Source organism: Mustela nigripes, chromosome 14 (assembly GCF_022355385.1).
Source record: "Mustela nigripes isolate SB6536 chromosome 14, MUSNIG.SB6536, whole genome shotgun sequence".
NCBI classification, from domain to species: Eukaryota; Metazoa; Chordata; class Mammalia; order Carnivora; family Mustelidae; genus Mustela; species Mustela nigripes.
In genome coordinates this window covers 26,396,413-26,468,501 of record NC_081570.1, presented here as the reverse complement: position 1 = coordinate 26,468,501, position 72,089 = coordinate 26,396,413, and the positions used below count along the sequence as shown (strand labels likewise).

At 39.3% G+C, this 72,089-nt stretch overlaps 2 protein-coding genes and 1 pseudogene across 7 annotated transcripts in view; 2 read left to right on the top strand and 1 right to left on the bottom strand.

Moving 5' to 3' along the window:
- SFPQ (splicing factor proline and glutamine rich) overlaps window positions 1-401 on the top strand; it is a 17,069-nt gene extending 16,668 nt beyond the window's left edge. For both annotated transcript variants that reach the window (XM_059377221.1, XM_059377220.1), the window contains one exon: window positions 311-401. The gene's annotated coding sequence lies outside the window, so the exon portion shown is untranslated. The remainder of the gene's footprint in view (window positions 1-310) is intronic.
- A 14,733-nt stretch (window positions 402-15,134) lies between these two features.
- On the top strand, window positions 15,135-36,243 carry LOC132002034 (ER membrane protein complex subunit 2-like; annotated as a pseudogene).
- Window positions 36,244-40,316: 4,073 nt separating this feature from the next.
- Window positions 40,317-70,780, bottom strand: ZMYM1 (zinc finger MYM-type containing 1). 5 transcript variants are annotated; one of them, XM_059377215.1, is made up of 9 exons: window positions 70,692-70,780; window positions 62,572-62,748; window positions 61,367-61,439; window positions 60,915-61,164; window positions 53,277-53,451; window positions 49,393-49,546; window positions 47,772-47,909; window positions 47,548-47,588; window positions 40,317-47,011 (listed from the first exon to the last, which is right to left on the bottom strand). In XM_059377215.1, exons 2-9 carry the CDS (start codon window positions 62,665-62,667, stop codon window positions 44,702-44,704), a joined length of 3,237 nt encoding a protein of 1,078 aa, XP_059233198.1. In that variant the 5' UTR covers window positions 62,668-62,748; window positions 70,692-70,780; the 3' UTR covers window positions 40,317-44,701. The 5 variants fall into 5 exon arrangements, with proteins under 5 accessions (XP_059233198.1, XP_059233199.1, XP_059233200.1 ...); XM_059377216.1 differs by having other exon boundaries at window positions 47,548-47,585; XM_059377217.1 differs by having other exon boundaries at window positions 61,370-61,439.
- Window positions 70,781-72,089: the final 1,309 nt, after the last annotated feature.

Here is a 72,089-nt window from a genome sequence, read left to right as displayed (position 1 = left end):
TCCCTTCTCAATGGTTGCAACTAAAGTTCTAATAAATGGAATTAAAGGTGAATCAACTAGCTGGTGACAAAGGCTGGTGGTAAAATAATCTGCATCTTAATCCTTAACTATATAGTACTTAATGATCTGTAAGTACTGTTAATACTTAAGATTAACAATACTTAATGATCATTAAATACTGTTAATACCCCATTTGTTGATTAGTATTACTTTGATATTAAAAGGTTTACTTGGTTAGTGCTAAACGGTGAGTGTTTGACAACTCTGATTCTTAACATCTTTTGGAGTAATTGTTTCTTTTAATTGGCAGGATCAGGTGAACTCTGTCCAGAAAACCAATGAAGAACAGGGCAAAGAGGAATGAGCAGCCTAATTGTTAATAAAGATATTTTTAAATCAGATTGTGCTTTTATTTGTTTTGGATTTTGTGTTTAAGTAGGACTTTTTGTTTGTAATATTTTCTTTATATGTCATCACCTTGTTTTTAGGTGACATGGGCATGGAACATAGTGATTCAGGACTTGGGCTTTCTGGCCGAGCTGCTTCAACATTAATTACTGATCAGCCTGATGGCCCTTCCTTGCTCTTGTCCTAACTTAACTGATTAAGCCATCAATATTTTATAATTGCCTTGAATCTTTATAGGTTTTATTCCTAAAATCCGCATGTAATAAAATACAGCAATTATAACTACATGCCCCTCCTTGATTGGGCTTCAGTCATAATGCCATTTTGTATCCTGCTTTTGTATTTCCCCAAATAATTGTCAGAGGACGGTTAAAGAGTATTGACATTACTTCACAAAGAAGCACAGACTGAATTAGTATTCCATCTTGCCAAATAATCATGTTTGGGTTACCCTGAGTAGCAATTTCTTGAAGTTAAAATGAATTGGAATTTCATAAGCAGTGTGAAATAGGAGTAGATTCTTTGAATAGAAGCGGAAGGGAAGGATTGTTGGAATCGACTGTGAAATCAGCTCAATAAAGAAATTTGGAAGTAAAATCTGCTTTTCTCCCTTCACTCTAGTTATTTCGTTGAAACTTGACAAGTTTAGTCAAAGGGTGGTTTGACACCAGCTTAATCATTTATTCAGGAAAAGGTATGAAGCACATGTTTAAAAGGTAATTCTGTTGATTTGTCTCTGTGGGCCACGTTACCTAGAGTGCAAAATTTGTTAGCTTGCTGTAATTAAATAGAGGAAACTCAGAATTTAGAACATCTTGCTCAGTGTTACTTGAAAAAGCACAAAGGAAGAGAGTTGAAAGCCAAAGCAGTCACTGTTCCCATGGGATTTGCTTTGAAAATCTGTGCAAGAGGAAGCCTAGCACGGAAAAACTACCAAGAGGTTGAGCATGAAAAAGACTGGGAAGAAATTAAAGGTTCATTTGGGGAAAAAAATCCCATGTTCATGGATTTAAAGACTTAGCAGTTGGAGCTCCGTGGTGGCTCAGTTGGTTAAGGGTCTGCCTTCAGCTCGGGTCATAATCTCTGTGATGTGAGATACCAGGGTAGTCAAACTTAGGTGGCAGCTGCCTTCCCTCAGAGTAAGCATCCCAAGAAACCCTGATGGAAGCTGCATGACGTGACCTCTCTGACCTAGGTTTGTCACTTCTACACTTGGTAGAAACAGTCACAGTCCCAATGAGATTAATGGGGAGGGGAAATCTCCCCCCCCCCCCCCCCAATCCCTCAATGGAAGGAGTGTGAGAACTTGCAGGTACAGTTTTGGGTTTTTGTTTTCTTAAGTATTTTCTTTTAAACATTTTATTTGATCTCAAGTAGGCAGAGAGCCTGATGTGGGCAAAGTGCAGATGTTTTGAGACCACTAGAGTCTTGATATTCATAGACTATTCATTTTTTTTCATTTATCAGCAATACACTTGATTTAGCCAAAAGGACATTTATCTGCAAGACATTTTGTCTCTTTTGTGCCAGATACATACTTAAAATGGAGATAACAGAGATGAAAGGATGTTCTAGTGGGGAGGTCTACGTAGGTGTAAAGGGGGAGAAACAAAATATATGTACCGCTTAATGTGTCAGAGCCTTTATGTAGGTTACGTAAGTTTAATCTATTGTCACAACCATTCTCTAGTCCTAGGCATACTGCTGAAGCATGGAAATGGAATGATCTATGTAACTAGGCAGTTGGGTATTTTTTTACTTTTCTCAGCTCTATGCCCAGCACAGGGCTTTAACTCATGACCCCAAGATTAGGGTCTCCTGCTCAACTGACAACCAGCCAGATCCTCTGAGGGTATTGTTTTAGATGGGAGACTTAACAAGCAGTGCACTCAGCAATAACATGTAAGGGGTAAAAAGGAAACAAGCTTAGATGGGAAAGTTGAAGTTGACATAGAACAGGTCTCAGCCAATCCATGAAATGGCCCTTCAGAGTTGTCCCAAAGTGATTGTAAGGGGCTGAGCCTTTTTGTCCCACTGGATATTGACTCTAGTGGAATGTGGGGAAGGGTGGGCATAAACTCAGAAGAGACCCCTCAACTGAGGACTGTTCCCAGAAAGGGATAGAGTTAGGAGCCTGTAGGAAAGTTGGGGGAGCAAGGGACTCAATTCTGAAAGGGGTGTTTCATGGTATACCAGAATCCAAACCCTGTATGTTCACAGGAAACTCAGGGAAGACTAGTGCGCTTGCAATATGTATTTGGGGCTCATCAGCCTATAGGTAACAGTTGAAGTCATGCACCCAAGTAAGATTGTCCAGGGAGCATATACAAGATGAAGAATCTGAGGATTCACCGCTGAGAACACTAGGACTCTGGAACTAAGAGTTTATGAAAGGGGTACCTAGGTGGCTCAGTTCTTAAGTGTCTGCCTTCAGCTCGGGTCATGTTCCTAGGGTCTTGGGATCGAGCCTGGCATCGGGCTCCCTGCTCAGCTGGGAAGCCTGCTTCTCTTCTCTCCCACTCACCTGTGTGTGTTCCCTCTCACTGTGTCTCTCTGTTAGATGATAGTTATGAAAGAGGACTGCCTGGGTGGCTCAGGTTATGATCCCAGAGTCCTCAAATAAAATCTTTAAAAAAAAAAAAAAAATCTCATGAAAGAGACTAAGGATAGGCCAGAAGTTACTCTGTAAAACAAAAGTTTGGAGTTTTGGAGGCAGAGGAAAGAGTCTAGAGTGCAAGTAGCTGGATCACCGTTGGCAGGAGGATTTTCTATTTCTCTGAAACCAGGGGGACGAGTAGGGAAGGCATCTGGTGTTACCCTGCTGTTTGCTGTGCTGTGAGTAAAAAGAACCTGTCTTGGGGTGTCTGCCTGGCTCAGTCGAGCATGCGACTTGATCTTGGGGTTTTGAGTTCAAGCCCTCTGTTGGGCGTAGAGCTTACTTTATTTTTTAATTTTTTGGGGAAGACTTTACTTGATGGAGAGTACAAGCATGCAGAGCAGCAGGGAGAGGAAGAAGCAGGCTCCCACTGAGCAGAGAGCCTGAGTGGGGCTTGATCCCAGGTCCCTGAGTTCATGACCTGAGCCAAAGGCAGACACCTAACTGATTGAGCCACCACGGCACCACTAGAGCTTACTTTATAAAAAATTTCATATTTTTATTCGGACCCATTGAGTTTCATTTTTAGCACATACGGAATTTTGGCAAGCTCCTGAGCTGCTTTGGTTAGTCCTCTTTCTTGGAGTCTTGCCGTCCTCTGTAAGATTGCCATCCTCTGTAAGATTTGAGTTATCTCTCTTTTTTTAAAAGATTTTATTTATTCACTTGACAGAGTGAGAGGGCACAAGCAGGGGGGAAGTAACAGGTAGAGGGAGAAGCAGGCTCCCCACTGAGCAGGGAGCCCAACGAGGGGCTCAATCCCAGGACCCTGAGATCATGACCTGAGTTGAAGCCAGACGCTTAACTGACTGAGCCACCCAGGTGTCCCCAAAGTTCATTTCTTCAGACAGTATATTGAAGCTTGCTTTTTCAACCAATTTGATAATCTTTTTCAATTGGAGTCTACTTTAGACCATATATTTAATATAATTACCAATATGGTTAGACTTAAGTCTCCTATCTTATTATGTGTTTTCTATTTGTTCTGTTGTTTCCTTTTCGTTCTTTTCCTGCTATCCTTCGGCTACACTGAATATTTTTAGTATTCCATTTTATTCCTTCTATTGACTTAAGTTATTCCTCTCAGTGTGTCTTAGTGGTTGCCCTAGAGCTTCAGTATGCGCCTTTAACTTACCACTCCTTAACCATCAAATATATGCCTCTTCACAGAGAAGTTAGAACCTTAAGATAAATTTTCCCCATCCTTTGTGTTATTGTCATACTTTATTTTTACTTGTGTTATAACCCCTAGAAAAATATTATTTTTGCCTAAATACTCAAATATATTTTAAACAAATCTGAAAATTAGGGAAAATGACATATGTATATATGGCCTTTTCCCAAGAGCTAATTCTAGTGTTTGCCGGATGCCCCAGGTGTGTAACAAGGTTCTTCTGTTTTGGATCGACAAAATGCCATTATTTCCCAGGTCTGTGGAAGCTCTAGGTTCGTCTTATAGTGCCTTGGCTGTTCAATTTTAAATAGTTGTTCTTTGACCTGATGGAGTCTCATTCTATATGTGCATAGTTTAGTGTTCTGCCAAGAATGCAAAAGAAGCTTTATACAGGGGCGCCTGGGTGGCTCAGTAGTTAAGCGTCTGCCTTTGGCTCAGGTCATGATCCCAGGGTCCTGGGATTGAACGTCGGGCTCCCTGCTTGGTTGGAAGGCCAGCTTCTCTCTCCCCGACTCCCCCTGCTTGTGTTCCCCTCTCTCGTTGTGTCTTTCTCAAATAAATGAATAAAATACTTTTTTTTAAAAAGCCTTACACAGATTTCTTTCTTTGTATAGCTCCCTCCATTCTAGTAGTCTGTTCCACAGATTCCAGCTGCTTCCGCCTCATCAAACACCCATCTCTTCTCAATGCAGCAAGACCATCAGCTCTGCTTGGGGCCTCCTTCCTATGCAGCGAATTGAATAATGCCTCCAGGCAGATGGCTGTGACAAGCACTTACCTCATTTATTACTCTTTTCTCGTGGATCACAGTACTGCATAGTCTGTTTTCCAGTTTGTTTTGCACTGACTTATATCCCTCCCAAATTCATATATTGAAGTCTCTTATCTTCCAGTACATATCAGAATGTGACTGTATTTGGAGACAGGGCCTTTAAACAGGTAATTAGGTCATAAGTTTGGGCTCTAAACCAGTAAGACTGGTGGCCTTATAAGAAGGGGAAGAGATACAAAGGTCATATGCAAAGGCCATGTGAGAACACAGTAAAACAATGCTACTGGCAAGCCAAAAAAGTAGACCTCTGAAGAAATCAAACCTCCTGACACCTTGGTGACTTCTGGCCTCCAGAATTATGAGAAGATTAATTTGTGGTATTTTAGCCATCCAATCTGGTATCTTATGAAGGCAGCCCTAGCAAACTAATGCATAATGTACAATCAGTAGTCATTTAATATTCTTTGTGTAGTTCTCTACACAAAGTATATTTATCCTTCAGCAGAAGGACAGATCTGGTATTAATTCTTTGAGCTGGAAGCTGAATCCAACAGATTTGTTTTACCAGAGGACAGAACAAGTTGGACAAAATATTCACACAAGTCTGTTTTACACTGGAAAACATGATGAATATTTTAAAAAACAGCTTTATTAAAATATAACTGATACATAACAAGATCATATATTTAAAGTGTAAATTTGATAAGATTTGACATATGTATACACCATGAAATCATCACCACAGTCGAGTTGACGAAGGTATCCATCCAACCCCCAGAATCTTTCTTGAGCCCCTTAGCCATCTGATTACTGCCCTTTCCCCTATCAATCTGCAGGCAACCCCGGTCCGCTTTTCTCCTTAGTTCACTTTCTCCACTCCTTTACTTCTTCCCAGGAGCGTCTCCCAAATGAACTACAAAATCCAAGCCCTTGTCTCAGGCTCTGCTTCTATGGAAACAAAAGAAAAAACTAAGAAACTCACCCATTCTGTCTCTAAGGAATGTGATTTGGATATGTAACAGATGTTCTTGTATCACTTGTCAGTATACCTGAATGTCTGTAGAGTTCCTAGTATGTGAGACTCACTAATTCAGCGAACATGTAACAGTTTGATTGAAATATAATTAAGGCACAATGAAATGTACATTTATGAAGTGTATAATGGTGAGTTTTGGTAGTGTGTAATCATGCATGAAACCATAGCTGCATTGAAATAATAAACATATATATTACCTCCCAGAGTTCCTATTGCTTCTTTGTAATGCAGCCTTTTCTCCTCACTCAGGAAACCACTGGGATGCTTTCTGTCACTCTGTATTAGTTTGCCTTTTCTAAAATTTTATATAAATGAAGTAATACAGAGTTTACCTTTTTTTTGGCCCAGCTTCTTTCATTCAACAAAATTGAGATTCATTCATGCAGTTTTGAGTATCAATAGTTGGTTCCGTTTTACTGTTGAGTGATATTCCACTGTATGGATATAATATAATTTGTTTATTCATTTACTTGATGGGTGTGATAGTTTTATGTCTCAGGTTGGGCTAAGAGATGCCTAGAGAGCTGGTAAAAAAAAAAACAACATTACTTTTTGGTGTGTCTGTGAAGATGTTTCCAGAATAGCATTTGAATTGGTGGACTGAGTAAAAAGATCACCCTCATCCAGTTGGGGATCAATCCAATCCTTTGGGGATCAATCCAATGTGCTGAGGACATGAACAGAAGCCTCTGTTCAGAGAAGGCAGAGGAAGGGTGAATTTGTCCTCTGCTTGAGTAGACATACACTCTTGCCCTTGGAGCTCCTCTTGGTTCTTCAAACTCAGATTGGAACATTCATCAGCTCCCCTAGGATTCAGGCCTTTTGGACATGGACTGAATCAGATCACCGGGTTTCCTGATTCCCCAGTTAGCAGATGGCAGATGGTAGGACTTCTCAGCTGCCATAAGTATATGAGTCAATTCCTATAATAAATCTCACGTATATTAAAATAAATATTATTAAATTAAACATTGAATATTAATACATAAAATATTAATAATAAATTATATTATGTCTGTATCTCCTATTGGTTTTATTTCTTTGGAGAACAGTGACTAATTCAGTGGGCATTTGGATTGTTTCCAGTTTGGGGTATTATAATAAAGCTGCTATGAATATTTGTGTACAAGTCTTTGTATGGACAGAGGCTTTCATTTCCCTTAGGTAATAACTTAGGAGCAGAATAGCAGGTCATATGGTAGATAGATGTTACCTTTTTTTTTTTTTTGAGAGATAGATAGAGAGAGCATGAGAGGGGAGAGGTCATCAGGAGAAGCAGACTCCCCGCTGAGCAGGGAGCCCAATGCAGGACTCGATCTGGGACTCCGTGATCCCGACCTGAGCTGAAGGCAGTTGCTTAACCAACTGAGCTACCCAGACGCTCCTATATGTTACATTTTTAAAGGAACTGTTAGACTGTTTTCCAAAGTGCCCATACCCTCTTTTAGTTTCACCAGCAGTGTATGAGAAGTCTAGTTGCTCCACATCCTTGCTGACATGTAAATTTTGCTAATGTTTTTAGTGTTACGTGTTCTAGTAGATTGTATAGTAGTATAACTTTGAGGTCTTAATTTGCATTTTCCTAATAACTAATAATGTTGAATATCTTTTCATGTACTCATTTGACATCAATATCTCTTCTTTGGGGAAGTATCTGTATCTTTTGAAAAGTAAAAAAAAAATAGATTATCTTCTTATTAAACTAAGGATTCTGGGGTGCCTGGGTGGCTGAGTCAGTTGGCGTCTGTCTTCAGCTGTCCCCTGTGGGCTCCCTGCTCAGCGGGGAGCCTGCTGTTCCCTCTGCCTGTCGCTCCCCCTGCTTGTGCTCGCTCTCTTTCTCTGTAAATAAAATAAGTAAATAAAATCTTAAAAAAAAAAATAAATTGTAAGAATTCTTCATATATTGTAGCTACAAGATTTTGTTGGTTCTGTTTGGCAAATATCCTCCAATGTGTGGCATAGTTTTTCATTTTCTTAATAATCTTTTGAAGAGGGGCGCCTGGGTGGCTCAGTGGGTTGAGCCGCTGCCTTCGGCTCAGGTCATGATCCCAGGGTCCTGGGATCGAGCCCCACATCAGGCGCTCTGCTCAGCAGGGAGCCTGCTTCCTCCTCTCTCTCTGCCTTTCTCTCTGCCTGCTTGTGATCTCTGTCAAATAAATAAATAAAATCTTTAAAAAAAAATAATAATCTTTTGAAGAGCAAAAGCTTTTAACTTTGATTACATGCAATTTATTATTTTTTCTTTTATAGTTTGTGCTTTTCATGTCTTATTTAAGAAATCTTTGCCAGGGGCGCCTGGTGGCTCAGTCAGTTGAGTGTCTGACTCTTGATCTCAGCCCAGGTCTTGATCCTGGGGTCATGAGCTCAGGCCCTGCCCTCATGCTGGGCTCCATGCTGGGCATGGAACCTACTTTAAAGACAACAATGGAATACTATGCAGCCATCAAAAGAAATGAAATCTTGCCATTTGCAACGATGTGATTGGAACTAGAGGGTATTATGCTGAGTGAAATAAGTCAATCAGAGAAAGACAATTATCATATGATCTCCCTGATATGAGGAATTTGAGAGGCAATGTGGGGGGTTTGGGGGGTAGGGAAGGAAAAAAAATGAAACAAGATGGGATCGGGAGGGAGACAAACCATAAGAGATTCTTAATCTCACAAAACAAACTGAGGGTTGCTAGGGGGAGGGAGGGAGGGAGAGGGTGGCTGGGTTATGGACATTGGGGAGGGTATGTGCTATGGTGAGTGCTGAGAATTGTGTAAGCCTGACCATTCACAGACCTGTACCCCTAGGGCTAATAATACATTATATGTTAATAAATTAAATAAAAAATAAAAACAAGAGCAACAACAAAAGAAAAACAAAACAAAAAATTTCTCAAAACTTTAATTTTTATTATTATTTTAAATATTTATCTGACAGATCACAAGTAGACAGAGAGGCAGGCAGAGAGAGGAGGAAGCAGGCTCCCCGAGGAGCAGAGAGCCCAATGCGGGGCTCGATTCCAGGACCCCGGGATCACGACCTGAGCCTAAGGCAGAGGCTTTAACCCACCGAGCCACCCAGGCGCCCCTCTCAAAACTTTTAAATTGTCTTCCTTTCCATCCAACTTGTTCATCTTTTTGCAGCACATCTTCCATCCATGAACTTGCAGGTTTTAAAATCTATTTATAGCACAGCTTTATATAAATGTAACACTGTTGTAATCTTATATATTTGGTCTGATTCTTTTGGGGGGAGAGCTCTTCCATCTTTAAAAAATAACCAAACAACTTTTATTCTATTTTATTTTATAGCGAGAGGGCACATACACATGTGCATAGGGGGAAGGGCAGGGGAAGAGAATCTTCAAGCAGACCCCCCCAAATGTGGAGGCTGACACAGGGTTCTATCCCAGGACCCATGAGATCAAATCAAATCAAAACCCAGAGTCCCACGCTCAACCAGTTGAGCCACCCAGGTGTCCTGTGAGGTCTTTCATCTTTCAGATTCCTGTCATATGTTGCTTCCGGTCCTTTATGTTCTCCTGTTGGGCTTCTTCCCCTCACCATCCTTCACATTCTCTCATTACTCATTTTGTTTCCTTCTCTTTTGAGCGTAAATTTCCTCTGGATCCATGCAGGGCACCTTTACTTCCACAGGCTGCTTGCAGTTCTTCTCTTCTACCATTTTCTTCTTTTCCCCTGGACAAAGCTGTTCATCCTTTTGGAAAGTAGCCACTGTGGTCATTTCCTAACCCCCTTCTATCTTGTGGGTTTTCATCCTCACTTAATACCCTTCCTATTTCTTCTCCTTCTCTCCTCCCCGGCGCCTTTTTTTGTTTTTTTGTTGTTTTCTTATCATGTCTTGTTTTACGCAGCAATTACTGGAGCCTGGTTTCTTTATACGATGCTCTAAGAAGTGGCTTACGGAACCACGAAAGATCATCTCATCCATCTAATTCCTTTTGGTTATGAGGAAACTGAGACCCAGAAAAGATACCAGGTGCCAACCAACGAGTTGCTATGTTTAGTGTTTGCACAGAGTACGTTTCTTCAGCTCATGTTCAGACAAGCTGGTTAGAGCAGAAAGAACACAATGAATTTAGAAGTTGTGCTCTAACATAGTGATTCCCAAAGGTGACTGTGCCTCACAAGGACCTGAGGAGTTTTTACAACTGTGGCTTCATTAGCTTTTCCCAAGACTTAGTGAATCAGAGCCTCCAGGGGTAGGACAGGCGGGACTCCATCTGAATAGCTTATGCCTTGCCAGGTTTGGGAACTGATCTTCTAGGGCAATAAAAGAAAGAGGTGAAAGGGGCACTGGGTGGCTTAGTCGGTTAAGCGCCTGCCTCGACTCAGGTCATGATCCCAGGGTCCTGGGATCGAGCCCCACATCAGGCCCCCTGCTCCGTGGAAGCCTGCTTTTCCCTTTTTCACTCCCCCTGCTTGTGTTCCCTCTCTCGCTGTGTGTCTCTCTGTCAAATAAATAAATAAAATCTTAGGAAAAAAAAAAGGAGAGAAAAATTTTACTTGCCTCTGAAGTAAAATTCTCCTTGCTAAAAAATGAATTTGGGAAGCTCATGTGAAGACAGTGGCAACTCAGGTTGTGAAAAAAGTAGGTGACATTTTGTTGAGTCCTTATAATGTACTTAGCAAAACACTTTTCACACATTGATCCACTTAATCCTTATAAAAACATTATGAGTTAGGGTCCTATATTATCTGTTTTACAGATAAGGAAACAGAAATCTGAAACGATGAAGTTAATCACCCTGGTTCATATAGTTGTCAAGCGGAGAAGGAGGATGACCCAGAGCAGGCCAGAGTTAACTGTTGGAGATTTTTCTAGAATTTTGTATCCTATATCTGGAAACCTTTAGAATTTGATCCATCCTTCTGAATATGTATTAATAGGATTAAGTTCTATTCCTTTTTTTATTTTTAAGTAATCTCTACACCCAACATCAGGCTCAGACTCAAACCCTCAGATCGAGAGTCACATACTCTACTGACTGAGCCAGCCAGACTCCCCAGGTTCTATTCCTGTGTCATTTATAGTGGTGTGTAAATTCCATAACTCCTATTGAAGTTTATATTCCTTAAATATGTAGATTACATGTAAAATGTGGTCTAAAAGTATGGTTGTTGTTTTTTTTTAAGATTTTATTTATTTATTTTAGAGAGAGAAAGTGGAAAACAGAGCAGGAGCAGAGGGAGGAATATAGGGAGAAGCAGCCTCCCCGCTGAGCAGGGAGCCTGATGCAGGGCTCCATCCCAGGACCCGGGATCATGACGGGAGCCAAAGGCAAATGCTTAACGACTGAACCATCCAGGCGCCCCAGCCACTCTTGATATTGAGGCATGAGTTCGAGCCTCATGTTGGGTGTAGAGATTACTTGAATAAAAGTAAAAAAGAAAAGAAAACAGAAAAAGAGCTGCTTTGATTTAGCATGCTGAAGGTGAAGAACACCTGCCAAGTGTTTGCTTCTGCCAAGAGGTTGTTCTCTCTGTGGAGAGCTTCTTGTTTCCTACCAAGGGAACTTCTATTGGCTAATAGAGGTTTGCCTCAAGGGTCACCATTTTTTTTTTTAAGATTTTATTTATTTATTTATTTATTTATTTATTTATTTATTTATTTTGGCAGAGAGAGATCACAAGTAGGCAGAGAGGCAGGGAGAGAGAAGGGAGGAAGCAGGCTCTCTGCTGAGCAGAGAAGCCGATGTGGGGCTCGATCCCAGGACCCTGAGATCATGACCTGAGCCAAAGGCAGAGGCTCTAACCCACTGAGCCACCCAGGTACCCCAAGGGGTCACCAGTTTTTAATACCTTCTCCAAATGCTTATTTGTTACCCCCCACCTCTGTCTAGCAAGTGTATCAAGTGATTGCTCCTTACAATCCCCATAATGCTTTAAACATAGTTCTTATATAGCATATCAATTTTGTTTTGTGGGGGCATCTTGGTGGCTTAGACCATTAAGTGTCTGCCTTTGGCTTAGGTCATGATCTCAGGGTCTTGGGATCGAGTCCCGTATCAGTCTCCCTGCTCAGCGGGGAGCCTGCTTCCCCCTCTACCTGCCGATCCCTCTGATTGTGTTGTCTCTCTCTCTGACAAACAAAATTTTTAAAAATATTTTATTTATTTATTTGACCGAGAGAGAGAGATCACAAGTAGGCAGAGAGGTAGGCAGAGAGAGAGGAGGAAGCAGGCTCCCTGCTGAGCAGAGAGGCCGATGTGGGGCTCGATCCCAAGACCCTGAGATCATGACCTGAGCCAAAAGCAGATGCTTAACCAACTGAGCCACCCAGGCGCCCCAAATAAATAAAATCTTTTAAAAAGTTTGTTTTGTGAATCTGTGTTTCTAAATGTTTTGAGGTGACCAGATTATACTCGTCTTGCTACCCATAGCCTAGTACAGTGGCAGGTATTTGTAAGCCCTAAAATATATATATGTTTAAATGAAATACAGAGACAATCAGAGAGAACACAAAACTGGAAAGCAGGTCAATTCAAATAATAGTGTGGAGCCATTTGTGTAGGGATGGAATGTCCTCTGTTTGTTACTTAGTTCTGAAGAAGGTACTTTCTGCATATGGTGACAAGGTTTTGTGTAGTACCACCTGTTTAAGATGGACAATCTCTGGCACTGTTTTTTAAAAAGATCTATTTATTTTAGAGAGAGAGAGAGAGAGAGAGAGCACGAGTAGGAGGATGGACACAGGGAGAGAATCCTCCAGCAGACTCTGAGCTGAATGTGGAGCCCAGTGCGGGGCTCAATCCTATGACCCATGAGATCATGACTTGAGCCAAAACAAAGAGTCCGACAATCGATTGAGCCACCCGGTGCCCTTAGCACACTTTTAAAGAATTCATTCCAAATATAAAGATTAAAAAGACCTCCCCTTATGCCCAAGATGGAGCAACAGGAACCAGATTTACCCGACTGCCTAAAATAAAACAAAACAAAAACAAAAACAAAAAATAAATGAAAACTCAGGCAGTATATCAGAAGTAATGGTTTTCAAAGCCCTGGAAGTCAGGCAATGAAGGACAAGAGTTGCTGAGAAATTAGAACAAAGGAGGAGAAGCTCCTAGTTGTCCCAGCACAATGCCTTGGAAGAGTTTCCAGCCTCTGGTGCAGGAAGAGGAACCAAGCAGAGGTCAGCAAGCTGAGAGTTACAGGAGATGCAACTGAGCATCCCAGATGGCTAGAAAAAAAAAAAAAAGACAGCCTTATCCAGAGAGACAACCCCGACACTCAATAAAATGAACTGAAGCAGATAGTCCTTTAATGTGATGTCTTAGGTCTTCCTGGCTAGGAGTTAGGCTGTGTTTACTGTTTTATGCAGCTGTGGTATTAGAGGCTGAAATTCCCTTGGTGTCCTTGTTTTTTTTCCCTTGCTGTCTTGGGTATTCCTAGAGACTCCTTAAGTAGGGTCTGGGCTTGCAGTCGTTTCAGCTGTAATCCTCTGCTATTATACGGGAACACTACTGAGGTGGTGGTGAGCTATGGGGGCAGAGGAGGCATTCTGTAGTCCTATGATTAGGTCTCAGTAAGTAAGCCTGGGTTGGGTATTTTCCTTCCCCTAAGTCTGTTAAGCCTTGGCAAAACCCTAGTGAATGGTTTCCCTTGAGGGCAGGCCTTGTTAGTGAGAACAGAAAGATCTGGAAGAATTTCAGAATGGTTACTTTCCCCCTCCTCCTGCTGGAAGCACAAGAGGGGTATTTCTCTAGTCTTCTCTTTGAGAACCAGTGGGATCCCAGAGTTGTGAGTTATAAAACGCACAAAAGCATGGAACCTCCCCATAAGAGCAGGAGGGTGGGACCCTGGAGTTTTGAACTCTCAAGCTTGTCCACAGTCTGAAGTGTTCTACGGGTGCTGGCTTCAGCGGCAGGCCGCTCCTCCCAGGCTTCTGCTCTGTGACTTTGTCTGTCTCCTGTCACTCTCTCCAATACGGAGGCAGCAGTTTGCCCTCTGACTTCAACTTTCTGATGGATCTAAGAAGAGCTGTTGACTGTCAGTACATTGAGCTTTTTCTTGCTGTGGGGACATGAGTATCGCTTTCTAAACTCTTTGTGCGTTAGCCTGGAAACTCTGGATGTTTGTAGAGGTCTCCCTCAAATATTCAGCAGAGTACTAATCAGCTCATGTGTGTGAAGAATCTTCCTGAGGTCAAGATACAGCCATTAGGGGGTGCCTGGGTGGCTCAGTGGGTTAATCTCAGGGTCCTGGGATTGAGCCCCACATCAGGCTCTCTGCTCAGCAGGGAGACTGCTTCCCTCTCCCTCTCTGCCTACTTTGTGATCTCTCTGTCAAATAAAGAAATAAAATTTTTTAAAAATAAATAAATAAATAAATAAAATCTATTAAAAAAAAAGATACAGCCATTAGGATGGGTTAGAGAACAGTGCCTCGCACTCATATAGGGTTGAAAATAGTGCCAGTTCCCACCAGCCGGACTAGAAAATCTCATAATTCTCACTGGAGAGAACAGTCAGGGCTGATTAGCCCTAGACTGAGCACCACTTCAGACCACCAAGGCAATTATGAAAACAAGGACAAAAAGGATCAAACTATCTACAAGTAACTTAACTGAATCAGAACAAAGATCAAGGAGGTTTATGAAAGTATGAGACTGTCTGGTGCCCAACAAAGTAGATTCACAATTTCTGCCATTCAATTGATGATTAGTAGGTATGCAAAGGAGGAAAATATGACCCAGTTTGAAAAAAAAATCTTCAATGAAAATGCACACACACACATAGGGCTCACATAGATTATAATTTTAAATCCTAAAAGCAACTTATCCTGGTAGATTCTGTTTTCTTTCTTTGACCAAAAAGAAGTTGGGAGGCCTGGGTGGCTCAGTTGGTTAAGCAGCTGCCTTCAGCTCAGGTCATGATCCCAGAGTCCTGGGATCGAGTCCCACATAGGGCTCATTGCTCGGCAGGGAGCCTGCTTTTCCGTCTGCCTCTACCTGCCTCTCTGTCTGCCTGTGCTTGCTCGCTCTCTCCCTTTCTCTCTGACAAATAAATAAATAAAATCTTTTAAAAAATAAATAAATAAATAAAGAAGTTTTCCGGGACTTACGTGAGGCCGCCATGCTAATAGGTACCAGAGTTACGATCCAAACCCTGTCCAGCGGGCCCAAGAGCTGGAGCTCCTTGCGCTGCATGGGGCTGCTCCCTACCGTCGCCACCCTCGGGTCCATTCTGCAGGAGAGTGGGCACAAGAAGGCATACTGTCCTCTTGTTTGACTTTAGCTGGGAATTTCTGTGTCTACACATGTCCACATACCCTCAAAGGACTGTGAAAAAGCTGAAATACTGATTTTTTCACTCTTTTAAAAATTTTTTTATTTTTATTTTTTATTAACATATAATGTATTATTACCCCCAGGGGTACAAGTCTGTGAATGGTCAGGATTACACACTTCACAGCACTCACCATTGCACATACCCTCCCCAATGTCCATCACCCAACCACCCTCTCCCTAACCCCCTCCAACCCTCAACCCTCAGTTTGTTTTGTGATATTAAGAGTCTCTTATGGTTTGTCTCCCTCCCAATCCCATTGAAGTGCTTATTTTTGAATTATAAATAAATTTTAAGGAGTAGGTAAATTGGCAAATATGGTCTCTGTGAATAGTCTTTAAAGTATCTTTATGCCATCCTCATTTTAAAAATATTTTATTCATTTATTTATTTGAGAGGGGACACGCATGAGTGGGGGTGAGGGGCAGAGAGGGGAGGGAGAGGAGAAGAAAACTCCCAGCTGAGCTGGAAGCCTGACTCCATCCCAGGCCCCTGAGATCATGACCTGAGCTGAAGGCAGACACTTAACTGACTGAGCCACCCAGCTGCCCATATGCCAGAGTCATTTTTGAAGGGTATTTTTTACTGAATATAGAATTCTAGGTTGTCTGTTACTATTTTTTTTAAGATTTATTTATTTACTTTTAGAGATGGGGGAGGGATACGAGAGAATTTTTCAAGCATACTCCATGATGAGCGAGGAGCCCAGTGCTGGGGCTGAGTGGGATGGTGATAGAGCTTCATCCCAGGACCCTGAGATCATGACCTGAGCCAAAATCAAGAGTCTCCGGCTTAACTGACTGAGCCACTCAGGTGCCTCAGAAAGTTTGATTTCTTGAATCTCTGAATTAATGTCTTTCTTCATTAGAAAAATTCTCAGGGGGCGCCTGGGTGGCTCAGTGGTTAAGCCGCTGCCTTTGGCTCAGGTCATGATCTCAGGGTCCTGGGATCGAGTCCCACATCGGGCTCTCTGCTGAGCAGGGAGCCTGCTTCCTCCTCTCTCTCTCTCTGCCTGCCTCTCTGCCTGCTTGTGATTTCTCTCTGTCAAATAAATAAATAAATAAATCTTTAAAAAAAAAAAAAAAAAAAAAAAAAGAAAAATTCTCAGGAGGCACCTGAGGGGCTCAGTCAGTTAATCTGACTTCAGCTCAGGTCATGATCTCAGGGTCTTGGGATCGAGCCCCATGTCAGGCCCCTTGCTCAGCAGGGAATCTGCTTCTCTCGCTGTCTCTGCCCCTCTGCACCCCCTCCCACATGTGCTCTCTCTCTCTCTCAAATAAATAAAATCTTTACAAAAATTAAATGTATTTATATATACAATATTTTTCTTATATTGTTAATTTAAATATACAAATATACAAATAAACAAATATACACATATTTTTCTTTTTTTCTTTCTTTTTTTTTTTTTAAAGATTTTATTTATTTATTTGACAGACAGAGATCACAAGTAGGCAGAGAGGCAGGCAGAGAGAGAGGGGGAAGCAAGCTCCCTGCTGAGCAGAGAGCCTGATGCGGGGTTTGATCCCAGAACCCTGGGATCATGACCTGAGCCGAAGGCAGAGGCTTTAACTTACTGAGCCACCCAGGCGCCCCTACAAATATTTTTCTTATATCGTTAATTTAAAGTGAATTAAACAGTTGTCAGTTAAGCTGTCAGTTAAGCATCTGCCTTTGGCTCAGGTCATGATTCCAGGATCCTGGGATAGAGCCCCTCACTGGGCTCAGCGGGGAGCCTGCTCACCACCCCCCCACCTGCCTCTCTGCCTGCTTGTGATCTCTGTCAAATAAATAAATAAAATCTTTAAAAAAAAATCCTTGGGGTGCCTGGGTGGCTCAGTGGGTTACACAGCCTCTGCCCTCAGCTCGGGTCATGATCCCAGAGTCCCGGGATCGAGCCCCACATCAGGCTCTCTGCTCAGTGAGGAGCCAGCTTCCTCCTCTCTCTATGCCTGCTTCTCTGCCTACTTGTGATCTCTGGCAAATAAATAAAATAAAATAAATCTTAAAATTCTCTGTGACTAGGATGACTAATTTATGTACATCCTGGACAAGAATGTCCATCCTGGGACACTTATAGTAACACTTAAGTTATTAGTAATAACTATAAGTACTAACCTCAGAACAATGGGCATAAACTGGACTGCCCAAGACACCATGCTCTATGACTACTTTACGTCTTTTATTTTTCTTATATTTTTAGAACATTCTTTTAGAGGTGTCTGGCTGGCTTATCAGTAGAGTATGCAACTTTGCATCTTGGGGTTGTGAGTTTGTGCCCCACATTAGCAGCAGAGATGACTTTAAAAAAATACTCTTATTTTTTTTTAATTTTTAATTTTTAATTCTTTATAAACATATAATATATTTTTATCCCCAGGGGTACAGGTCTGTGAATCGCCAGGTTTACACATTTCACAGCACTCACCAAAGCACATACCCTCCCCAATGTCCATAACCCCACCCCCCTTCTCCCAACCCCCCGCCCCCCAGGAACCCTCAGTTTGTTTTGTGAGATTAAGAGTCACGTGTGGTTTGTCTCCCTCCCAATCCCATCTTGTTTCATTGATTCTTCTCCTACCCCCTTAAGCCCTCATGTTGCATCTCCACTTCCTCATATCAGGGAGATCATATGATAGTTGTCTTTCTCCGCTTGACTTATTTTGCTAAGCATGATACGCTCTAGTTCCATCCACGTTGTCGCAAATGGAAAGATTTCATTTCTTTTGATGGCTGCATAGTATTCCATTGTGTATATATACCACATCTTCTTCATCCATTCATCTGTTGATGGACATCTAGGTTCTTTCCATAATTTGGCTATTGTGGACATTGCTGCTATAAACATTCGGGTGCATGTGCCCCTTCGGAGCACTACGTTTGTATCTTTAGGGTAAATACCCAGTAGTGCAATTGCTGGATCATAGGGCAGTTCTATTTTCAACATTTTGAGGAACCTCCATGCTGTTTTCCAGAGTGGTTGCACCAGCTTGCATTCCCACCAACAATGTAGGAGGGTTCCCCTTTCTCCGCATACTCGCCAGCATCTATCATTTCTTGACTTGTTAATTTTAGCCATTCTGACTGGTGTGAGGTGATATCTCATTGTGGTTTTGATTTGTATTTCCCTGATGCCGAGTGATATGGAGCACTTTTTCATGTGTCTGTTGGCCATCTGGATGTCTTCTTTGCAGAAATGTCTGTTCATGTCCTCTGCCCATTTCTTTTTTTTTTTTTTTTTTAAGATTTTATTTATTTATTTGACAGAGAGAAATTACAAGTACACTGAGAGGCAGGCAGAGAGAGAGAGAGAGAAGGAAGCAGGCTCCCTGCTGAGCAGAGAGCCCGATGCGGGACTCGATCCCAGGACCCTGAGATCATGACCTGAGCCGAAGGCAGCGGCTTAACCCACTGAGCCACCCAGGCGCCCCCCTCTGCCCATTTCTTGATTGGACTATTTGTTCTTTGGGTGTTGAGTTTGCTAAGTTCTTTGTCAGCACAGGCAGAGGGAGAAAGAGTTTGCTAAGTTCTTTATAGATTTTGGACACTAGTCCTTTATCTGATATGTCGTTTGCAAATATCTTCTCCCATTCTGTCAGTTGTCTTTTGGTTTTGTTAACTGTTTCCTTTGCTGTGCAAAAGATTTTGATCTTGATAAAATCCCAATAGTTCATTTTTGCCCTTGCTTCCCTTGCCTTTGGCGATGTTCCTAGGAAGATGTTGCTGCAGCTGAGGTCGAAGAGGTTGCTGCCTGTGTTCTCCTCAAGGATTTTGATGGATTCCTTTCTCACATTGTGGTCCTTCATCCATTTTGAGTCTATTTTCGTGTGTGGTGTAAGGAAATGGTCTAATTTCATTTTTCTGCATGTGGCTGTCCAATTTTCCCAACACCATTTATTGAAGAGGCTGTCTTTTTTCCATTGGACATTCTTTCCTGCTTTGTTGAAGATTAGTTGACCATAGAGTTGAGGGTCTATTTCTGGGCTTTCTATTCTGTTCCATTGATCTATGTGTCCGTTTTTGTGCCAGTACCATGCTGTCTTGATGATGACAGCTTTGTAATAGAGCTTGAAGTCCGGAATTGTGATGCCACCAACTTTGACTTTCTTTTTCAATATTCCTTTGGCTATTCGAGGTCTTTTCTGGTTCCATATAAATTTCAGGATTATTTGTTCCATTTCTTTGAAAAAGATGGGTGGTACTCTTTTAAAATTGAGACATAATTTACATACCACCAAACTTAGTGTTTTTTAGTATATTCACAAGTCTGTACAATCATCACTACTATCCCATTCTGGAACATTTTTTTCATCGTCCCAAAGGAAACTCTACATTGTCATTCCCCATTCCTTCCTGTTCCCAGCCCCTGGCAATCACTAATCTACTCTGTCTTTTTGGGTTTCCTCATTCTGGACATTTCATATAAATGGAATCATATGATATGTGACCTTTTGTGTCTGGCTTTTTTCACTTAGCATGTTTTCAAGATTCATCCATGTTCTAACATGTACCAATATTTCATTTCCTTCTATGTCTGAATAATATCCCATAGTATGGATGTACCAATTTTATCTGTTTATCAGCTGATTTGGGTTGTTTTCCACTTTTTAGCAATTATGAATAGTGATGCTATGAGCATTCATGTACAAGTTTCTGTGTGAACTATGTGTTTTCAGTTCTTTTGGATCTATACCTAGAAGTGCGATTCATCATGGTAACTTTTTAACATTTTGGAGAACTCACAAACTTTTCCACAGTGGCTATACCACTTTATATTTCCACCAGCAATGTATGAGGGTTCTAATTTCTCACATTAATATTTTTAATTTTTTGACTATGGACCATCTAGTGGGTCAAAAGTAATTCATTGTGATTTTAAAAAACAGTTCCTTGGGGTGCCTGGGTGGTTCAGTTGGTTAAGCATCTGCTTTTGACTCAGGTCATGATTCCAGATTCCTGGGATCAAGCCCCACATCCCCTGCTCATTGGAGAGCCTGTTTCTCCCTCTCCTTCCTGCATGTGCTCTCTGTCAATATCTCATTCTTTCTCTCTCTCTCAAATAAATAAAACTTTTGAAAAAAAAAAAAAACATGTAGTTCCTTAATGACTAATGACATTGAGCCTCTTATGGTGATCAACTATTTGTGCATCTTCTTTGAAAACATGTTTATTCATGTCCTTTGTTCATTCTAAAATTTATTTTTAATTTAATTTTTTTAGAAGATTTTATTTATTTGACAGACAGAGGCACAGCGAGAGAGGGAACATGAGCAGGGGAAGTGGGAGAGGGAGCAGGCTTCCCGCTGAGCAAGGTGTCCCATGTGGGGCTCGATCCCAGGACCTTGGGATCATGACCTGAGCCAAAGGCAGATGCCTAATGACTAACCCACCCTCATTTTTTTTTTAAAGATTATATTTAATTATTTGAGAGAGAAAGAGAGACACAAGTAGGGGAAAGGAGAAGGGTCAGAAGGAGAGGAACAAGAAGACTCCGGTCAAGCAGGGAACCTGATGTGGGGTTCCATCCCAGGACCCCAAGATCATGACCTGAGCCAAAGTCAGGTGCTTAGCCAATTGTCCCACCCAGGCACCCCTCAAGTCCATTTCTCATTTTAAAACTGGACTGTCCCTTTGTTGTTGAGTTGTAAGGATTCTTTTTTTAAAAAGTTTTTATTTATTTAGGTTATCTTGACACCCAACATGTGGCTTGAACTCATGACCCCAAGATCAAGAGTCCCATGCTCTTCCAACTGAGCCAGCCAGATGCTTCAAGAATTCTTTACATATTCTGGATAATATACCTTTATTGGATATGATTTGCAAATATTTTCTTCCATTCTGTGGTTGTCTTTCTCTTGAATTTTTATCTCTGTTTTTCTGTGCTTTCTTCTGCATGGTTTCTTCTGATCTACTTTTCAGTACACTAATTTTTTCTAGGGTTTATCTAAACTGCTGTTACTCATTTATCCAGGTCCTAATTTTACTTACAGTATTTTTCTAGAGGGCAGAGGAAGGGGTAAAGGGAGAAAATCTCAAGCAGACTCCCTACTTAGTGCTGAACCTGACTCGGGGCTTGATCTCTTGACCCTGAGATCATGACATGAGCGGAAACCAAGATCGGTCACTCAAGTGACTGAGCCACCCAGGCACCCCTCCCCCATTTCTGTTGTTTGTATCTGCTTTCTTTTTTTTTCTTTTAAGACATTTTTATTTGACAGACAGAGATCACAAGTAGGCAGAGAGGCAGGCAGAGAGAGAGAGAGAGGCAGAAGCAGGCTCCCGAAGTCAGAGGCTTTAACCCACTGAGCCACCCAGGCACCCTTGTACCTGCTTTCTTTCCTGCTGTCCTGCATTCTCATGTGTCTGTTTATGCTTGTATGTTGATAATTGTATTTGTAAAGTTATTTGTAAAAATAACTTTTGTACTAGAAAAGCTTTCCAAGGATTTTTGTTTGCATTTGCTAGGTACCTAGGGTACTAAAGTTGGGCTTTGGGATGTTAATTCCCTTTAATCCAACTTCAGTCTTGACTTGGCGCTTGGCTTCAGGATATTCAAGGTCTGGATATCCTTGGATATCCTGATATCCAAGGTCTTACCTGCAGTACCCTCTTACTCTTAGGCTATATCCCTTTGCTAGTCCAGCTATAAGATTAGGGGTTTTATTATTTTCTCTTGGTAGGCTCTGGACTTCAAATTTTGTCTTCTTCGGCTTGGAAAGGTGTCAAAAAATTACTCTTAGCTCTTTTTGATTAGCATTTGTACACCGGAGCATGACCAATAGCAAATGTTAAGTTCAAACTTCACATTTTTGCCCTGAGTTCAGTCTTGGCCTGGTGTTTCCTCAGCAATTTGATCCTTTCAGGAAGATTAAAAAAATTATTATATTTGGTCTTTTTAGTTGTTTTCAGCTGGAGTAATGATCCAAATTTCCAAATTCACAATTAACAGAAGCTGAAGTCAGCGACATATGTTTAATTTTTAAAAAAAGATTTTTTAAAAAAGATTTTATTTGAGAGAGAGTGCGTGTGCACAAGTGGGGGAGTGGTAGGCAGAGGGAGAGGGACAAGCAGACTCCCCGTCGAGCAGGGAGCCAGATGCGGGGCTTAATCCCAGGACCCTCATCATGATCTGAGCCAAAGTCAGACACTTAACCAACTGTTCCACCCAGGTGCCCCTAAAAATGTATACTTTAAAAAAATAATTTCCTTGTCATTGAGTTATAGATCAATTGCATTGTGATCAAAGAATATTGTCTGGATGATACCAATTCTTTGAAGTTTGTTGAAACTTGATTTATGTCCTGGTGGTCAATTTTTGTAAATTTTGTAAATTTTTGTGTGCTTGAGAATACGTGTGCTCTAATTTTCGGGTGGAGGTTTGATTTCTACCTATTGACTCAAACCTCCTGTTGGCATTTTTTCAAAAAAATATTTTATTTATTTGACAGAGAGAAAGATCACAAGGAGGCAGAGAGGCGGGGTGGGGGGGGTGGACGGGTGGGCAGGCTCCCCGCCTAGCAGAGAGCCCGATGCAGGGCTCGATCCCAGGACCCTGACATCATGACCCCAGCCGAAGGCAGCGGCCCAACCCACTGAGTGACCTAGGCGCCCCTCCTGTTGGCATTCTTGAAATCGTCTGTAACTTTCTTTTTTGTCTGTTAATTTTTCTTTTTTTTTTTTAAGATTTTATTTATTTATTTGACAGGCAGAGATCACAAGGAGCCAGAGAGGTAGGCAGAGAGAGAGAGAGAGAGGGAAGCAGGCTCCCTGCTGAGCAGAGAACCCGATGCGGGACTCAATCCCAGGACCCTGAGATCATGACCTGAGCGGAAGGCAGCGGCTTAACCCACTGAGCCACCCAGGCGCCCCTGTCTGTTAATTTTTCTTTAAAGATTTTATTTACTTATTTGATAGATGGAAGCAGTGTGAGAAAGAGAGAGATCTTGTGATCATGAGTGGCAGGAAGGGCAGAGGGAGAGGGAGAGGGAGAAGCAGACTCCTCACTGAGCAGGGAGTCCAATGTGGGTCTCAATCCCAGGACCGCAGATTAATGACCCGAGCCAAAGGCAGACGCTTAACTACTGAGCCACCCAGGTGCCCCTATTCTTTTTATCTATAATTGAGATATGTGTGTTTAATTCTCTAAATATAATGGTGGATTTGTTCATTTCTTCCAGCAAATACATGTTTTTGCTTCAAATATTTTAAAGCTATGTTGTTTAGAAGGTGTAAGTTTAGAATTGTTCTTTCTAGATGGAGTAACTGGGAGGTGGATATTAAGGAGAGCACATGACGTAATGAGCACTGCTATTACAGAAGTCTGATGAATCACTGATCTCTACTGCTGAAACCAATAATACATTATATGTTAATTAATCAAATTTAAATTTAAAAAATTGTCCTTTCTGATACACTGAATTTATGATCTTTTTTTTAAAAGATTGATTTATTGGGGCACCTGGGTGGCTCAGTGGGTTAAAGCCTCTGCCTCTGGCTCAGGTCATGATCCCAGGGTCCTGGGATCGAGCCCCACGTCAGGCGCTTGATCATCAGGGAGCCTGCTTCCTCCTCTCTCTCTGCTTGCCTCTCTGCCTACCTGTGATCTCTGTCTGTAAAATAAATAAATAAAATCTTAAAAAAAAAAAAAAACAAATATTGATTGATTGATTTTAGAGAGAGAGTGAGCGTACAGGCAGGGGCGGAGGGAGAGGCAGAAACTTCAGCAGACTCCTTGCTGTTCTTGGATCCTGATGTGGGGCTTTGTTTCTCAACCTGGAGATCATGACCTGAGTGGAAAATAAGAGTCAGAGGCTTAACCAACTGGACCTCCCAGGGGCCCCTGAATTTATGATCATCTTTTCTGGTTTTTTTTTTTTTTTTTGGCATAAAACTTATTTTTAGGATATTAATGTAGTATGGCATCTCTTATTTTTTAAAGATTTTTTGTTTATTTTAGAGAGTGCAAGGGCGAGGGTGGGGGTGGACGAGGGGCAGAAGGAGAGGGAGAGAGAAAATCCCAAGAAGACTCCATGCTAAGCATGGAGTCCAATGCGGGGCTTGATCCTAGGACCCTGAGATCATGACCTGGGCCGAAATAAAAAGTTGGACACTCAACCAGGTGTCCCACTATGGCAACTTTTAGATTGTGTTTGCTAACTGTATCCTTTTCACCTTTCTAAGTTCAACCTGTTTGGATCTTTGTTTTAGTTATGTCTTTTCTGAATATAATTCAGAATATAATAAATTGTTTTTTTTATATCCACTATGACAATTTCTCCCCTTTTAAAAAATTTAAATACAAGTTAGTTAACATATAATGTGTTATTAATTTCAGGGTAGAATTTAGTGATTCATCAGTTGCATATAACACCCAGTGTTCATTATATCAAATTACCCCCTTATGTCCATCACCCAATTACCTTATATCCCCTCCCTCCTCCCCTCTAGCAACCCTGTTTGTTCTCTATAGTTAAGAGTTTCTTATGGTTTGTCTCCATCTCCTTTTTTATCTTATTTTATTTTTCCTTCCCTTCCCCTATGTTCATCAGTTTTGTTTCTTTAATTCCACATAAGAATGAAATCATATGGTATTTTTCTTTCCCCAACTGACTTACTTCTATTAGCATAATACACTCTAGTTCCAGACACATTGTTACAAATGGCAAGATTTCATTCCTTGTGATGGCTGCAAAATAGTCCATTGTACACACACACACACACACACACACACACACACACTACATTTTATTTATCCATTCATCTGTTGATGGACATCTGAGCTCTTTCCATCATTTGGCTATTGTGAACATTGCTGCTATAAACATTGAGGTGCATATGCCTAGTAGCACAATTGCTGTTCTATTTTTAACTTTTTGAGGAACCTCCATACTGTTTTCCAGAGTGGCTGCACCAGTTTGCACTCCAACCAACAGTGCAAGAGGGTTCCCCTTTCTCCACATCTTCACCAAAATCTGTTGTTTCCTAAGTTGTTGGTTTTAGCCTTTTTTTACCAGATCCACTGTGACAATCTCTTTTAATGGACAAGTTGAATTCATTTAGAATTATTATAATTATTGATATATTCAGATGTTTATGCCAGTTTACTTCTCACATAAATTTAACTTAACCTCCCTGTTTTTTGCCTTATTTTTCTTTTGCAATGATTTTTTTATTTTTTGTTAAGATTTTATTTATTTATTTGACAGATGGAGATCACAAGTAGGCAGAGAAGCATGTAGAGAGAGAGGATGAAGCAGGCTCCCTCCTGAGCAGAGAGTGGATGCAGGTGTTGATCCCAGGACCCTGGGATCATGACCTGAGCTGAAGGCAGAGGCTTTAACCTACTGAGCCACCCAGGCGCCCCACAATGATTTTTTTTTTTAATTCCACATTTTTCTTCTGCTGGTTTTTAAGTTATACATTCTTATTATTTTAGTAGTTTCCCCTGATGGATTAATATGCATACTTAGAGTATAAAGTTAGTCAATATTTTAACCCAGTCCCGCAATTAAACCATGGACCTAGGACACTTTTGTAATCTGATTGCCCCTCTCAATAACATAGTATTGCTGCCTAGTCTTACTTTTTTTGACTACAGGAATTAGAAATTATTAATAATAGCATTTGTTCAGGGGTGTCTGGGTGGCTCAGTGGGTTGAGCCTCTGCCTTAGGCTCGGGGTCATGATCTCAGGGTCCTGGGATCATGCTGTGCATTGCGCTCTTTGCTCAGCGGGGAGCCTGCTTCCCCCTCCCCCTCTGCCTGCATCTCTGCCTACTTGTGATTTCTCTTTCTGTCAAATAAATAAATATAATCTTTAAAAAATAATAGTATTTGTTTAAATATACTTGCATATTTACCAATTTCTTTGTTTACCATTATTACTTGCACCTGAGAATTTTTTGAAATTATTTTTTTCCTTTTTCCTGAGGTATATTCCTTAGTAATTTCTGGTTTAAAAAATTATTTTTTATTTTTTATTATTTTTTTCTTTTCTTTTTTTTTTTTTCTTTTTAAATTTTATTTGAGACAGAGAGTGAGAGCATAAGCAGGGTGGTGGGGGCAGTGCAGAGGGAGAAGGAGAAGCAGACTCCCCACTGAGCAGAGAGCCTGATTCTGTGTTTTTGTTTTTGTTTTAAGATTTTATTCATTTATTTGACAGAGAGAGAGATCACAAGTAGGCAGGCAGAGAAAGAGGGGGAAGCAGGCTATCCGCTGAGCAGAGAGCCCAATGCCGGGCTTGGTCCCAGGACCTGAGCCGAAGGCAGAAGTTCAACCCACTGAGCCACCCAGGTGACCCCTGATTCTGGTCTTAATCCCAGGACGCTGGGATCAGCCTGAGCCGAAGGCAGATGCTTAACTGACTAAGCCATCTAGGTGCCCCTTAGTAATTTCTTTAGTGAAGAACTCTCAGTGATGAACTCTTTGATTGTTCTAAAAAAATGTTTGTCTTTGCATTATTAAAAAAATAGATTCTCTGGCTACAGAAATTTGGGTTGATAATAATTTTCTCTTGGTGCTTAAAAATAGTATTCCATTTATCCTCTGTCCATTGTTGTCATTGAGAAATCTGCTATCAATGTTTCATTCCTTTGTACCTGAACTTTTTCATTATGGTCTTTTTTCTTTCTTTTTTTTTTTAATTCTGTATGACACTATAGCTCAGATGTAGGTTTCTGTTTTTTCTTTTTTCTTTTTAGAGAGAGAGAGTGAGAGTGAGAGGGGTAGGGGCAGACGGAGAGGGAGAGAATCTCAACCAGGCTCCATACTTAGCACAGAGCCCTATGTGGGGCTTGACCCTACAACCCTGAGATAATGACCTGAGCCAGAATCAAGAGTCAGATGCTTAACCAACTGAGCCACCCATGTGCTCCAGATATAGGTGTATTTATATCATACTTCTTTATATATATATATAATACATGTATATATATATGTATTTCTTAATTTATTTAACAGTTCCAATAAATTATGAGCCATTATCTCTTCTATCATATTGGCTCTTCTTCATTCTCTGATTTTTCCCCTTTTGAGACTTTGGTTAGATTATGTTAGACATTTTCATTCTATACTTCATTTCTTATTTTTTTTTTATTATTATGAGACATCTCCTCGTGTCTGTTATATTTTGTTGCCTTTGCTTTTGGTGTAAAATCAAAAAAAAAAAAAAAAAGAATTGCCAAGACCAATAATGTCAAGGAGCTTACCACCTATGTTTTCTTCAAGGAGTTTTATCACTTCAGGTTTTACTTTCAAGTCTTAAATCCATTTTGAATTGACTTTTGTGTATGTAAAGTATGTGTATATTATAGGATCTAAGTGTTTTGTGGTGGGAGGTCCCAATTTTTACTTACTAAAATAGGTCTTAGGAATCATTTGGCATCGTGTTGTTTCTGTAGCTAACTTTGATCTTAATCATTAGCCTGCCGAACTGTTCTTTCTTCAGAGACACAGATACCATAAAATATTTTTCTGACATCCTTGTCAGCTGTTGTAGCTTGCTGAATCAAAGCGGATGAATTTAATAGAAGTTCAATGTTCTTTCCTTCAAGAATTAACTCATCTTTCTGGGCTTGAGATAGTGGACAAGGAACACCTGGCCTCATTTGAAACCTGAGGATGTATTTTTCACCCAAAAAAATCTCAGATTTCAACAAAAGACTGGTTCTCCTGAATAATAAGCTTGATAGGGAAATAGGCATAAACAATCTGATTTTGTAATGGAAGCTCAGTGTGATCCCCTAGGATCATGTTCTGTTAATGAAAATCATGGGAATAGTGGCCAGTTCCTGTTTCCTCAGAATTTGTCAGAGTCTCTTCCTTTTCTTTCCGAGGAGATTGAGTTCTCCATTGATGTGCTTGAAGTCCCTCTGCAGGGTTCTTCTGTGGCCCTGCACCATAACTGTGTGTTCTTTCAGAGTAATGTTGACAATTTCTTGAATGTTGACAGTCTGAAGAGTCTTCAGTCTTGTAATAGATGTGGGAAAGAATTATAAAGTCTATCTTGTAAGGCAGTTTTAATCAACCCTTTCTAGCATTTATATAACTCTTTCTCTAATCTGAGAAATTAAAAACATTTTAAATAAAAATCTGTACATAATTTCAACCTTACAAAAAGTTGGAATAAGAATAATACAAAGAAGGGGCACCTGGGTGGCTCAGTGGGTTAAGGCCTCTGCCTTTGGCTCAGGTCATGATCCCAGGGTCCTGGGATTGAGCCTCATATTGGGCTCTCCGCTCAGCAGGAAGCCTGCTTCCCTTCCTCTCTCTCTCTGCCTGCCTCTGCCTACTTGTGATCTCTGTCTGTCAAATAAATAAATAAAATCTTAAAAAAAAAAGAATAATACAAAGAACATCCATATAGCATCATTTAATGAGTGTCACCTACTGATTACATTTTACTCCATTTACTTGATCATGAGTGCTCTCTTTCTGGGCATACAGGTATATATTACACATGTAATAGTAATTTTAAGAAAATAACTGATTGTGCTATTTTGGAAAATTATTTACCCCCCTAACTCCTTTCTGGAAATTATTTTTTTATAAAGATTTTATTTATTTATTTGACAGAGAGAGACCACAAGTAGGCAGAGAGGTAGGCAGAGTGAGAGGGGGAAGCAGGCTCCCCGCTGAGCAGAGAGCCTGATGCGGGGCTCGATCCCAGGACTCCGGGATCACGACCTGAGCTGAAGGCAAAAACTCAACCCACTGAGCCACCCAGGTGCCCTGGAATTCATTTTTATTTTTATTTTTTTTGGATTTTATTTATTTATTTGTCAGAGAGAGAGAGCACAAGCAGGCAAAGTGGCAGGGAGAGACAGAGAGAGAAGCAGGCTCCCCACTGAGCAAGGAGCCCAATGCAGGACTCAATCCCAGAATCCTGGGATTATGACCTGAGCTGAAGGAATTGGCTTAACCAACTGAGCCACCCAGGCATCCCTGGAATTTATTTTATAGAGTCCCTTATAACCACCATTCTACTTCTGTCTCTATGATTATGACTACTCTGTCGACCTCACATACATAGAATCATACAGTATTTGTTTTGCAGTGACTGGCTTATTTCACTTAGCACAATGTCTTCAAGTTTCATCTATGTTGTAGCATGTGTCAGAATTTCCTCTCTCTAAGGCTAATAATATTTCGTTTTATATATATATACCACATTTTGCTTATCTCTTCATCTATTGATGGACACTTTTGTTCCTTCCATGTTTTAGCTATAAACATGAGTGTAAAGGCATCTCTTTAAGACCCAGCTTTTAGTTCTTTTGTGTGTATACCAAGAAAGCAGGCCCTTAACCAACTGAACCATCTAGGTGTCCCAAATCAGCTGAGTCTTAACTGTGGCCTAACACACAGTCTGTCTTGGAAAACATGTACCTGAGCAAAATGTATTTTATTGTTGTTTAAAGTGTTCTGTATATGCCTATTAAATATAGTTATGACTTACTGTGTTGTTCAAATCCTCTACTTCTTCTCTTCTGTATGGTTGTTCTATCCATTATGGAGAGTGGGATATTGAAATTCCCATCTGTTATTGTAGAACCATTTCTCCCTTTAATTTTGTCAACTTTTGCTTCATAAATATTTTTATGTTGTCATTATGTGCAAAAATCTTTACAGTTATATCTTCTTGCTGTATTTGACATTTCCATTAATATATGTGCTTGTCCCTTGTAACTTTTTTAATTAAAAATTTTTGTTTGTTTGTTTATTCATTCATTTTTTTAAAGTAAACTCTACACCTAATGTTGGGCTTGAACTCATGACCCTGTAGATCAAGAGTCATATGCTCCACTGACTGAACTAGCCAGGTGCCCCTCTTGTAAACTTTTTCATTTAAACTCTATTCTGTCTGATATTGTATGGCCACCACTGTTCTGTTTTTGTTATTTGCATAGAATGTATTTTTCCATTTTTCCACTTTCAACCTGTGTCTTTGAATCTAAGATAAGGTTTTTTAGACAGCATATTGTTGCATATTTTTAAAAAGCCATTCTGCCAGAGCACCTGGGTGGCTCAGTCAATTAAGCATTCAGCTCTTGATTTTGGCTCAGGTCATGGTCTCAGAGTTATGGGATTGAACCCCACATTGGTCTCTGTGCTCAGTGTGGAGTCTTATCTGTCTCTATCGGCTCCTCCCCTGCTCTCTTGCTTTCTTTCTCTCTCAAATAAATAAACAAAATCATAAAGGAAAAGAAATGCCATTCTGGGGCACCTGGGTTCTGCAGTTGGTTAAGCATCTAACTCTTGGTTTTCAGCTCAGGTTGTAATCTCAGGGGCATGAGATTGAGCTCCATGTTGCTCCATGTTCAGAACAGAATCTACTTGGGATTCTCCCTTCCTCTCCCCCTCACACTCCTGCCTGTGCTCTCTCTCTCTCTCTCTCTCTCTCAAAAATAAATAAATAAATAAATAAATCTTTTAAAAAAAAAGGTATTAAAAAGAAAAAGGCATCCTGCCAATCTCTGTCTTTTTGTGGGAGAGTTTAAACCATTTATATTTAATCTAAAAAACCACTTCTAGCATGCTCACTTCCCTTCCCATCTTCGTAGAAAATCTGGTCTGTGTAAACAGGGAGTAGAATCAAGAGTCAACACCATTTCCTAGAAATAATGTAAGAATGGATGAGATCATGTAAATAAAAAAACCTTACTTTTTCTTTTTCTCCTTTTTAATGTTCCTAGTAGATGGTAAGCACTCAACAAAATGGTACTTAGGGGATGCCTGGGTGGCTCAGTCAGATAAGCTGCTGAATCTTGAATTCAGTTCAGGTCATGATCTTGGGGTTATGAGATCAAGGCCCACATTGGGCTCCATGCTCACTGGGGAGTCTGCTTGAGATTCTCTCTTTCCCTCTCCTGCCCCTCCACCAAACATGGCATTCTTACATGATCTCTCTCTGAAACAAGTAATTAAATCTTAAATAAATAAAACAGTACTTAATACTGATAATTGTAAGTTAGAATTGCAAATGTTCTAATTCCTCTGCCCCATTTTTGATTAATGGAACTCATTTGGCAAAATCAAAATCATCTCAAATCCAACTCTCCATCTAATCCATACATACTGACTGCTGTCTTTAGATTCTGTTTATTAATCTCTAGGGGTCCTTCTCTGCTGCTCAGCAACCACACACTTTTTCTTTTAATCTATTAAAATCTATTTCATGTCATATCCTCTTTCTTCAAATGTCTAATGCTTTCTCTTTTATCTTCATTTTCAGCAGATAACCTTGCTTCCTATTTCACTGAGAAAACAGAAGCACTAGGAAAATAAGTTCCACAAGCTTCTAAAGTCATATCTCCTGACCTACCTACATCTGTACCTGTATATTTCTTTCCTTCTATTACAACGTATGAAATATCCATATTTCTAGCAAAGGCCAGCTCCTCCATTTGTGAACTAGATCCCCTCTCCTCTCAAAGACATGACTCCAGAATCTTTTCTACACATTATCTAACACTTTCAAAGTCAGTATATATTTGACCTATTTTCTTAGTTATGGTTTATCAGCTCTCACTAGAATGCAAGCTCCATGTGAGGTCAGATTTTATTCTGTTCAAGGATATATTCCCAATAGCTATCTGGCACATATTAGGTATACTCAGTAAATATTTTTGTGCTTCTATTTGATAATATTGTGTAGTATTTTAAAGGTTTATACTTCCAGAATAGAATGAAAAAGAAAGAAAATGCATACCAGTTAGAAATGAATAAATTGTCCTTATTTGCAGATGACAAGGTCTGTGTAGAAAACCTCAGAGATTTTTACCAAGAAAACTTCCTAGAACGAAGTGAGTTTGGCCAATTTGCAAGATATAAAATAAATACACAAAACACAATAGTATTTCTTTATATGAACAATGAAAATGTGGAAACCAAAATGAAAAACAGTACCATCTACAATTTCTCAAACAAAATGGATTTTTCTCTCTCTCCCTCTCCCTTCCTCCCTTTGTTCCTCTCCTTCTCTTTCTTTCTCTTTCATTTTCTTTCCTTCCTTCCCCCACCCCTTGCCTAATTGCTCTAAGTCTCCTAGTACAATCTTGAGTAGGAGTGATGAAAGTGGGCATCTTACCTTGTTTCTGAACTTAAGGGGAAAGCTCTTAAGGTTTCCATGTGTAATGTTAGCTCTGTGTGTGTGTGTGTGTGTGGTTTTTTGTTTGTTGTTTTAATAAATGCTTTCTGTCATGTTAAGGAAGTTCCCTTCTATTTCTAGTTTGCTGAATGTCTGTGTCTAACCAATTGATTTTGACAAAGATGTAAAATAAGTTCAGTGGAGGAAGGATAGCCTTTCAAAAAATGATGCTGGAGCAATTGGATATCCATAAGGGGGAAAAAAAGAATTCTGACCTAAATAAAAATGTTAATTCAAAATATTTCACAAGCTCAAATGTAAAATGTAAAAGTATAAAACCTTTATAAACAAAAACCTAGGGGGCACCAAGTGGCTCAGTTGTTTAAGTGGCTGTCTTTGGCTCATGACCCAGGGTCCTGGATCGAGCCCCACATTGGGCTTCATGCTCAGTGGGGAGCTTGCTTCTCCCTTCTCCCTCTGCTTGTGCTCACTTGCTCTCTCTCTCTCTCTCTCTGTGTCAAATGAATAAATAAAAAATCTTTTTAAAAAATAGGAGAGGGGTGCCTGGGTGGCTCAGAGGGTTAAGCCTCTGCCTTCAGCTCAGGTCATGATCCCAGGGTCCTGGGATCGAGCCCCACATCGGGCTCTCTGCTCAGCAGGGAGCCTGCTTCCTCCTCTCTCTCTGCCCGCTTGTAATCTCTCTCTGTCAAATAAAGAAATAAAATCTTAAAAAAAAATAGGAGAAAATCTCTGGGATCTACAGTCTGGTAAAGAGAACTTAGTTATGACACCAAAAGCACAATCCATAAATGGAAAAATTAAGGACTAATATTTACATATATAAAGATTTCTCAAAGCTCAACAATAAAAACAATCAAATTTGAAAACAGGCAAAAGAATGAAGAGATGGGACACCTGGGTGGCTCAGTGGGTTAAGCCTCTGCCTTTGGCTCAGGTATGGGATTGAGCCCCGAATCAGGCTCCTTGCTCAGCGGGAAGCCTGCTTCTCCCTCTCCCACTCCCTCTGCTTGTGTTCCCTCTCTGGCTGTGTCTTTCTCTGTCAAATAAATAAACTCTTAAAAAAAAAAAAAAAAGAATGAAGAGATGTTTCATCTTGGAAAATACACAGATGACAAAGAGCCACATGCAAATGTTTTCAACATCATTACCCTCAGGGATATGCAAATTAAAATGAGAACTATACATCTGTAAGAATGGCTAAAAACAAAGTTGTGACAACACCAAATGCTGCTGAGGATGCAGAGAAACTGGATTATTTATACATTGCTGGTGGGACTATGAAATGGGATAGTTACTTTGGAAAAGTTTGGCAGTTTCTCTCTTTCTTTCTTTCTAAAAATATTTGACCGAGAGAGAGAGCATGAGAGAGATCACAAGTAGAGGGAGGGGTAGAGGGAGAAACAAACTCCCTGCTGAGCAGGAATCCTGATGGTGGGACTCTATCCCAGAACCTGAGATCATGACCGGAGCTGAAATGCTTAACTGACTGAGCCATCCAGGTGCCCCAAGCTTAGCAGTTTTTTATAAAACTAATTGTGTAATTACCATACAACATAGCAGCTGTATTCTTGGGCATTTAGACTAGAACAATGAAAACTTATTCCCTGCCTCCAGGTTCTGAGAAGATGGCAAAGGTCTTAGAGCTTTGTGACCTCTTCCTAAGATGTCACTTGGGAAGAAATGCGAGATAAAATGAGAAAATGAAGAGAAGAAGACTCATGAAACAGTGAGCAAATTGTGGAAGTTTAGAAGAATTAATTAATGAATATGGATCTAAGCTTGGAGATGATATTCGGGTCATATATGAGCAAGTGATGATTGCAGCCCTAGACTATAGTTGAGATGACTTGGCATTGTTTTGTCTTCAGGAGTTGAGAAGACAGTTCCCTGGCAGTCACGGAGTCAAGAGACTAACTGGCATAAGATTTGAAGCCATGGAAAGATATGATGATGCTATACAACCACATGGTAAAATTTTACAAGAAGATCCAACTAACACTGCTGCAAGAACGCCTGATTGTCATTTGAAAAGCCCAGGGGAAAACTGTTGAGGCCATTTGGGAACTGAATGAGTATCTGTAACAAATTTCTGGGGGCCAAGAAGCCTGGCTTGAACTTGCAGAACTTTATATCAATGAACATGACTATGCTAAGGCAACCTTTTGTTTAGAGGAGCTAATGATGGCTAATCCACACAATCACTTACATTGTCAGCAGTATGCTGAAGTTAAATATACCCAAGGTGGACTCGAAAACCTCGAACTTTCAATAAAGTATTTTGCAGAGGCACTGAAACTCAGCAACAGAAATATGAGAGCTTTGTTTGGGCTTTTCATGTCAGCAAGTCATATTGCTTCTATAAGTGCAAGTGCAAAAACAAGTGCAAAAGCAAGTGCAAAAACAAAAAAGGACAACATGAAATACGCTAGTTGGGCAGCTGGTCAAATAAACAGAGCTTATCAGTTTGCAGGTCAAAGAAAGAAGGAAATCAAATACTCTCTTAAGGCAGTCAAAGACATGTTGGAAACACTGCAGATCACCCAGTCTTAAGGTTTCAAGCTCTTTCACATTACATTTCCCAACTGCACAGTTAAATTTATTGGCCTGTGAATTATTTACTAAATGCCTAGTGCTACTTAAAGACTAATTTTTTGTTAAGAGGACAATTGTAAAGAATGTTTATATAAACCTAAAAATGCCTTTTATTGCTAAGCAGGAAGATGGATAAAGTCCATGGAAGAGAGATTTAACAAGATTCATATTGATTGTACATCATTCTCTTCATATAACTTCTTTCAAACTGCAACCTGATACAGAAATCCCATAAAAAATCATGTGATTTATTAAACTTGCAAAAAAAAAAAAAAAGAAAGAAAACTTATGCTCACACAAAAACATGTATACAGATGTCCTCAGTGGCTTTATTTCTAGTAATCCAAAACAGGAAAAAATCTAATGTCCTTCAATGAATGGGTTGTTAAACTGTGGTACATTAATAATGCTACTCGGGTAAATAGGAACAAACTGTTGATACACAAAGCAACTTGGACAGATTTTAAGGATATTATGCCAAATGAAAAAAGTCAACCCAAAAGGCTACATACTGTATGATTACAATCATTCTTGAAATGCCAAAATTATGGAGATGGTAAATAGATTAGTAGTTGTTAATGGTTAGGAAGAGGAGAAGGGGAGTGGAAGGTGGATGTATTTATAAAAGAATGTCGTACAAGATTGTTATATTGATGGAACGGTTTTGTATCTTGATTATAGTGGTGACTACGAGTCTATACATGATAATACTGCATACACACAAGTGCGTGTAAAACTGATACACCTAGATAAAAGATTGTATCAATGTTTGATTTCCCATTGTGATACTGTATCATAGTTATGCAAGATGTTACCATAGGGGAAAATTGGGTGAATGATATGTGTGATCTCTATTATTTCCTACAACTTGATATGAATCTACAATTACCTAAATATAGTCTAATTTAAAAATATTACATAAGGTTGATAGTTGGTAGGTTTCTGATATTTTTGGGAACAGTGCTCCTAATATTCTAATTATTGGCTGGGTCTATATGTATATATTAATACTAATATTACTTATATTTTGATAAGAAATAGCTTTTTATTCTAATTTTAACTATGTTTTAAAATCAAGTACAAGGGGCACCTGGGTGGCTCAGTCGGTTAAAATGTCTGACTCTTGACCTCAGCTCAGGTCTTGATCTCAGGGTTTTGAGTTCAAGCCCACATTGGGCTCCATGTTGGTGTGAAGCCTACTTAAAAAAATAAAATTAAATAAATAATAAAATTAAAATAAAATAAGATCAGGTACAAATGTTATATTTATTGATATTACTTTCTTAATTTGATATATTTTATAGTTTTTTAATATTGAAACACCTTTACATTCCTGGCATAAACACCCATGGGTAATAGTTCATCATTTAAAATATTTTTTTTTTAAAGATTTATTTATTTGACAGACAGAGATCACAAGTAGGCAGAAAGGCAGGCAGAGAGAGACAGAGGAGGAAGCAGGCTCTCCGTGGAGCAGACAGCCTGATGTGGGGCTCGATCCCAGGACACTGGGATCATGACCTGAGCCGAAGGCAGAGGCTTTAACCCACTGAGCCACCCAGGTGCCCCTAAAATATTTTTAATTATAGAAAACTTCACATACAAAAGTGAGTAACAATACAATGAGTCCCTATGTACATACCACCTAGATTCAACAACTATGAAATCATGGCCAATTTTGTTTCATCTCAGCCCTCATATACTTCTTCTCCTCCACAAAGTATTTTGAAGTCCCAGATTTCATATAATTTCATCTACTAAGAGGCAGTGACTTTTTAAAACACACATAAGCACAATATCACTATTATACCCTCATAATTAACAATTCTTTAATATCATCAAATATCCAGTGTTCACATTTGTTTAAAGTGGGATTCAAACAAGTTTCACATACTACAATCTGTTGACATGACTCCAACTTCTCTTTTAAGCTACAGAATCTTTTGTCGTATCTTACTTTTTCCTTATAAGTATTTGCTAAACTGTTGTTTCTTCTGTATAGTTTTCCAGGATTTGGGTTTTGCTGGTTACATCCTAATGATGTTTAATATGTTTCTCTGACCTGTGTCTTTCAGGAAATGAGCAGTTAGATCTAGGTTTTTAAAAAAAAAATTTTAAAGAAGTTTCTTTTTTTTTTTTTTTTTTTTTTAAGATTTTATTTATTTGGGGCACCTGGGTGGCTCAGTGGGTTAAGCCGCTGCCTTCGGCTCAGGTCATGATCTCAGGGCCCTGGGATCGAGTCCCATGTCGGGCTCTCCGCTCAGCAGGGAGCCTGCTTCCCTCTCTCTCTCTCTCTGCCTGCCTCTCTGCCTGCTTGTGATCTCTCTCTGTCAAATAAAAAAAAAAAAAAAAAAAAAAGATTTTATTTATTTATTTGACAGAGAGAGACAGTGAGAGAGGAAACACAAGCAGGGGGAATGGAGAGGGAGAAGCAGGCCTCCCGCCAAGCAGAGAGCCCAATGCAGGGCTCAATCCCAGGACCCAGGGATCATGACTTGAGCCAAGGGTGGATGCTTAACAACTTACTTAGTCACCCACGTGCCCCTTAACTTTTTTTTTTTTTTTTAAAGGCAAAATATTCATTTGATCTGAAGAGAAACCAGAGTATTAGATCTAGGGTCTTGATGAAATTAAAGATTGAATTATTTTGACAAGATTACTTCGTGGATGGTTCTATATCGACCGGGAGACTGAAACCATGAGTTATTTGAATTATAGAGCTAAGAAGGCACAGTGAGAGCACTAAGGTGCTATAGAAGCAGCAATTCCAGAGCTTCTACCACCTCTAGCACTAGGAGTGGGTGGGTGGGGGGGTGGGGGGACAGGAAGAGGAGAGGTTGGAATTCTTAATCCTTAAAAGCCTGGAAGAATCCTGTGGAATTAAAATTCAGACCTCTGAGGGGATGCACTGCTCAGCTGGTGCTATGCTTCCCATCGGGAAGTATAGAACGCCTGGCTTCCTGTAGAGACAGTAGCAGCCATGGATGATCACTGCCTAGATCTATTATTCAAGAGTGGGATTCTAATTTTATTATTTCTTCTTGATACTTGATAAAACTGTCACCCTTCATGTTAATGCCCCTCCAATCAATCTAGTTATCTGAACCACATTCTCTAGTAGATGACTCAGGTCCAGGGATCATGGAAACAAGGTTCCAGGAAGTTGCATATCGATAGTTTGCCTGTGGTTTTTATACTTGAAAGTCAATTTTGTGGGGCACCTATATGGCTCAGTCAGTTAAATGTCTGTCTTTGGCTCATGATCCCAGCTTCCTGGGATCAAGGACTCCCTGCTTAGCAGGAAGTCTGCTTTTCCCTCTGCCTGCCACTCCCCATGCTTGTGCTCTCTCTCAAATAAATAAATAAAAGAGCTAAAAAAATAGGGTGACTGGGTGGCTCAGTTGGTTAAGTGACTGCCTTTGACTCAGGTCATGGTCCTGGAGTACCAGATCAAGTCCCACATCTGGCTCCCTGCTCAGTGGGGAGTCTGCTTCTCCCTCGGACTCTCTCTCCTCTCGTGCTCTCTCTCATTCTCTCTCTCACAAATAAACAAAATCTTAAAAATCTAAAAAATAAAAAAATAAATAAAAAGTCAATTTCTTTGGATATGAAATCCTGAGTAAGTTTATGTTACTTATTTGTATTCTGGTATAGAATGTCATTATGAAAAAGTACGAAAATCATCAGATTTACCTTCCCTTAGAAGTGTCTTGGCTTTTTGGCCTGGATTCTCAAAGGAATTTTTTTCTTTAAACAATAGAAGTATTTCTGGCCATGACTATTCTGGGTCACATGCCTAGGCACACACTATCTTTTCAATACATAGTCTTTCTTTGTTTTTGTTTTTGTTTTTTTTAAAGATTTTATTTGTTTATTTGACAGAGAGAGATCACAAGTAGGCAGAGAGGCAGGCAGAGAGGCAGGCAGAGAGAGAGAGGGAAGCAGGCTCCCCGCTGAGCAGAGAGCCGGATGCGGGACTCGATCCCAGGACCCTGAGATCATGACCCCAGCCGAAGGCAGAGGCTTTAACCCACTGAGCCACCCAGGCGCCCTCAAATAAATCTTTAAAACAAAGAAAGACGGGGCGCCTTAGTTTTTTTTTTTTAAGATTTTATTTATTTATTTGATAGACAGAGATCACAAGTAGGCAGAGAAGCAGGCAGAGAGAAAGAGAGGAGGAAGCAGGCTCCCCACTGAGCAGAGAGCCCGATGAGGGGCTTGATCCCAGGACCCTGGGATCATGACCTGAGCCGAAGGCAGAGGCTTTAACCCCCTGAGCCACCCAGGCACTCTCCGAGTTTTCAGTTTTAAAGTGATTTTTTCCCCTTTAATTTCTAATACTTCCCTGAATTGTCACTGACCTTTTAAAATATTTCATCCACTAATCTGAGCCTTTCTAATTCATTTCTAGCTTTCATAGTTTTCTTAAATTCTTATAACTTGGTTTAAAACACTTAATTTTTGTGTTTTGTAAAGATAAGTCTGTTCTCTATTTTTGTTTTGAATTCTACAATTCTGTTGTTCACGTCTATGTGAAATACATTTTCTTATCCTTTTAGGAGGTAGAAAGGATTAACTTTTCTGGCTTCAAGGCTCATGAAATCCTATTATTTTCACAAAATGACCTCATTTTGAGATTTTGCTTCTTCTGAGTCTCTCCTGCATTTGTCTTGTACATTATCTTTCTTTTGTCCCTACTATCCCTGTCCTGATCAATTTTGTGTCTATAGCCAGCAGTTTCTCCTTAATTGAGCTGTTTGGGAATAAAGCTTTTATTTGCTAGCTTCACAAATTCATAAGGAACAACAACAAAAACAAAAAATAGTTAATAAGGACCTAGACTACTCCAACATCTTCAGAACTTAGCACAGTCCCCTCTAATTCACCAGCTAACTGACATCTGTAGGGACCTTCTTTTGGGTCTGTTGTTCTCTAATTAGCCTGTCATGCTTTCTAGTGGAAACCTGTTGATTTAAGGGATCTCTTCTCAAAGGTATCTATTGTCCCACTGCTTTTTCTCTGTGGCTTTCTAAACAGACAGCCAGTACCATTCAGGTCTTAAGAGTTTGTCATTACCTAAACTTCTTTTGGGACCATGGGGATTCATTGTCATCGAGATTTGTTGTAGATGTTGTGCATGATTTCTGCCTCAATGGATTTGGGGAGATCAAAACTACACTGCTATCTCTGTGATCTTCTATTTTCTTTCTTTCTTTTTTTTTTTTTTTTAAAGATTTTACTTCTTTGAAAGAGATCACAAGTAGGCAAAGAGGCAGGCTGAGAGAGGGGGGAAGTAGGCTCCCTGCTGAGCAGAGAGCCTGATGCAGGGCTTGGTCCCAGGACCCCGAGACCATGACCTGAGCCAAAAGCAGAGGCTTAAGTCACCGAGCCACCCAGGGGAGCCCCAATGTGATCTTCTATTCTTTAATGTACTTCTGGTAGTTAATCTTTTATTTGGGAAGATTTCTATTTTTTTTTTTTTTAGAATATTTTATTTATTTGGCAGAGAGAGAAAGAGAGGGAACACAAGCAGGGGGAGAGGAAGAGGGGGAGGGAGAAGCAGGCCTCCTGCTGAGCAGGGAGGCCGATGTGGTGCTAGATTCCAGAACCTCGGGATCATGACCTGAGCTGAAGGCAGATGCTTAATGACTGACCCACCCAGGTGCTATTTAGGAGTATTTCTGATAATAGTTTGTGTAAGTTAGTAGAGCATGGTGACTGAGAGCATGGGGTTTGGAGTCATACCGCCTGGATACAAATCCCGCATTCACCATTTACTGTGCGATCCATAACCTTTCTGTCTTTGCTTCCTGTGTAAAAGAACAGGTTGTTGAGAGATCTAAATTAAACAGTGTATGTAAAGCACTGAACAAAATACTGTATTACACAGTAGGTATTCAACCAAGATAGCTGTTTTAATTACTATAGTTTTCTTTTTCAGGCCCAGGACTTATGTTTCTGACTTTATAGGGGAAAAAAAGTAAAAGCAAAATTTAAATATTTAAAAAAAACCACCTCAACCTCTTGACATTAATTCCTGGTTCCATGACAATATAGAAACCACAACTGCAAACAGCTAGAAAATAATGAAAATGAGAAAAACACATGGTAGACAAAAGGTGACTTCAGAGGAGAGTTCATAGTACCAAGCACTTTCATTACAAAATAGAAAAGAATGAAAATACATGCAAGAAGCATTCAATACTAGTGGTTAACTAACTGCCTTCTATTTTCTTTTTTAAAAAAAGGTAAAGTAGAAACCAATGAATTAAAAAAAAAAAAAAAAAAAGAGTAAAATGATAGTACCAAATGTTGGTAAGGATGTGTGGAACAGAGACATTCAGATAATGGTGAGAAGGAAAAAAAATTTACAACAGAGGTTTAGTTAAAGTGGAAGATGAACATAGCCTTTAAGCATCAAGTCTACTTCTAGGTAAGTACCATAGAACAGACTTTCCCAATCGGTATGTCAGGGATAGGTGGTTGGGGAAGGCCTTTACTGGCCACAGCTTCCAAAGTTTCATATTTTATCCTAGTGGAGGCTATATTCTTTTCTGTATTATCATCTATCTACATAAAGAAGTGGTAGGCAACCTCTTCTAGGCAGGCAATCTTTCTTGGATCACCACATTAGAAAGTAGAGTTTCACTGGAGCTAGGGCCATATTTTACTCTTTGCTGGGTCTCCCCCAGCTAGAAGTGTCTAGTATACAGTACTTGCTCAAAAATATTTGTTGAATGTGCAAGTGCATACCACATATAAAAATGTTCATTGGAGTATTATAAAAGTACAAAATCAAAGAGTATATGTCCATTTAAATAGAGAAAGGATGAACATCTATATTCATATAATGGGGTATTATTCAGCAGCTAAAATAAATCAAATCCAAGCAGAAATTTCAAAGACAACATTGAATGAAAAAAGCAAATTTCTGAAAGGTATGTACAATGCAACCTAGGGTTCTATATAAAGCTTATAAATACAAAACAAGGCTATCTTTTAAGTACAAAATTAAACATGCATGAACCATCAAAAGAAATGAAATCTTGCCATTTGCAATGACATGGATGGAACTAGAGGGTATTATGCTGAGTGAAATAAGTCAATCAGAGAAAGACAATTATCATATGGTCTCCCTGATATGAGGAATTTGAAAGGCAACGTGGGGGGTTTGGGGGATAGGAAAGGAAAAAATGAAACAAGATGGGATTGGGAGGGAGACAAACCATAAGAGACTCTTAATCTCACAAAACAAACAGGGTTGTGGTGGTGGTGGTGGTGGTGGTTGGGTTGTGGACATTGGGGAGGATATGTGCTATGGTGAGTGTTGTGAAGTGTGTAAGCCTGACCATTCACAGACCTGTATCCCTGGGGCTAATAATATATTATATGTTAATAAAAAAAAACTAATAAAAAAAAGAAATTAAGCATGGAAAGAAGCACAAAAACCACTGCTTCTGGGGAAAAGAAGAGGAATGCTATCAGTAAAAGATTTGCAAGAGAGCTTCATCTTGCTCTGTAATATTTTATTTCTGAAATAAAAACTGGAGCATTAGTAAAATGTTAGGATTTAATAGGATTAAATGTTACTAGATATGCTCTTTGTATTTCTGTTAAAATCAACCATAATATTTTTAAAAGGTAGGATGATAAATAAATCTAAGAAAGTATATGAAAAAAGTAAATAAACCATTGGTTGGCTAATCAAGAAAGCAAGCATGTATATAGAAATCAATGAGGAAACTTAGTATACAGAAAATATCAAAAGAATACTTTCTATACCTTTAAGTAAATACATTTTTTAAAAAGCCCAAATAAAATGGATGCTCTTTCTAGAAAAATAACAACTAAGAATTGAGGAGAAAGAAACAGAAAGGGAGAAGTGGCAGAGAAATATTCCTAAAACAAACAAGATTCCAGGCCCAGATACATCTTAAATTCTTAAAGTCTCTGAGGGACAGATTTCCCTTTATCACCTGAACCTTTCTAAAGTATAATGATAGAAAAAGAGTCTTTTTTTTGGGGGGGGGGCGTTATTTAGTCATATATTCACAAAGTAGATTAAGAATTCATACTGCGGGGTGCCTGGGTTATAGCCTCTGCCTTCAGCTCAGGTTGTGATCCCGGAGTACTGGGATCAAGCCCCATCTCTCTCTCTGCCTGCCTCTCGCCTACTTGTGATCCCTGTCTGTCAAATAAATAAAAATTAAAAAAAAAAAAATCTTAAAAAAAATTCATATTGCATCATCTATTTGTGTTAACCAAAACCAGTCATGTTTAAACATGTTTCCTGTTCACAGGAAAAGGAAATATAAATAGCTCAAGTAGATACCCAACCTTATCCCTTTTTAAAAAGATTTTATTTATTCATTTGTCAGAGAGAGGGAGAGCACAAGCAGGGGGAGCTGCAGGCAGAGGGAAAAACAGGCTCCCTGCTGAGCAAGGAGGCTGATGCAGGAATCAATCCCAGGACACTGGCATCATGACCTGAGGTGAAGGCAGACTGAGCCACCCAGGCACCCCTACCCAACCTTACTTTTTTTTTTTTTTTTTTTTAAGATTTTATTTATTTGACAGAGAGAGAGATCACAAGTAGAGAAAGAGAGGGGGAAGCAGGCTTCCTGCTGAGCAGAGAGTTCGATGCGGGGCTCAATCCCTGGACCCTGAGACCATGACCTGAACCCAAGGCAGGGGCTTAACCCACTGAGCCACCCAGGCGTCCCCCCCACCTTATTCTTAAGTGAAAATACAAAATTTCACTGGGATTTTTAACCAGACTGGCAAAGATCAAAATGTTTCAGAACACTGCTTATAAAGATTCAAGGAAACAGGCAATCCCACACATGGGTGGTAGAACTATAAATGGGCATACTTCTTATAGAAAGCAATTTGCCAGCATCTATCAAGAATAGAAATGCATAAATCTTCTGACCTAGTATTTCTAATTAAAAATTTTATCTTACAGTAACTCACTCATGTGGAATTACATACAAGGTTATTATTTTTTAAGAAAGATTTTATTTATTTATTTGACAGAGGGCACAAGCAGGGAGAGTGGCAGGCAGAGGGAAAAAGAGAAGCAGGCTACCCCCACCCCCCACTGCTGAGCAGGAAGCCCAATGTGGGGCTTGATCCCAGTACCCTGAGTTCATGACCCGAGCCAAAGGCAGATGGTTAACTGACTGAGCCACCCAGGCTCCCCTGTACAAGGTTATTAAATGCAGCATTATTTATAATAGCAAAATACTGGAAAGAATTAAAGTGTTTATTGTTAGGGACTGCTCAAATATATTATGGTACGTTCATACAATGAAATTTTATGCAGTTATAAAAAAATCAACAAACTCTTTATGCATGGGTATAGGACAATCTCAAAAATATGTTTAGTGGACAAGCTGAAGAACAGTGTGGACTGCAGAGTACTATTCGTGAAAAATATCTCCAGGAGGATATCTGAGGAACAAACACTACAGGGAGGGGGAATGGGTACTGAAAAGGAGAAGGAGACTTTTCTCTTTTCAGTCTGTTTCTTGAATTTTGAATCAAGTGAATGTTACATGTTCTGATGAAAAAAAATCTTTTTCTTAGGAGATAAAATTTTGAAATAAAACAAACATTCCAGCAGAAATAACAAAATTCTTTTAGGTAAATTTGAACTAGCAAGTGTTAGTTTCTTTCATCTGATGGATAAACTTTTCCACAATGCCATTGAGTCTTTCAGGTTCCAACAGTTTATTTACCAGTTCCTGCTCAATAGCTATTAGGGCTAGACCGCTAAGCTTCTCTTGTCCCATGGTATGACATAAATATGTTTTAAGGCGGGGCAGTGTAGAAAATGAATTTTCAGCATTTGAAGTAACTGGCCAAGACAAAGCAGTATATAGTAATTTTGATATGCAGGGAATATTATTGTGAAGACCATGCTGGATAAACAAACAGCCAAGATTGATGAAGTTGATATGATCATAATCTATGAGAAAATTAAGCTTTGCATATTGCCGATAAAATCTAAGTTCTGGGATGATGTCTGCATCAAGTTTATAAAATTCTTGGACATGTTTGGCTGTTGTTTCATTTAATGGTTCATTCCATTTAAATAACAGTTCTGAAATTTGCTTCATTTTGCAATAATCAAACTCTGAAAAACATAGCTTTAAATTATTTAATATAGTATCCAATCCTTGGTAATAAATATTAATTTTATATTGTTCTTCTGTTGAAGTAGGAAAAAACATACTATCTGAATTGCCAAGATCTACTGTTTTCTGAATTCTTCTTCTTTTCTGAAAAGAAGGTCTTTCAACTTCAAAACCTTTACTGGTTATTTTTTGACATATTTCCTCTGCTCCATCCCAGATAGTTTTGAAATAGGCATCATTTCTTTCGGATGATAAACATTCCAAAATTGCTTCTATTTTTGAAGACAATGAAAAAATATCTATAGTTTCACTTTGAAGCTCTTTGGAAAGAATTCCTGTAACACTTAACACTCGATAAAGAAATTTCAAACAAAAGATAAATTCAAATTTGGAAACCAGTATTAACAAATCACTCAATTCATCAGCTAAACTTGTGTTTGAAGAATGGCTTGATATAACTTCCAATGTTTCAATAATCTCTGGAAGGCCCTCAATCACAGACAGTAATATATGATCATGGACTGTCCAACATGATTTTGATGTATGTTTCTTGCACGTTTTGTTTTGACTTAGCTTAAAAATGTTTTGAAACTTTGCAGACATTTCCCCAGACATATGAATAGTGTTGAACAAAGAGTTGAGAGTATTTAGAGCACTTCGGAGTTCTTTCACTTCTTTACAAAACGTAATTACTGTTAAATCCAAAAAATGTGCATAACAATGTACGTACAAAGCTCTTGGCTCTTCTTTCTTGAATTCTGCTGCAATTTTATTAAATTGTCCCCTCAAATTAGTGGTACTATCATAGGCCTGGCCACATATCTTATTTAAATCAACTCCAATTTGCTGCAGGTAAGTTTTGATAGTCCCATGTAAGTCAGTCCCAGTCATCTCTTCAATATCTATGAAACCCAAGAATCTTTCTTTAATTAAGACAGCCTTTGACATTTTTTGTGGGTATCTTACACAAATCGAAAGCTGTTTTTTAGTGGCACTATCAGTTGTCTCATCACATATTATTGAAAAAGCTGAGGAGGCATTGATTTCATTCACAATATCTTGAAGCATTTCAGTCTTTATTATTTCAATAATATCATTTTGAATTTGTGTACTATTATAGAAGTCAACTTGTAAATTTGTAAGTCGAAATACTTCTTCTCCTTTATCTTTTGCTCTGATTTCTAGCAGTTCTAAAAAATTGCCTTTATTCACAGATGAAATCGACTGATCATTTCCTCTTAATGGTAAACACTGCTTCCCAAGAAATAAAATATTTTCAATTATAAGCTTTAGGTACTTTTTATTTCCTTCAATCTGTTTTGAATGAATAGATAAATTATCATTGACAGCGTCATCAAAAAATTGGTACTCCCTCCAATACTGCAATGACTTCAAATGCATCTCACTTTTTTCATGCTTTCTGAATTTTTCTAGAGTCTTTTTCCAATTAGAAATTCCTTGCGCTGTAAAGGATTCTCCTCCACAATTAAAAATTTTTTGACAGAACAACTGGCATGAGTAACAGAATGTCACATCCTTTTTAATATTGTTTTTCAAATGTTGGAAATTTGAACACCAAGATTTTTTAATGTTTTGTGACTTATCTTTAATTTTTTGTACTCTGGATGTAAATTTTGGGTGACACAGTCCTTCACTTATTTTCATAGATTTCATATTGTATGAAGCATCTTGGTCTGACACTTTATCTTTTTGTACTTCTACGCTGGAGTCAACCGTAGGCTGACCGGGTATTGATGAAGATGGTGAAAGGCTTGGCTGTTCAACACTACTAGTAGCAACACCACTACTTGATTCACTGGGTAAACTCTTAGAAATTTTAGGGAGAAAAAGAGAAAAGCATTTGTTTGAACAGTTTTCAAATGATTAAAAATATCATACGTATCTATTCTAACAACACAATAAAATGAATGGGTGAGTTAAAATATGAGCTCCACTAGGGGGAAACATTAACAATTATTTATAATATAAAGTTGCAATCTAGATTTAGCATTAAAGGTTCAAAGAATCTTTTGGTATGTAATTGTAATAAAAATAATTTTTATTGCTCATGTGACCTAGAATATTGAAAAGGGTAATAAAGAACCCAGAGGAAAAACTGTGACTAATAATACTTCTATTTAAATATTCTTATTAATAATTTGAAGTCAAACCCGACATTTGGGAGATTGAATATGAATACCAAAAGATGTTTCTTGCTCAACTTTTTTGAGCTCTCAGATAAAAACAGGAATGAATATGCTCGTATATATATATACGGACACACACACACACATACACATATATGCACAAAATATGCTTAAAAAAGAAAAGACAGTGTCAAAAATATTAAGGACAAAACTTACATCTACAATGACATTTGCTGTTACTGAAGATACTGTATCTGCTAAAATAAAAGAGTATCATCAATTCAAGATCTTACGTGCTGTAAAATATATGCTATAAAATAGCATCATAAACTACAATTGCTTATTTCATATCAGACAACAAAACAACCTTAGAATATAGATAGATTCATCAAGGATAGGAAAACAGTGTGTATGTCAAGTATCCTTCCTATCAATTTTACCTTGTAAGACATCAGAATTCATGATGGGTAGGGAAACACGAGCATCTGCCAATGACACTATATTGCTTATAACTGGAGTTGTATCTTTCTTTGGAGAAAAGGTATCCGTTGAGGCATCATGTACCATGGAAACATTTACTGAAAAAAAATAAAAAGATTTCTCAAAAAACAAGCAGAATCAATCAATCAGAAAGCACTGTTTAAAACAGATGTTTCGACAAACAATGCAAAAATCTAATAGCCTGGGGCACCTGGGTGGCTCAGTGGGTTAAGTGTCTGCCTTCAGCTCGAGTCACGATCCTGCGGTTCTGGGACTGACCCCACATCTGGCTCCCTACTTGGTGGGGAGCCTGCTTCTCCCTCTCCCTCTGCTGCTCCCCCTATTTGTACACACCCTTTCTTGGTCCAGTAAGTAAATAAACAAAATCTTAAAATCTAATAGCTTTAGGTATTGCTGGATATTGGGAGTATGGCTTAAGGATGGCCGGGTTCTTTAGGAAAACACATTAATAACCTTAGACTGGTAACTTATATTTTCCATTTTTTAACCTATTTTACCTTTGCATACAAGTTCTCAGAAATTACCCACAAAGAAAGAGATTCCTTTAGAATTTCCCAATGGGGGGGGGAATAAGAATTTCCCAATGGGTATCATTTTTCATCATTTAAAAAAAGATGTTATTTTTTTTAAAGCAATCTCTATACCCAACATGGGTCTCAAACTCATAACCCCAAGACTGAGAGTTGCTCACTCTACAACTGAGCCAGCCAGGCGCCCTAATGGGTATCATTTCTAACTCCTTCAAGATGCATAACCCTCAACAAGAATGGAGCTAGACTGGTGTCTAGGCTAGTATTGCAAAGATTTCTATAATGAGCCAGTTTACATGATGTACAAGCCCATGGCTTCATTTACTTTAAATAAATAGGACCAATGGTCATATATGAGGCTCTTTGATGGAATATAAAGTTGGCCTTGGGTTACTTGTGCTTTTCTATTAGTGAACTTCCAAGTATTTTCAACTAGTTCTATTTCCTATAAAAATGTGGCTAGTAACCTTGTTTTTACAAACCAGGGCTAAGTACAAAATTCTGTATTTTAACACAAAAATCTTTACAAATAAATATTAAATCTTTGGTTGTGAAGTAGGCTTCCTTTTATATAAACTACTGGAGGGGCGCCTGGGTGGCTCCGTCGTTAAGCATCTGCCTTTGGCTCAGGTCATGATCCCAGGGTCCTGGGATCAGGTTCTCTGCTTGGTGGGAAGCCTGCTTCTCTCTCTCCCACTCTCCCTGCAGTGTTCCCTTCTCTTGCTGTGTCTGTCATATAAATAAATCTTAAAATAAATAAAATAAATCTTAAAAACAAAACACTACTGGAAAACTTTTTTAAAAAATATAGGCTCCTTGCCCAATGTGGGGCTTGAACTCATGACCCTGAGATTAAGAGTTACATGCTCATGCCAGCCAGGCACGCCTGGAAAACATTTTTTTGCAATGAATTTTGCATTGTTTTGACTCTTAAGTCAGTTTAATTTCAAGATGAATCAAGGTTATAAAGGAAAGCAGTAATATTCTTCAACATTTTCTAAACCTCTGATAACTGCTAAATAAGTATTACCTGTAGATGATTCCATCTTAGTTTTATTGTAAGCAGAGAAACAATTAATAGAACAAAAAATGTCTGTCTTCCCCAAGTCACTGGTGGTCTCAATCATTTCATCTGAGGGCTTCAATGATTTGCAAGGAACAGATGTAAGTGTTTTGGTTGGTTTCTGTTTAGAGATTAAAGTAATATTCATATTCCTGGTATATGACATATATTAGTAACAAACAAAAATATACTCATCATTACTGCTCTTAGTTATAATATGACAAGTGATGATAATAAAGCCACATTTTTATACTTTCTTAAAAACCAGAAAAAAATAATGAGGGGCGCCTGGGTGGTTCAGTTGGTTGAGCAGCTGCCTTTGGCTCAGATCATGATCCTGGACTTCCGGGATCGAGTCCCACATCGGGCTCCCAGCTTCTTGAGGAGTCTGCTTCTCCCTCTGACCTTCTCCTCTCTCATGCTCTCTCTCACTCATTCTCTCTCAAATAAATAAATAAATAAATCTTTAAAAAAAAAAAAAAATGAGCACTGGGTATTATAGGCAACTGATGAATCACTAAACTCCACCCTTAAACTAATAATACCCTAATATGTTAACTTGAATTAAAAAGAAGAGAAAAAAAGGCACTACAGATCACAGTGACAAAAATGAAAGAAACAGAGTCAATAAATCACTATTTGTGTTATTTATCAGATTTTAGTAGCCGCAGTAATATATATGCAAGCAATGAAGAAAGAAGTCACAGAATATGTTCATCACTCCAGGCAATCAAAGCCAATTGGATAAATAAACTAAAGTCTTAAAATCATATCTCATTCCTCAATTCCACTTTGAATATTAACTCAGGAAAGCCTTCCATTGGTACTGAGAAGGAGCCAGAAAACAGCTGTGGGAATCGCTGTTTTTCTAGGCTAACCTCATGGTAAAAATTACAAGCATATTTTAAGAAAGTAGCATATAAGCAGTAAAATACATAGAATATACTGCATTCAGGGGGCACCTGGGTTGCTCAGTGGGTTAAAGCTTCTACCTTGGGCTCAGGTCATGATCCTGGAGTGCTGGGATAAAGACCCACATCGGAGCTCAGTGGGGAGCCTGCTTCCTCCTCTCTCTCTCTGCCTAACCTCTCTGCCTACTTGTGATCTCTGTCAAATAAGTAAATAAAATCTTAAAAAAAAAAAAAATTCTTTCAGTTTGGGCGCCTGGGTGGCTCAGTGGGTTGGGCCGCTGCCTTTGGCTCAGGTCATGATCTCAGAGTCCTGGGATCGAGTCCTGCATCGGGCTCTCTGCTCGGCGGAGAGCCTGCTTCCCTCTCTCTCTCTGCCTGCCTCTCTATCTACTTGTGATTTCTTTCTGTCAAATAAATAAATAAAATCTTTAAAAAAAAAAAAAAATTCTTTCAGTTTTAAAAAAAAAGAATATAGTGCATTCAGGAAACAGTAAGTGTTCAAAGGTAAATGATAAATGATATAAACTGTGAGACATACCATCTATTGTTTCTACTGAAAACAGGAACCATCATTCCTGGACTTAAGACAATGTTGAACAAAAACTGCTTTTGGGGGCATAAGTATAAGGACAAATGAAAATATCTTATGCAGGGGCTACTGGGTGGCTCAGTCTGTTAAGTGTCTGCCTTCAGCTCAGGTCATGATCCCAAGATTCTAGGATTGAGTCCCACATCAGGGTCCCTGCTTAGCAGGAAGTTGGCTTCTCCCTCTGTTGTGCCCCCATTCTTTCTCAAATAAATAAATGCTCAAAAAAAAAAAAATACAGATTTTCTTCTGTGAAAAACAGGGTATCGGCAAAGGAACAATAAAACAAAAAACAGAGCATAACTCTGAAAATTCTTTTATACTTTACTAGTATGACTTTTTATATATTTTGAAAAGCCCTGGGGGTTTGGGGGCTCAGCCGGTTAAACATCTGCCTTCGGCTCAGGTCATGATCCCAGAGTCGTGGGATCGAGTCCCACATGAGGATCCCTGCTCAGTGGACAGTCTGCTTCTCCCTCTGCCCTTTCCCCTCCACTCATGCTGTCTCTCACTTTCTCTAATAAATAAAATCTTAAAAAAAAAAAAGGATGTGGCTTACAAATGACCTATTTGAGTTGTTCAGACTTGATGAGAATCCTATCTCTAACTGCATGATTTTAAGGAAGAATTTATGGAGTAGAAATGGGTCTCAAAGCATCATCTGAACAAGTAAGACAACTTCAACCCTACCTCATGAAAGGGGTTCAGACCATTAACTGCATTAATCTCATTTATTTTATTTTAAAGATTTTATTTATTTTTCAGAGAGAGCACAAAGCAGGGGGAGTGGCAGGTAGAAAGGGAGAAGCAGATTCCCTTCTGAGCAGGGAGCCTGATGTGGGCCTCGATCCCAGGTTTCTGGGATCATGACCTGAGCTGAAGGCAGATGCTCAACTGACTGAGCCACCCAAGTATTCCTGCATTAATCTCATTTAGTCCACCAAAGCAGGACCCAGCTTCTCTGCTCTCAGAACCTCCCACACCCCAGGCTGTCCTACCAGAAATAGGGAATTATTTCTCATTTAGAAAAGCATGTGACATTCTGGGTTCATTTTAACCTTGCTTAGGTATAAGAAAACATAGAATTAAAAACACTTTGTGGTTGAATCTTACTGATCAGTAGGCCATTATTTCTACTACATATATACATTTTTAGATTTATTTATTTATTTGACAGAGACACACACACACACACACTCAGTGAGAGAGGGAGCACAAGCAGGGTGAGCAGGAGAGGGAGAAGCAGGCCTCCAGCAGAGCAGGAAGCCCGATGGGGGGCTTGAGCCCAGGACTCTGGGATCATGACCTGAGCTGAAGGCAGATGCTTAAGGACTGAGCCACCCAGGAGCCCCCCTGCTATCTTTATTTGCAGTTTATAAACAACCTTTTATGTGCTTGGCTTTTCTTGAAGGCCAGATCATCCTGAGATTCTTGAGGAAAATCTCTATATAGCATTTATCATGAATCGTTATGTAAGAGAAACTGTCAAGAGTCTTTTATTTAATCTTCTTCACTACCCTATCAACTGAAACTATTCCCAATGGTACTAAAATCTGATCCCCACATTTTCCTAAAGTGGGACCATCCACAAGTGAACTAATGAAGAGACTCAGTCTTGGATGTTTCATTTGAGTCCCATGTAGTCAAATTCAAATGGAGTGGTTCTTTTTTTTTTTTAAAGATTTTTATTTATTTGACAGAGAGACAGAGAGGAAACACAAGCAGGGTGAGTGGGAGAGGGAGAAGCAGGCCTCCCGCTGAGTAGGAGGCTAGATCCCAGAACCCTAGGATCATGAGCTGAGCTGAAGGCCATCTAACGACTGAGCCACTCAGGTGCCTCAAATGGAGTGGTTCTTACTTCATGCAACATATATTCCTATCTGCTTATATGCTAGAATACTCGGAATGATTTTTTTCACTATTTTATTTACTTATTTGAGAAAGTGAGTCTGTGACTGAGTTGGGTGGGCAAGGGAGAAGGACAAGCAACTCTGCTCTGAGCAGAGTGGGATACATGTGGGGCTTGATCTCATGACATGAGCTGAAATCAAGAGTCAGATGTTGAACTGACTGAGCCACCCAGGCACTCCACTCTTTGAACTATTAGAGTAATGGGACTGAAGCATATGAAATGGGCTAGAAACAGTTTAACAGGAAGCCCCACAGTTCTCAAGACAGACTGTGATGAGGTTGTTGGAGTGAAACTGAAAACAGGCATTACTACAAAGACAGTGTTTCACATACTGGTATTTTACTTCATATTGAATCTAGGATTTAAAAAAGTTCAGTAAAAACTCTAATATTTAAGCAAAATAATCAGAATCCCTAAAAGTTTAAAAAAAAATGTAACTTACAACAGTAGTCTTCTGACACATGCTGCACTTGGTTAAAACGCTATTAGTGCATATTGTAACAAATGCTTTTCTTTTTTCTTCATATGATGAAAGACAAGATTGGCTGCAAAAATTCTTGCTAGAGGTATTATCTTCTAGCTGGACACTGATCACATCCTTTAAATTTAAGATGTCTCTAAAAAGAAAAACAAGGGTACCATTAAACACTTTTATAAGTTAAAGCACTCCCTCAAGTAACCCTCTCCCATTTCATCCACCTTTAGACTGTGCAACAGCACTGACATCAGCCTTGAAATAAGAAAACCTGAATTTGGCATTTAGTTCCAGGACTTACATTACATAATGATGGGTGAATACTCATACTCCCAAATGTTGATTCCCTCATCTATAAAGTAGGGATTATAAAACACAACTGATAGCAGTTTTGAGGATTACCTAGTTTATATTAGTTAGTGCTAGTGATAACAGAATGATGATGAGAAATCACATATTCATACCTGACCAACTCTGTAATCTGCAAGACAGAGGATATCATAATATGGTCTGAAAAACTCCAGGGATCCTCCAGATACTTTTAGAGGGGTCCGCCAAAACAAAATTATTTTGTTAAAATATTATTTGTCCGGGCACCTGGGTGGCTCAGTGGGTTGAGCCGCTGCCTTCGGCTCAGGTCATGATCTCGCGTCCCGGGATCGAGTCCCGCATCGGGCTCTCTGCTCGGCGGGGAGCCTGCTTCCTCCTCTCTCTCTCTCTGCCTGCCTCTCTGCCTACTTGTGATCTCTGTCTGTCAAATAAATAAATAAAATCTTTAAAAAAAAAAATATTATTTGTCCAAAAAGCCTTTCTCCTTATGTTAACTTTTTTTAAAAAAAATATTTTATTTATTTATTTGTCAGAGAGAGAGAGGGAGAGCGAGCGAGCACAGGCAGACAGAATGGCAGGCAGAGGCAGAGGGAGAAGCAGGCTCCCTGCTGAGCAAGAAGCCTGATGTGGGACTTGATCCCAGGACGCTGGGATCATGACCTAAGCCGGAAGGCAGCTGCTTAACCAACTGAGCCACCTAGGCATCCCATCCTTATGTTAACATTTGAACTGATAGTGCAAAATCAACCCCGGGTTGCTGCAATTCCACTCCTAGATATGTACCCCAAAGAACTGAAATAAGTACTCAAAAAAGTATAAATACACTATTTCATATAGCTAACATATAGGGGCCCTGGGCTGGCTCAGTTGGTAAAGCACGTAACTCTTGATCTCAGGGTTTGAGTTCAAGACCTACACTGAGCCTGGAGCTTACTTAAAAATGAAAAAGAAAAAGAAAAACAAAAACAGCTAAAAGATGGAAAACAGCCCAAATTTTCACCAATGAGTGAACGGATAAACAAACTGTGCCATATCCATACAATGGAATATTACTTAGCTACAAAAAAAGGAATGAAGTGCTGCTCTATATATTATAATACGTATAAACCTCAGACAAACCTTGAAAACATTATGCTAAAAGATGGACACAAAAGGTTGTATGCTGTAGGATTCCATTAATATGAAATATCCAGAATAGATAAATCCATAAATAGAATGCAGATTGGTGGTTACCAGGGGCTAGAGAGAGAGGAGACCTCTGGGGAGAAATTGCCTACTGGATACACTGGAGTAACAGAAATGTTCTGAACTAGACACGGTCAGTGTACTACTACTGATGTGGCTTTTTGTTATGTGAATTTCACCTCAATACATTGGAAGAAAAAAAAATGATGCTGGGTCAAACGCCAGAGCCTTAGCACAAATTAAGGCAGTTGAACCAAAATGTCCTAGTATGTGTTACTCAATGCCACACATTTGCTGTAAAAATCATTTACTTTATTAAACTTCATCCTTGACCACCTTTTTTTAGTATTCTGTGTGATATGGGACACAAGCATTAAGAACTTCTCTTGCACACTAAAGTATGATGGTTGTCTCAATGTAAATCTCACATGGGAATGTTAAGAGTTACAACCTGAGGTAGCTACTTTTTTTCACAGAAAACATTTTTACTTGAAAGAACAAACTATTATCCAGAGTGGGTAGCTGGCAAATATTTTCTCAAAAATTGAAGTAACATTGTTACTTCAAGATAAACAACTGGCAGTATTCATTGCCAATGATAAAAGTTGAGCTTTTGTTGAAAACCAGAATTTAGGAATATTTGCCATCTCCAACTTGATTGCTTCCCAATAGTTAAGCTTTCCTGGTAAGATTAGTGGTGATTTTCTGGTGTGTGTTTATTTTAACAGATGTGATTTTTAAAATATTGTATAAAAGAAATATGCCAACAGGGGTACCTGGTGGCTCAATTAGTTGAGTGTCTGCCTTCAGCTCAGGTGATTATCCCAGGGTTCTGCGATCAAGCCCTGTATCAGGCTCTCTGCTCAGCGAGGAGCCTGCTTCTTCCTCTGCTCATGTTCATGTGCTACCTCTCTCTTGGGTCTCTCTCTTCTCTAATAAAATCGTAAAAAAAAAAAAAAAGAAAAAAAAAAGAAATATGCGAACGTTTGGAAGATCTACCTAACTCAGTGAACCAGTATTTTCCAAATTATGATAGCATGTAACAAAAATCACTCTTTCATGGGTTAAAAAAAACCATTCAAAATAGAAAAGACTGATGTATTTTAACCTAACAGTACAAAAAAACTCATGGTTTCAATGTTCACATTGTAACTAACCTTTAAGTACTACCTGTTTTCTGGTGGAGTATCAAAGAGCACCCACAAAATCTAAATAGCTATTGAAAAACACTCTTCCCTTTTCCAAATACATATTTGTAGTACCAGATTTTTTTCACACTTCAGCCAAAACAACATGTTCCAATAAACTGAACACAGAGGCAGATGTGAAAACCCAGTCAGACACTGAAGTGGTTTGCAAAACTGGTAAAATAATGCTTAATGTATATGGCTATTTTTCATTAAAAGTATTTGTTAATAAGCACTGAGTTACTATTTTTTTTTTTAAAGATTTTATTTATTTGACAGAAATCACAAGTAGGCAGAGAGGCAGGCAGAGAGAGAGGAGGAAGCAGGCTTCTTGCTGAGCTGAGAGCCCGATGTGGGGCTCAATCCCAGGACCCCGGGATCATGACCTGAGCTGAAGGCAGAGGCTTTAACCCACTAAGCCACCCAGGCATCCCTGAGTTATTATTTTTAAATTAGCTTAAAAATTTCTCAGTTTTAATTTCTAACATAGTATATATTGGTAGTTAGAACCTACTACATCAACTAAAGCTCGCTGGCTCTTCAAAAATTTTTGAGTGTACAGGGGTCCAGAGACTAGAAATGTTTGAGAACTGCCATGTCTGGCTACTTAGAACCCTCAGAACATCAATCTTTCAGGTTAATAGTTTTCCAGATGAAATATTCCTAAAATCAACACTATTTTAACATTTCAACACTTATAATTTTCAGTGTATGATGATTTTCCTCCTTCTTAAATAGACGATACCAAAGCTAACAGGTTCATTTCATTATCATGAATCAATTGTTTACTGGTTTAAAATATAGGTCTAAAGACAGTATCTGAATTGTGCTATCCTTGTACTTCATTTGACAACAATTTTTCTAGGATTCACTGTGTACCAGCTAGTGTTTAGGCACGGGGAATATAAAGAGGAGTATGATCTGGTTCCTAATCTCAAGAGGTTCATAGTCCAGGGGTGCCTGGGTGGCTCAGTCAGTTAGGTCTTCCTTTGGCTTAGGTCATGATCCTGGGGTCCTGGGATTAAGCCCTGCATCCAGCTCCCTGCTTGGCAGAGAGCCTGCTTCTCCCTCTCCCTCCGCCCTTCCCCTGCTCCTTCTCCCTCTCAAATAAATGAAGAAAATCATAAATGAAAAAAGAAAAGGTTCATAGTCTAACTGGGACAGTATCAATTCTTTCTTTAAAAACATTAATTTTATGGGGGCGCCTGGGTGGCTCAGTGGGTTAAGCCTCTGCCGTTGGCTCAGGTCATGGTCTCAGGGTCCTGGGATCGAGTCCCGCATCGGGCTCTCTGCTCAGTGGGGAGCCTGCTTCCTCCTCTCTGCCCACCTGTGATCTCTGTCTGTCACATAAATAAATAAAATCTTTTAAAAAACAAACAAACATTAATTTTATGATTAATGCTGTGGGAATTATGAACACTACTGAAACACAAGTCATGGAACAATGACTCTGAGTGGGTGGTGGAGTTAGTGAGGAGAGGAAAAATGGTGCGGCAACAGACAAGAGGTAAAGATATTTCAGGAAGAGCTTTAAAACAGAAAAAAATTAGCAGATGGAAAGGGAGATAGAAGAAATTGCATCAGCAGAAGCATGGAAGTCTGAAAATACTTACTAATATTTACTGCTACCAGTATACTAGATTCCTGGTTTCTAATCTATGGAGTCATTACAAATAAAAAACTAAAAAATGAATTTACTTAATAGTGCCTAAAATTAGCTTAAACAAACTCTAAGCACAGGACTGAACTTTCCTACATGTAAGTGTTACACAGTCTTAGTGCACCAGGATATTCTGAACTCTGTTGATAGCCATCAGAATCTCTGGTTGGTTTCAACTAGGATACTAAAGTGCAGAAATGACACTTCTTAAATACATTGCTCTCAAAAGAGGTCTTATCTTTCCAACATGATTTAAAATGCCATTCCATGGGGCGCCTGGGTGGCTCAGTGGTTAAAGCCTCTGCCTTCAGCTCAGGTCATGATCCCAGAGTCCTGGGATCGAGCCCCGCATCGGGCTCTCTTGCTCGGCAGGGAGCCTACTTCCCCCCCACCCCCCGCCCCTCTGCCTGCCTCTCTGCCTACTTGTGATCTCTGTCTGTCAAATAAATAAATAAAATTAAAAAAAAAAAATGCCATTCCAAAGATAACTTTTATTTGGTTAATGAAACAGAATAAATACTGCATTAACTGAAAACAGATTTTAAATCATTGTTATGAAAGAAACTTCAATGCTGATAATTAGCTAAAATCCTGAGAACTATGGCAGCATCTGGGTGGCTCAGTTGCTGGGCGTCTGCCTTCAGCTTGGGTATGATCCCAGGATCCTGGGATTGAGCCCCGAATTGGCTTCCCTCCTCGGTGGGAGGCCTGCTTCTCTCTCTCCTACTCCCCCTGCTTGTGTTCCCTCTCTTGTTGTGTCTCTGTCAAATAAGTAAATAAAATCTTTAAAAAAAAAAAAAAAAATCTTGGGGCACCTGGGTGGCTCAGTGGGTTAAGCCTCTGCCTTTGGCTCAGGTCATGATCCCAAGGTCCTGGGATTGGGCCCTGCATCGGGCTCTCCACTCAGTGAAGAGCCTGCTTCCCCACTCTCTCTCTGCCTACTTGTGATCTCTATCTGTCAAATAAATAAATAAAAATCTTAAAATAAAAAAATCTTGAGAACTATGTATTAATACAAGATGCTAATAAATATGGGAGAAAAAATTTTTCTAAAAAAGCAGCACAGGTTACTTTGAACAATGATGGCCTCTCCCAGCCTAAGCATTACTACCAACTTTCTACCGACCTATACAGTAGTATTTTGTATCCAAAAAATTTGTATTCCAAAGAAGTAAAACCTTTTTCATTATTTTTGCTCATATTGGATTTCTCCATCTTAGAAAATGACTTACACACTATATCTTTCCTGTTTCAGCCTTTTCAATCTGTCTGGGAGATCTGCTGAAGATGGATAATGGGTAAACTCCAAACACAGTAACATGATACCTTAACTTCTCAGGACCTCAGTTTCCTGAAAACCAAAAGAAAATGTTTGGACTGGATGATCTCTAAGGTCCCTTCCAGTTTTATGATTCTGCAGAGAAAGAAAGCAGACTGAAGAGAGTGCCTTATAGCCCTTAGCAAAAAGGAAAAAAGACATAGTATTGAAGGGTTGAAAAAACACAAGAGAAAGGTTGTTTCAGGGAGTAAGACTCAAAGCAACGGATAATACCCAACGCAGCAGCCAAACAAAGAGCTGAAGCAACCAATAAAAAGGATTTGTGAGTTTGTTAATAACAGTGATAATTAACATTTATTGAGGTCTTATTATATGCCAGTATTGTTCTGATCACTTGAATCTATTATTTAATGCTCATAATTCTTAGGTGCATTTAATAAAACAAATGGGAATACTAAGAAGTTCTCAATGTTTGACTTTAGCATATAGATGTATCATCTGGGAACAAATGCAATCTGATTTGGTAGGCCTGGGTAAGGCCTGAGATTCTGTATTTTTATTTAATAAGCTCCCAAATGATATTGATACAGCTCCTATTAGTTGCACAATATAAACGTAAATGGAGGAAGCAAGATTTAAATTATGGCAATCTGATTCCAAAATAAATATGAAAGGAATTTATTATATTTACAAACAAAACCAGTGGCTTATGTGTTTTTTGTTCTGAAACAAAAATATTTAAAATTCATTAGCATTTAATGAGTACTTAACAAACCAGAATTATACTACAATAGGAGTCTCAAAGCACACTGATACTTTATACATCAGGGTAGAGTTTGAAGTTTTTGTGTGTGTGTGTGTGTTTTTTAAAGATTTTATTCATTTGAGAGCCAGAGAGCAGGAATGGGGTGGTGGAAGCAGAGGGAGAAGATCAAGCAGGCTCCCTGTGGAGCAGGCAGCCTGATGCAGGGCTCGATCCCAGGATCCCTAGGCTCGATCCCAGGATCCCTAGATCATTACCTGAGTGGAAGGCAGACGCTTAACAACTGAGCCACCCAGGCACCCCTCAAAGTCTTGGAGATTTTCAACTAATTCATTATAAAGTTATTACTACTTCCTATATAATAATATATATATCCCTGTCAAATAAATAAGTCAAATAAATAAACACACACACACACACACACACACACACACACACAGTTAGCAATACAAACCCCAACAGTAGCTCACTGATATCTTGAAAAAATTACATCCATCCCTGTTTACCTATGACTATTCAATTTTGCAAAAGAATCAAATAACTTCATTTACCATTACGAGAAACATGATTTTATAATGTTATACCCTGGCTACTTTATAACTTGGAAGATCCAAATTATTCTATGATTAATGTGATAGTGGTTTGCACCCTATACTGTTAAATGATAAAATAAAATGAGTATATAATAATCCCATTTATAGAGAATTTCAAATGAAAAGAGTAGGAAAGTCAGTTTCAGTAGTCACATTATATTTAAAGCTGAAGAGAAACAAATCCTTATGTTTTAATTTCCATAAATCTCTCAACAAAAAAAGTATGTCGGAAGAATCTAACAGAGGAACTGAAAGCAGAAGCAGCTTCCTTTCACTAACCCAAGGTGATACTTCTTCAGAAAAAATGAAAACAGCGGCATCTGGGTAGCTCAGATGATTAAGCATCTGCCTTTGGTTCTGGTTATGATCCCAGGATCCTGGGATCAAGCCCCACATCCGGCTCCCTGCGCGGCGGGGAGCCTGCTTCTCCTTCTCCCTCTGCTGTTCCCCCTGCTTGTGCTCTCTCGCTCTCTCTGTCAAATAACTAAAATCTTAAAAGAAAAAAAAAAGTTAAGAAAAGAAAAAATGAAAATGTAGACAGTTACAACTAAGACTCTGATCAAAATCTATGTAGGGAAGTAAAAGGGACATAATTTAGAATTATATACTTTGAGCAGTTTGAACAAGTTCTCCTGGGAAGAGCTGGTGAATTGGCAGATGAAATGTATTCAGTGATGCACAGCGTGGAGCAGAAAAGCTGAGTAGACCCTTTCCTCTGATAAGCAGTTTGCCCCTTCTGAAGAATTTTTTTACAACCACAACAGGAAACCTGAATAGCTGTGGTTGAAACTGAAGGAAGCATTTTATTCATGCCAGATGATGTCAGGGAAAGCTGAATGCCTGCAGTCAACTGTGGAGCTATAAACACAAAACAGGAAGGAAAAAAATTAGTATTTATGTAAAATTAAGTATGCATTCTTTTATTTTTCTTTTAAAGGTTACTTCTGGACTTGAAACCTCAAAGAAACAATGCACTATTCAACGACATTCTAAAAAAGCAGAATAAACTGGCTATTACATTGTTTAGGATAAATATGATTAATTTAAGTAATTCTATTACCACTGTCTGAAAATGTAGTGTTTATTTTCAGTTCATTCTCCTGAGTTTTAGGCTGCTGGGCTTGACAATACTCCTTTAAAAAAAAAAGAAAGAAAATAATGACTTCAATGCGCATAAAACAACTAGTTATTCTATAGAAAATAATAATAAATTATGTTTAAAGTTTGTGCAGTGAACTGTGTAACTGAACTGAACCACAGGTGAGCACTCCCCTTTTGGTGACCTTTGGCTGACACATTATATTCTATACATTATATATATTATATTCTATCATATCTAGATGTGACTTTAGTAATTTTTGTTCACATAGTCTTTCCGTAAGCTACCACAAATAGAGGAGACACTCTCAATAGTGACACCTATTTTACCTCCTTAGTTCTATTCAGTAACAGCTAACAGTCTTCATAAAGACCTTAAACACAAAAGTTGTTGGAGAGGGCTGAATGAGTCTTAGGACTTTTCAGAGCAGCAGGCACTCTAAACATGATCTATGTGTTTCAATGTTCATAGATTTGAAGAAGCAACCAATACTTCCTAGATGGACAACATTCCCCAGTGTCACCAACTCAATGGGAGTCATATCCTTACTTAATACTGATTTACTTTAGGCTATTTCTAAACAGAATACCAGAAATAAATTAAAAGTTGAATTTACTTTTTGTTTCCTTAGAAATTTCAGCTAGTTCATATATAAACATTTTAAGGAAATGTGGCATTACATACAGAACATTAACAGCTTGAGTCAGTCTATCATTTACAGGTTCTTTAGCATATAGTACATCTAAAGAAGTTTATGAATAAACATGGAACTTATTTGGGCAAAATAATTACAAAGAAAAAAATTCTAAGAATTCATAATGTACTAAGTAGAGTCAGGACCATAATAACATTTAATTAGTTATTCATATTGTTTCAAGTTAAGAAAAATGAAAACAAAATATGTTAACCTTGTCTAGGCCCATAATATCCTAAGCAATCCTTTTATTAATCCAAAACCCAATTCCAAAACATCCATTTTTTGCTCAGATCATATTCTTCCATATAGTTGTGATGGCACTTCATGCCATATACCCTGCATTATTTGACCAGCTGCTTAGGGGAAGATAAAGATTGTGGGTTTTCAACCACCTAAACCAGCATCTGCATAACTGAAATGCATACTTAAATGCTGCTCTACAAAAAAGAAAATAAAGTAGGATATTTACCTGAGCATTTTCAGGTTCTGTCTTAATTTCATCTAGCTGTCCCAGTTGTGGTGTCCCTGCTTTGTCACATTTACCATCTATCGGTGATTCTTTCATCTTGGTGTTTGATGTAAAGGAATCCTCCTGTTCCAAACTAATGAATTTCTTCTTGGGGAATAGTATCTAGGTTCCTAAAACCTGAATTGATGGGAGAATCTGATTTTAAAATTAGTCCTTTTAAAAATGGTAACTTCTGAAAGCAGAAAGGGTCTTTAGACAGCTTGGACGGCTCAAGGTTCCTTCACAGTGCAACACTGGCTTTTTCCCCTTCATCCATTACTCCCCAACATAGCTTTGTTATATAATTCTTTGGTAGACCTATCTATACGCTTTCTTCTGGGACTAGTTTTCTGCACCTCTATTCTCCCAGGCCTGCCTAGAGCATAAGCTCACCAAACACACAAGTTTACTTTTAACTTAAATAGTCTTAGAAAACAGTCTTCTATCCAAGATTAATCCAAATACCTGTGCTCACTACCTCTCCTCTGCCACTGCCCTCTTACAGAGCCGATTACTATTTATATGCTCTTCAACTCCTCTTTCCTTCCTTATTGGTTCTTCACATATAAACACTCAAATACATTCAAGGATCCAACTTTTATACTAAGCTACTGCCTTCTCTCTGGCCACTCCCTTCCCTCACCCTTGAACCTTTGTTTCCTTGAATCCTATGATTCCAAGGCCTATTTCTCCTCTTATCTCTTTGCCAGTCTTCTTCTCAAACATTTATTTCACCTGCTTCTAAAATACTTGTGTTCTGAGGTGCCTGGGTGGCTTAGTTAGTTCTTAGTTAAGCATCTTCCTTCAGCTCAGGTCATGATCCTGGGGTCCTGGGATAGAGCTCTGACTCAGGCTCTCTGTTCTACTTCTCCCCGACCCCCAGCTTACGCTCTCTCTCAAATAAATAAGTCTTTAAAAAAATAAAAATATTTGTGTTCCTCCAAAGCACAATTCCAAAGGACTCTTTCTCACTTGTTCCTTGGGCATAACCTTGGATTCAACCATTATTTATAGGCTGATTTCCCCCTATATTTCTGAGCTCCAGCCCATATACCTAATTGCTTACTAAATATCTCCACTCGGATGCTCCACAGGTCCCTCAAATTCAAGAGACTTAAAACTATATTCTTATAAAATCCCAAAGCCTGCTTTACACGTTTCCTTTCTTGGTAAAATCAACTATCCTATATACCCAATCTCCCAAACCAAAAAATTAGGGGTAATCCTAAGTTCCTCTTCCCTTAAAGTTCCCACATCTAATCACCAAAGCGGGTCAATCTAAACCTTCTAAATATGTTTTGAATCTATTTTCCATTATACCTCATGCCTGCTCCTCCTCCCCCATTAATGGATTCCTTTTTTGGTAACTAGATAAGATAGTTAAAATCCAAAAATCAAAATAAAGAAGACTGCTGCACATTCAGGCTTAAAAAATAATTCCATTTTATAGTTTTTAGGAACTAAAAGTGACTTTTTTTTTTTTTAAGATTTTTATTTATTTGAGAGAGAGCCTGTGTGCACACAAGCAGGTGGGAGGAACAGAGGTAGAGGGAGAAATAGCCCTCCTGCTGAGCAGGGAGCTGAGCTAAGCTGGGCTTGATCCCAGGACCCTGAGACCTAAGTCAAAGGCAGACGCTTAACCATCTGAGCCACCCAGGTGTCTCCTTCAACAGCCTTTTGATTGCTCAGCCCCAATGCCCCTATTTCCAGAGCAAATTGGTTCTATCTTCTTTTCTCTCATCTTTGGTCCTTTCCCCACTTTTCTGGTAGCTTTTACTGAAAGTCCCTATTCTAGAGCAGAAAACTGAATGAGTAAGGCCTGTGAAGTGCAATAAAAGCTCTATGGCCTCTGCCCAGCCATGTGAACATTACACATACCCAGCAAAGCAAAACTCACAGGAAATTAACTACTAGACTGTCATTCACCTGAAAGAAAATACGCAAGTCTAAAAATCAATAAAACAAAGCATCTATGAGCTTTTGCATCTTGGAGTCCCTTCAAATATGTCAGTTATCACACCAATAGGCAAATAATGGAAAACACCTTGAAAGTGTAATTAATTAATCTAAAATAGGTTTCTGAAGCAGGGAAAACAGTAAATAACTTTTCTTTAGCTATCAGAAAAAACAAAAAGAGCAAAAAAATACATGAAATACAAATTCAGTACTTCTTTTTCCAACAAGATGCACATTAGAGTAAAATAAGCCTTAGAAACCTCTTTTTTTTTAAATTTTTTAATTTTTTTTTTTTTTTTTATTTTTGGGGCGCCTGGGTGGCTCAGTGGGTTAAAGCCTCTGCCTTCAGCTCGGGTCATGATCCCAGGGTCCTGGGATCGAGCCCCACGTCGGGCTCTCTGCTCAGCAGGGAGCCTGCTTCCCCCTCTCTCTGTCTCTGCCTGCCTCTCTGCCTACTTGTGGCCTCTGTCTGTCAAATAAATTAAAAAATATATATTTTTTTATTTTTAAAGATTTTTTTTATTTGACAGAGATCACAAGTAGGCAGAGATGCAGGCAGAGAGAGAGAGGGAGGAGGAAGCAGGCTCCCCACTGAGCAAAGAGCCGATGTGGGACTCGATCCCAGGACCCTGAAACCATGACCTGAGTTGAAAGCAGAGGCTTAACCCACTGAGCCACCCAGATCCTCCCCACCTTTTTTTTTTTAAGATTTTATTTTGGGTGTGCCTGGTTGGCTCAGTTGGAGAAGCACGAGTTGGGCCTGAATCATGACCCTAAGATCAAGAGTTGAATGCTCCTCCAACTGAGCCAGATAGGTGCTCTTTAACCTTCTTTAATATAGTCTACCACTAGTCTTACCTGGGGATAAACCATGTATGTCGCAGAGTAGTAACAGTCCTAGGATAAATGTGGCACATGTTCCTGCTAGTTAATTAATACCACTTGGTAATAACCAATTAAAACATTTTAATTTAAACCAAAGAGGATTATATCATGAAGCAGAAAACCAAATTCACATTTTTAAAAAAGATTTATTTATTTGACAGATAGAGAGCACAAGCAGGGCAGAGGGAGAGGGAGAAGCAGGCTCTCTGCTCAGTTGGTTAAGTGTCTGTCTCAGGCTCAGGTCATGATCTCAGGGTCCTCAGATTGAGTACACTGTTCAGCGGGGAGCCTGCTTTTCCTCTACCTACTGTGGCTACTGCTTAAGCTCTCTCTGACAAATAAAGTCTTAAAAAAAAAAAAGACTAATAACTCTAGGGGTGCCTTGTTGGCTCAGTCCAGTTGCCAGAGCACAAAATACCTATATTGGGTGTACAGATAACTTAAAAAAAAAAAGAGAAGAGATGATAAATCCAGGCACAACACAACAGATAAATTAACAGGCTTTACCCCTGAACACACCTGACAGGACAGAGTAGAGGAAAAAGGCCAAGCAGAAAACAGCAGCACACTGAGCTAAGGAAATGGGAGTTCTGGTGGCCAAAGCATGAAGGACAGGAACAAAGGTTCCACAAAGCAGAACCAAGGAGAAACAAGCCTCCTAATTTGCATACAAATATCCTCCTCCACCTCCAATTACTAGCTGACTTCCAAATGTACATCTACTGAGTATGACACTAAAAAATCTATCAGAAAACAGCAGGTTGAGTCTAAAGAAATGATTTTAGTAGCTTTGCAGAGCTAATAACAAAGTTGAAATTTAAGTCCAGCAAAGGTAGAGGGGATTTGGTAAAGGTCTGGACTTGCAGTTGAGACTCTAGGGGACCACTCCCTAGAAGAAAGGGCAAACCAAAATAAATCAGCCCTAAAAAGGGGTAACACTAATCCTCAAAAGGATCAATATAATCTGTTGCGGGGGGGAATATATATATATAGTCGGTTAGAACTATTTGACTGCCTACAGGAAAACAGCTCTCCCTGGAGGAAGTGCACCTAGAGTCTTTAAATTTTTTCATCCATAATACAATAAAAATTTATGGGTACATCTCAACAAAAAACCCCAAATAAGACTGACTGAAAACCAATGAAAAGAAAAGAGAGAAAAGAAAAAAGATAAAAGAACAGACCTATAGGAAACGCATATTGGTATTATCAGGCTAGGACATTTGAGAAAATAGAGAAAAAGATGGAGAAGTTTAGGAGAGTCCTGGAATAATTAAAAAAAAAAAAGTCATGGAAATTTGAGAATTGTAAAATAAAATTCAGAAATTATAAATAAATACATTTTATATCAATAGTATAAAGTAGTTCAGATTGATACATAAAAGGATAAAAATATTTATAAGTTAAGTAATATGCGGAACAAGGCTAAAAGGTGTAACACAGATGTAAATAGAGTCTCAGAATAAGAGAAAACAGACGATACAACAGAAGCAATATCTGAAGAACTGTTGGCTAGACAACTTCCCCAAAATGAAGAAAAATATCAAACCACACAAATTCAAGAAGTTCTATGCGTAACAAATAAGGTAAATATAAAAGGGAAACACAACTACCCACATCATAATCACACTCATGAAAACTAAAGTTAAAAAAAAAAAATCTTAAAAGCAGTTGAAGAAAAAAGACTTTACAGGAGAACTAAAATTAGAAAAAAGACTGTTCTCTTCTCAGAAACAATGATGGCCAGAAGTCAATGGAGTATCTTTAAGGAGCTGGAGGGAGGGGTGTGGACCCCTACTTAATATTCTCTAGTCAGTAAAAATATCCTTCAGATATAAAGGTGAAGGGGTCCCTGGGTGTCTCAGTCTGTTAAGGGTCTGCCTCCGGCTCAGGTCATGATCCAGGGTCCTGCAATGAGCCCCACATCTGGCTCCCTGCTCCGCGGAGAGTCTGCTTCTCCTTCTCCCTCTGCCTGCCACTCTACCTACTTGTGCTCTGTCAAATAAATAAATAAAATCTCAAAAAAAAAAAAAAAAAAGTGAAATCAGGGGATTTTCAGATAAATGAAAATGAGAATTTATCACAAACAAACCTATACTGTAGAAATGCTAAAGAATATTCTTTAAGTTAAAGTGAAATACTCAATGGGAATCTGGTATAAAAACTGGAAAGGGAGAAGTAAATAAACTGCTTTTATTTGTAGAGAGCATGATGGTGTACATAAAAAATCCTAAGGAATATCTTCTCCCCACCCAGTAAAATAATCGAATAAGTGAACTTAGAAGGATCACAGGATAATACAACATCAACATTTAATAACTTCATCTCACCACTTCACCATTGTTCTAGAGGTTCTAGTCAGGTTAATAATGCAAGAAAAGAAAAGAAATCTTGAAAAAGAAGAAATAAAACTGTCATTATTTATAGATGATATGTTGCAAACATTTAAAATCCAAAAGGATCTCCAAGTAATTACTGCAATTATTAAGTGAATTTAGGAAGGTCAATATTTTTAAAGATTTTATTTATTTGACAGAGAGAGATCACAAGTAGGCAGAAAGAGGGGGGGAAGCAGGCTCCCCGCCAAGCAGAGAACCCAATGCAGGGCTTGATCCCAGGACCCTGGGATCATGACCTGAGCCAAAGGCAGAGGCTTTAACCAACTGAGCCACCCAGGCACCTTTATTTTTATTTTTTAAGAAGATTTTATTTCTGGGGCGCCTGGGTGGCTCAGTGGGTTAAGCCCCTGCTTTCAGCTCCGGTCGTGGTCTCAAGCCCCTCATGGGGCTCTCTGCTCAGCAGGCAGCCTGCTTCCCCCTCTCACTCTGCCTGCCTCTCTGCCTACCTGTGATCTCTCTCTGTGTCAAATAAATAAAATCTAAAAAAAACCTTTTTTTAAAAAGGAAGATTTTATTTCTTCATTTGTCAGAGAGAGAGAGATTGAGCAAATGAGTGCACAAGCAGGGAGAGCAGCAGACAGTGAAGCAAGCTCCCCACCGAGCAGGGAGTGGGATGTGGGACTTGATCCCAGGATCCCGGGATCATGACCCAAGCCCTGCCGTAGGCAGAGGCACTTAGCCAACTGAACTACACAGGTGTCCCCCAAAATAAAAAACTTTATAACAACGATTTCTAAAGCATCACAAAGCATCAAATATATGAAGACATCTCATGAAATATGTCCAGATCTCTACACTAAAAACAAAACAGTGCTGACAGAAATCAAGGAAGATATAAATAACACAGCATGCTCTTTGACTGAATACTGTTAAATGAGTTTTCCCCAAAACTGAGCTACAGATCAAAATCTCAGTTTTTGCCGAATTTGCAAAGTGATTCTTTTTTTTTTTTTTTTAAAGATTTTATTTATTTATTTGACAGACAGAGATCACAAGTAGGCAGAGAGAGAGGAAGGGAAGCAGGCCCCCCGCTGAGCAGAGAGCCCTATATGGGACTCGATCCCAGAACCCAGAGATCACGACCCGAGCCGAAGGCAGCGGCCTAACCCACTGAGCCACCCAGGCACCCTGCAAAGTGATTCTAATGTATATGGAACGTATACAAAATCTAGAATAGCTAAAACAACCTCAAAAAAGAAAGTTGGAGGACTTTCTATAAAGCTACAGTAAATAGTATAATGTGGTAATGGTTACAAGAAAAATAAAGGGACCAATGTGTCCACAAGCTGATATACTCTTTTTACGTCTTTGCATTACAGCCACTTCCTCATTACACTTTGCAAAAATACGTTTTATACCACTTGTGTTCTGCAAGCTCTCTTACTGGTTTGACAGAAAGATTGGAGGCACAAGGCTAAGTGCTTTTCAAACCAAATTAAAACCTCCACGCTTAATTCTATAGGCAGTGGGGAGCCACTACTTATGAAGCGCCTACATACTACGATTAGAGGGATAATTAGGATTCCCAACACTCTGTAATACACTGCTAGCACAGGATCATTGTAACAATATAAACATATGCAAGGCAAAAAGCAGAAATGAGGGAACAGAAAATGTTCACAGTCTTCTAGAAGATAAAATCTGAGCTGGGTTTTAAAGGGCCTACAAAGCAATGATGAAAGGATATTCCAGATTGGAGAGAGAGCATGCTTACCCTTGTAAATCACTAGCTTTTGCGGTTCAGCAAACGTGTTTTTTAATTTACTTTAAAAACAATAAAATCACGAGATAAACAGTTAACTGTGTCATATACCAAATGTTAATTATTCTGGAGACGTCCAAAGCATTAATTTGTGCTATAGTAACACTGACTTTCAGAAAACCGCTTTTCCTGCCACTCAGGTGAATGCAGTTCAATTCTCTATACCCGTGTCACTGATGAGGAAGGTTACAGCTTTTCACCTATCCTTTCTGGATGCCGACCTGTATATGTTCACTCACCCGGAGGCAAATTCTCTACTTTGGCAAGGGCATCTACTCCCTGAACGCTGCTGCCTCAGCCCAAGAGTTACATGGCAAACTACTGAGTCCTGACACTGCCAGGGCTAACTGTAATTCAGGTCTTGTTATAAATGTTAAAGGCTTCTCGTCTTGTGTATTTGCCATGAAGAACACTAGTTACCGTCAGGTGTTACGGGTGGTTCAGCTCTTACTGAAACCGCACCTGAGGAAGCTGGAAGGTACCGTTTGCAAACACTAGTCCGTGCAAACCAAGATACTAACAATCCTGGGCACTAAAGCAATACACTGAAATAAAGCGATAAACGAATCCCAATTCAAGTCAATCCCAATTTCAAGTCCGAATTTATCGAGTCAAACTTTTGTACTATTTAATCTTCTAGCTGAGATTCCGTGTACACATCTAACTGGAAAAGGACCTCCATGATTTTTTTAAGTTGTTTGTGAAAACAGTACTGCTTAATGAAGGAGAACTACACGTATGACCAGGTGAATGTTTTAAAAAGAGGCCGCGGATCAAGACCAAAGGCTGGAACTCCCAGTAACGGCGCAGGGGCAGCCGGCGGCAAGAAACGCTGGAAACGCGGGGCACGGATCCCCCGACTCTGCGCACACGGTTAAAGGAGACGGCAACCACGCAATCCTGGGGCCTGACCCCGAGCTCCCGACCCTCACAGGGCAGAATCCGCCCTCAGGGACCCATCTTTAGGACCCCGGCCCGACTAGACGCTTCATCCTCCCTCCGAGAGGCGAAACTTTCTGCCCCTTTCCGGTAAGGCACAGGAATGAATACCGACACTACGGCCGCTTAAGGGGGCTTACTAATTTCTCTCAGAGACGCTGGCCACACGAGGATTCTCAAAGGAACTTCGACGCCAAACGGTCACGCAGGCCCCGCCCCTTTCCCGCCGTGCTCTGCGGCCGAGCATGCGCATTGCAGTGCAGTGCCACTGGCCGGGGGCGGGGGGGTGGGTGAGCAGGAGGAGAGACCCGCGTTCCATTAGCTATAGAGGGCGGGGGCGAGCTCATGGTGCTGCCCAGCGTCTGATCTTTGAAGTCATCTTGGTTGGCCCCAAATTTGGACCCTTGAAGGCTAGGGCAACGTCGGGATGGACTCAGAGTTCAGGCGGGGTCGTTGAATTTACTGGATTCCATGGGTCTATTGGCAATTTATGTAAATCCCAATTTCTTCATCCCCCCCCCCCCTTTTTTTTTTTTTAAAGATTTTATTTATTTGACAGAGTGAGAACAGGACAGCAAGAGGGAACACAAGCAGGGGGAGTGGGAGAAGGAGAAGCAGCTTTCTTGTTGAACAGAGCCCAACGCCGGGCTCCATCCCAGCACCCTGGGATCATGACCTGAGCTGAAGGCAGACGCTTAAGGACTGGGCCACCCAGGCACCCCAATTTCTTCATCCTTGAAACAGGATTTATTAGAGCGCCTTTGCCATAGACATGTGAAGATTGGAAAGGCAATGCTGGTTAAGTTCCAGGTACACAGTAAATTCCCAGTAAAAGGAATTATCTGCAGTGATATTGAGCGAGTTCAGGTCTTTTCTATTTTGGGGCGCTCTTTTTTTTTTTTTTAAATCCCAAAAGAGTGTGCAAAAATCATGGTTTATTTTAAATGCTACTTAACACTTTCAACGCCTAAAAAAGTATAGGATCAAATAATTGCGCTATCCCTAAAATCATAATAGGATTATAGAAGATATATAGAGTTGAATGATGAATTTATTGCAATCTTGTCTTTGACCATACTTTCTGAGATATTATCAAAAGTCTGTGCCCAGACCAAAAGGCCCTCCTGACCCCTGCTTCTGTGGTCCCCAAATGTCCTATGCAGTTAACCTCAAATTCAGACCCTCTGGTGATTCTGAATACTACATTGGTAACTGAACTTAATTTCTTCAATGGTTATTATGGTATATAATATATACTAAGTTCATTTTATTTATTATTAATTGTATCATTTTATTTATTCTCTGTTCCCCTTGTTTCCTTTCCCTGCCTTCTTTTGGCTAATTTGAACATTTTCTAGCATTCCATTTTAACTATTGTGTTTATGACCATATATCTTTGTATAATTTTTTTAGTAGTTGCTCTAGTGATTCCAATAAACATAACTTACTTTTCATAGTCCACTTAGAATCAGTATTTTACTAGTTCAAGTGGAATGTAGAAATATTATTCCCAAATAAGTCCCTTCATGCTCTCTCCA

What these genes read in the sequence shown, in the direction of transcription:
- ZMYM1 (XM_059377215.1), bottom strand. Translation starts at nt 62,667, where the DNA reads ATGAAAGAATCACCGATAGATGGTAAATGTGACAAAGCAGGGACACCA. An exon ending in CACTACATTTTCAGACAGTG is followed by an intron (nt 61,165 to 61,366) that starts GTAATAGAATTA and finishes TTGTGTTTATAG; the next exon opens with CTCCACAGTTGACTGCAGGC. An exon ending in GAATTCTGATGTCTTACAAG is followed by an intron (nt 47,589 to 47,771) that starts GTAAAATTGATA and finishes CTTTTATTTTAG; the next exon opens with CAGATACAGTATCTTCAGTA.